A 72,089-nucleotide genomic window follows, 5' to 3' on the forward strand; every position below is an offset into this window, starting at 1 on the left:
CTTGTCCATTGTGGCTGTGAATGGTGAGGAGAAGCCCATACCATGGGATGATTTCGCGGAGGGGAACTTTGGTGACTTCTCTGGCTTTTTAGTTCGGGTGGGAAAGGCTTCTACCCAGCCCGAGAAGGTACAGACTAAGACAAGAAAGTAATTTGTCCCTTGATGAGGGGTTATTTCTGTGAAGTCTACCTCGGTATCCTTAAAAGGGGCAGGTCCCATTCATTTGACCCCAGGTGGTGGGCTCTGTCCAGTCTTGGGATTGTGCTCAGCACAGGTAGCACAGCGCTCCATGATAGAGTGGCATAAGGCTCTGAGTCTGGCTGTATAAAAGTTTTATTTTGGCTAGCAGGTTTTTAAGTCCAGTCTTCCCTAGGTGGGAAGTAGAGTGATGTTCTGAAATGATGCGGGGAGTGAGGGTGGCCGAGATAAACAAGTGGCCATCACGCAGTATCCACCAACCCTGAGGATGCTGGGTGGCCCCCTCATTCTGTGCCAAGCTGTCTTCTGCTGCGGTGTTGGTAGGGTTTGGTGAGGCTGGGGTGGTGGAAGCATTGATGGCTGCATCTGTGTCCTGCACGGCTGCCCTCGCAGCTTGATCCGCGAGGTGGTTGCCAGCAGCCAGCTCATCATTCCTTTTCTGGTGCCCTTGGCAGTGGACGATAGCTAGGCCCTTCTAACAGCTTCTGAAAACAAAGGATTTCACCTTTGTTTTTGATGGTCTTCCCTTCAGACGTGAGGAGACCACGTTCTTTGTAGATGGTCCCATGTATGTGCACGGTGGCAAAAGCATACTTGAAGTCTGTGTAAATATTGGCCTTTTTGTCTCTTAAAAGCTGCAGTGCCCGTATGAGAACCCAGAGTTTGGCCCATTGGGCTGACTACCCGGCAGGATGTGCCTTTTCCTCCAGAACTTCCAAGGTTGTAGTCACAGCATAGCCAGCTCTACGCAGCCTACTCTGTTGGAAACTGCTGCCGTCAGTATAGAGTGTAACCTCTGCGTCCTGCAGGGGGGAGTCCTGTAGGTCCGGCCGTGTGGCATGAACCTCAGGGATGAATTTTAGGCAGTTGTGTTCTGGCTCGTCTTCGGCTGTGGGGAGGAAAGTCGCTGGGTTTAAGGCTTGAACAGTCTTGTGGCTTATGCAAGGATTTTCCAGAAGGAGTCCCTGGTATTGGGTGAGCCTGGCGTTGGAGAGCCATTGCGGACCCTGACAGTTTATGAGCATAATTACAGAATGGGGAACCTTGACTGTGAGTTGCTGCCCGAGGGTGAGCTTGTTGGCTTCCCGGATGAGGAGTACTGTTGCGGCTAAAGCCCGCAGGCATGGGGGCCATCCGGAAGCGACCAGGTCCAGTCTTTTGGACGGGTAAGCAATAGGTCTCATCCAGGGCCCAACTGTTTGAGTTAGGAGCCCCAGTGCAGTTTTGTCTTTTTTTATGGATAAACAAGCAGAAAGGTTTTTCTGTATCGGGTAAGCCTAAAGCCGGGACTCTTCCGAGCAAGTCTCTGAGTTTTATGAAGCCTTTTTCCTGTGTCTCTCCCTATTTCCTTTTCTCTCTTGCATTACCCAAACAAAATTGGTTTCACTGTAGTTTGGGGACTGGGCAAGGCCCAGGCTGTGCTTGCGGAACGTGGGTGCAGCTGGGGTGGCCGCCGGGGGTGCTCCCGGGTCCCCAAGCAGAGTTGGGGACGAGCCTGCCGTGGCAGCAGTCGGGCCCTGTTTTTGCCTAGGTCTGTAGCACGGGAATGTGTGGGGGCACGGCAGCAGCGGGGAGTCCGGGGGCTTCCTCAGAGGCAGCCGAGCAGGGAGCAGGGACCCCAGAGTGCCCGGGAAGCAGAGCCCCGGTCACTGCTTTAAGGCTCTCAGGTTTCTCCTTCCACCCTGAGGCCTGCTGAGCTTCCACTGCAGAAAAGCTCTCAGTGTTGAAAAGGCAAAAGAAAGGGACAGTATTGCCCAGGGCGCACTCCCTGGGAGCCCTGTGCTCCCAGCTTGCGCTGCCTGTGCCTGTGTCCCGGGGAGGGCCCCCCTGTTCCGTGCTTCCCAAACACAGTGGATCGCGGCTCCCCGGAGTGTTTCTCTGGCACTCAGACGTTTGTCCTCAAACATTCAGTGGCGTTTTCTTTTGTCCTCTTGGTGACTGGGCTTTGTTGGAGGGGCATTAGGAGTTTCTTTCGGAGTCTAGGTTATGAGAATCCTGCACTGTCCCTTTTTACTAGAGCAGAACCGTACCCAAGGTGGAAGGGTCCTGGCAATCTCCAACCAGGAGTCAATGTATGGATACTGGCCCAGGTGACCAGGATTGTTGGTCACCACAATATAAATGCGTTGGACAACGGCCAGGTCTAGTGTTCCCTCTGCTGTCAACTGACGTTAAAAGTGGGCTATTCTAATTCACAGAGGGTTCTTAATTTTCCCCGATCATGTGGACTCCATAATCTGCGCCAAAACCCTTACTAAAATTCTTTAACATGCAGTCTAGGACTTTGCTTCCCTCCCATAGTGTACGATGTCGCAGACGGTGGGGAGGGGGATTTACTCAGGTGCTGCCCTGCTCGCATCCCTCGCGGGAACTTAGCAGCGTTTTTGGCTACAGTGTACAGAACAATTAACAGAACAGGCCACTCCGTGGAGTGAATCACCGTTATGCCAAATGACGCTCTGCGAGAATCTGGGTGAAGCTTACTCAGGTTTCCATAGCCAAGGCTACAGAAGCAAACAATCAGACACACAATCAGTCACTCACACACCAGGTTGACACCCTCCCATGGGTGTCCCTGCCTGGGTAGGTTATAAGTACCTACCGGGAGGTGATCAGACTCCCCTTCTTTCACATTGGACAGGATTGACTCGGAAAATGGCCTCAAGGCTTACCTGGTCTGACGGGAGGATCCGACTGGTTGTCCCTGGTCCCTCTCAGCAGGTCCAGCTGGGGAGGTGCGGGCCAGGGCTGCCTGGGGAAAGCCCGGTCCGGGTCCACCAAAATCGGCGGGGTGCGCCTACACCCTTCTCGGGCCTCCTGTTGCTTTGCAGCCTGCCTCTCACCCCACACCGGTGGCGCAAGGGGCCAGCACGGTTGGGTTTCCCGGCCAACGCACCAAATGTTGCGTAAAAACGGCAAGGACCGAGGGACTCAAGTGGCACGCAGAAATCATGGAGAACACAGCTTTATTACACCAGTGGGCTCAGAGGGATTGTTCCCAAAGACTGAGCACTTACTGGGGTCGGGCGCTTTGTTTTATAGGGTTAGGCCTCCGGGTTGGGGGAGAAATCTGGCCAGGGTACCAGGGAGGTCCGTCCCTAGCAGCTGTGATCGCTCAACCTTGTTTTGACGGGAAGGCCTCTAACTATGGTGCCCACTGGAGACTGCTCCGATTAGCATTGGAGGAGGAGGGAGATGGAGCTCCTAGCCATGCCCGCAGGAAAAAACCATCCGGACAGTACCTGCTCTCTCACTGTGGGGAGCATCAGGAGAAGGACCTATTCTTGTTGGACTTCATAGGTGACATTGCTTAACTGTGGTTTAGTACAAATGAAAATGACCAGAAAATGCCTGGAGCAGTTCTGTGCCTTTATACAGGAATTTGCTTCTGAAGTGATGTAGTAGACACACAGTTAAACGAAACTTAGCATCAGATAAACTGAGTTCTCCTGGCCATGGCATCAATTCTGTGACTCTCTCCTCAAACTCTCTGAGCCTCAGTTTCCATTTATATTAAATTTACATAATGTAACGTTCAAGGCTGGCCTATAAAATAAATAAAAATTCCTATTTACAGGTGAAAATATTTTATATAATGCAAGGTAAAATGTCAATTTATACACATATATGTTATTTCAAAACTATTGGTAAATGTGTGAGAACTATCAATCTCTCATTTAAGCAATCTGCATATTCAGCTAAAATCTATGAATTTGAATTATAAATATCTTTTTAACTACAAACTTATAGACACTGGTAGTACTCCCAGTGGGGCTAATTCAGTAGTTAGATTCTGTATTTCCCCCAAAATATCCGTTGACCTGAAAGAAATGGTCTTTAGTATAAATTCTCAAAGAAATATGTGCCACATTTAATTAAGCCTGAAGAAGTCTAATGTCTTTGAGAAGCATAGATATGTTTGGCCTGCAAATTATGAGAACATAAGAAGAAAAAGTTATTTGGTAAAGTTGGCATGACTTTATTGGATGAAATTGTCTTTAAAGCTTACTTACATTACTTTTTACTACACTATACCACACAGTAAGAGAAAGCAGTGCCGTTATTCTCTCCTAAATTTGCAAATATTATCTCTTACTTTGTAAGGGGCACACATTTGGTTGAGTAGGGATGTGTGAAATTACTTCTTCCCACCTAAGTTGAAGCTAGGATATGATATCTGAGCAGGATTGGAATGATCACCACTCCCATCATTTAAATAAGTGACAGTGGGATCTCTAAGTTGTAAGCTGCAGCCTACATCCTGCCACATGAGTGAGCATGTCCATGCTCATCCAGGGCAACAGCCCCTTTGCAGGAGGCTCTGTGCCCATGTGGGTTGAAAGCCGCCTCATGAAACCTCTTTCTTTGTTCTTCCCATCCTCTCAGACACAGGTTCTGCCCTTTTTCACATTTAGCTCTTCTTAATGTGAATAGTCTTTCTTTGTCCTTTTCTGTGCCTGGTTATGCTTCCACATTCTTACATGTGTTCATCTATGAATTCCTTGTGAAAATGTGCAAGTTCCAGGTATTAATGAGATAATCTTTGGCAGTGTCCATTTTAAAATGCAATATCTCAATCTCAACAATTACTTTAGGTGGAGTGTTTCCAGTGCAGAATACAGTGGGGATATAATTTTTCTCTTTTCATATCAGATATGTCACACTGTTGACACATTATATATCCATTGAAACTCTCCCTGTTGTATTTTCACATGAGAGTTTCTCAAGCCAGGTCAATTCATAGTTGTGTAGGTTTGAAACTAAATGCAAAACCTTACAAATATTTCTAAATTGTTTCTGTATTCCTAAATTCAACATAGTATCTCAAAAAGTTGGAATTATTAAGAATAAAATCAAACTGAAATAAAAATCATAAAGTTATTAGATAATAAAATGTCAATGTCCTCAGACAATTTCAGCAGATATCAATTACTGTTAAGGCATCACTCCAGGGAGTGACTTAAAACCCCATTCCTGTCAGTCACATAGCCCTCCTCCCAGGACTGTTAAAGAGACTGCGTACCTAGATAAGCCCCACTGTTTCTGACCGGAGTTTATTCTATGCTTCAGTTTAATGGGCACTAAAAAATTATTTGTGGGCCTGAGGAATGCAGGTATCTGCACATCCTTTAAAATCATTAGGGAAATGTACTATGTAAAATGCTTGCACAACTAACAGCTAGATGAGCTAGGGCTTGAAGTTAGACAGCCTACAGGAATCTGCCTTAAGGCACTCACCTCCAATTCTCCAGTCCTTGGTATTCTTATCTATGAGAAGCTGGCAGAATCACAAAAACTATTGCCAGTGGTGAGCGGAGGAAGCTGCACCAGCACGGGTCAGGAGCCCTTCTTAGGCTGTGCAAGGTTTTTGTTTAGCCCTTGTGTCTTTCAAAGAGTATTGTCCCTACCCCATCTAATTCACAAGGCCAAGGTTTGTTTAAATTATTTAAAACAATAGAAGAGGGGAAAATTTTTCACTAAAATGACACACACAAACAGGTACTTTATAAAAAAGAAGATTCTTTGCTTTGCGTCACTCAATACACCCTTGCAACCAGCAGTTTGCGATGCACACTTCAGGTAAGTCCTCGAAGTAACCCACAGGCGAGGGGCATGTGATGGATTTGCCACGAGTGCGGGCGCAGGTGTTATGCCCTCAGTGAATGTGCAACTGAACTTTGCAGCTCATGCACTGCTGACAACCCTGCCTGCGTTACCTTAGATTTAACTTGTTTATATTATAAAAGAGAGTGGGCTCATTCCAACCACTAAAATGCTGTGGAAACTGTCATTTCCTTATTCACCAACTATGTAAAGTATGTGGACTGAAAAGGGGCCACATATTAAACCTGACAAGCTTAGGAGACTGAAAATAACCACATTAGATGGCGTGAGCATAAAAGAAATTTCATAACTAAGTGGGCCATGGCGGGAAGTCACCTTTCTGTCCAAAGGCTTCCTTCATAAAGTTAATCTGTGCCTTTGAGTGGGCCTGTCTGTTGTCATTTTACACCTAAAATGACATCCTTGGAATGTCAGTAATACTTTTTTCTGGACCAGAGTAGGAAACTACAGAATCCCTCATTATTATTATTCTTGTCCCTTGATCAACATCTCTATTTGAACTATTAACTATCATGTATCCACCTGTGTGAAAGAAGTACACAGTACACTGTCTCTCCAATTTACTTTTAGCCAATCCCAGAGATTTCCCTGCTTTGCTTTCTCCTCCCCCCCTTAATCTACCACCAATGGAATTCATATAGTCCTCCTCCTTTAATTTTATGTATAAAATAAGCTGCAAACCGCCATTTCACTGGAGCATTTTCTCAATCCCTTGAGACTTTGCTTCCTGACAATTGTTGTCAGTTTGGCTCAGAGAAACTCTTATAAGATTTCTCTTAGGCTGGATATTTTTCCTCAACAAGTGTTATCAAGAAGCCAGGCTAGATGTGTGTCAGCATTTGATATGTTACCTGGGCTCTTCCTACACAAGTTCTAAAGACCTGGGTATTAGGCACGGCTGGAGGAATGAGTCACGGGAGACCAAAATTGGTCTATTAGAATTTATTTGGCGTGTTTGAGCTGAGAGAGGTCAGGCTGGAAAAGACCATACCCTCCCGAGCAAAAAGGGGTATGGAGATTTATAGGAGGGGGTAAATGAGGTTGTTCCCCCTTCAATGCTTCAGGGGATTTTCATTGCATTGTCTCTAGCAACAAAGGGTTTCAGGGCATGACCAAGCCCTCCGGCTCCACACCCTGGCCCCCATGCCTCCATCCAGACTACCCAATTCCCCACAGGCACACTCAGGCCCACTGATCACAAACCCCTAAAGACAAACAAAGTACAAAGCAAGACAGGATAAGATGTTTTCTACATTCCAGGCAGCTTCTCTAGGCCTAAGGCAAACACAAGTCGGCAGGTACAAGGTATAAAGCAAGACAAGATGGCTTTTAAGATAAGACGGTTCCTGTTCCTGGCCTAAATATGGCCTAACACTGGGTTTTTGTTCAGGTGACAGGGACAGAGGAACGGAAGCTGATCTAAGGATCACAGAAGCTCTTCCATGATTGACTTAAATTTAATCAAAGATTTTGCATTGTTTAGATGGAATGTTAAACTATTAAATCCAATCACAATAAAGCTTGAAAACAATTTATCCATTTTTCTGTATCTTCCTTTGTTTAACCTCATCACCTCACATTCCTTATCTTTTCTTATCCATGCAAACTGAATGCTGCATATTAAAGGCAGTGTGTCAAACACATGTACTGGTATGAACAAAGGGATGGAATGTACCTCACTGATATAAAAAATTACCCAACATGATCCTAAACTTTGTTCCAACTGAAGATTGTTTCTGCCACTTACTTAGAGCCAAATCTTCTCCAGATATCCCTTGGAGTAGAGTGCATACTTCAAAGGTGGAGGTTGTAATACAAAAGTGAAACAAAAGCTTAGTAGCAAACTACAGGGACTTTATGTAACTGAAAAAGGCACAGAGGATGAACTGAGACTCTTCAGAGAGTACAAAGCCATCTGTTATTAGAATAGAAAATGATTAAGGTGAGTGGATTTAATTTCCCTGTAGTTTATTCTGAGAGATAAAGCACACAGCCACACATAGTCCGGAGTATCCATAGGCTTCTGAGATCTGGCCTACCTGTGCGTGCACCCAGGTGCCTTCCAAAGCCCCTTCTAAACAGTTACCTGAAGACTCAGCACAAGGAGCTCTTCCATTTTGGCTTATGCACTTGCCATGACTGGATTACAGACTAAGGGCACCTTAGCCATTGGCGATGGGGTTAGACACAGAAAGTTATTGAGAGCTATTTATAATATAATTCTGCAGAAGGAAGTATCATTTTTAAATGCCACCCCAAAATTCCTGAAACATTTCCATTGCCAGGATAAATCACACAATTTCTCCAGCCTTCTAGAAATGTATTAATGTTTGCCTCCTACCATGTTTCCCCAAATATAAGACCTAGCCAGACAATCAGCTCTAATGTGTCTTTTGGAACAAAAATTAATATAAGATCGGGTCTTATTTTACTATAATATAACACACGGTATAATATAATATAATAATATATAATATAATATAATATAATATAATATAATATAATATAATATAATATAATATAATACCAGGCCTTATATTAATTTTTGCTCCAAAAGATGCATTAGAGCTGATTGTCCGGCTAGGTCTTATTTTCGGGAAAACACGGTATATTTATAAGAGGATATTTAGAAATCAGAAGGTCAATTGTGAAAAACTTCAAAGGCAGCAGGCAAGCTGCAGACCATTAATGAATGCTGAATTGTCTCTGCATGGGGTTCCTGGGGCAATGGGAGTGTCCAGAATGAGAAGCCCTGGAAGTGCTCCTGAGGAAGCCGGTCTCTTCCCTCACATCCCAAGTTAAGACAGAGGGATTGTAATGGCACTAAGTTTTCTATTTTGAGATTTGGATCTCTGGAATAACTTGATTTAACAAGTGTAGTTTAGCTTGGGACTTTTTGAAAGCTTTTTTCTTTTTTCGCTTCCTATCCGCTGCTTCCTTTCCACCAACTGTTAATGATCCTGCTTCATATTCATTTACTGTGCAGACCAGTTTTAGTGTTTCTGTTATTTACTTCAGCCCAATGCTGGCCCTGTGACTTGGGAGAGGTTTTGCGTCTGTATGGGATCCACTCCTGGCTCCAACTTAAATCTATACAACATATGCAAAGGTGGCAATAACTAGCTTAACTATAGCTACCCCCAACCCAACTGATGAAGCCAAACTCAACAGAAAATTCCACTACAGGCCAAAGAAATTTACATCCTGATTAGAAAATAAAAAACTTGAGATGAAGATTCAGAGCGGTAGTTTCCAGCAGACTCTGTCCGCCCAATCCTCCTCTTACTTTAATAAATCTTCATTCTGTATTTCTACCTGACTCATGAATTCTTTCACAGCCTGCAAGCAAACAGCCACAACATCCCAGAAGACACATTTGCCACAGCTAATGAGCTGTAGGTCCACAGGAAGAAGACAGTGAGCCCTGAGTTCACATGGGCTTCCAGAAGCTCTGACTTCTTGAGCATTTCATCAGAAATTTCCTCTAGCAGCAATTCCTCCACAGAAATGTGGGAACTAATATGAAAGTCCCCAGATAATATAAAGTAGTCCAATTTTTTTATTTTAACATTATATTGGTGGTCAAATAAGAATTATTTTATCTGAGTATTTCCATATGTTTCTCATTAAAGGCAATACATACACTGCAGAAAATATGAAAAATTAAAAAAATTTAGAAGTATGTATAATACCCAGAGATAGTCACCAAAAAAATACCCTATAAATGATTATCCTTACAAATTGCACTTACACAGTGTGTATACATACATATGTATTTACATATATATGCTTTCCTACTGTCTGAGAGTTCCCTTTCCACTGTTGGACTGTTAAGTCCTGGAATCGTCCACCCCTCAGACAGACAGAGGACACACACGGTAATGCAAGTCACACAGCGAGGTTTATTTCCAGCTAGCTGGGGTCCCCGTCTCTGCCCGACGCAGCGGGTTTTAACAAGGACCCCTAGCCTACAAAGCTCAGGGTTTTTATAGCATCTCTAAGGCACTCAGTAATTTTCCAAAGTCTTAGGGAGTACAAAATGAACTACAATTCTCACATAACGAAGGTATTCAGTAATTTTTCAAAGTCTTAGGGAGTAGCTACAAAAGCCTCCATAGCAGGAGATAAAACATCTGGTCTCTATGCCCACATCCTGGAACTAACAATTAGGCCATTAGGTTAGTGTAAGCTCAAGGCTGTTAACCTTATCTTGACTTTAAAGTAGCAGTTCTCATGCTTACTTGAGCTCAGGGCTGCCAGGGCTGTTAACCCTATCTTAACCTTAAAGAGGCAGTCCTTATGCTAACAGTCTCTTACATTCCCCCCTGTTTGTTGTTCATAATGAGGAATCTTGCTCATTTATGGGCCAGCTGAGGTCTTCAGGGGCGGGTACTCTTTCATATTGTTGTCTGAGGACCATGAGCTGGACAGTATTAACACGATCTTTTACAAAATTAATAAGCTTGTTTAATATGCAAGGACCAAAGGTTAAAATAAGCACAAGTAAAAGAATTGGGCCTACTAAGGTTGATACTAAAATGGTGAACCAGGGGGATCTATTAAACCAAGTTTCAAACCAGTTTTCTTGAGCTTCTCTTTTACGTTTTCTCTTGGCTAGCCCTTCTCTAACTTTTGCCATAGATTCTTTTACTACTCCAGTATGGTCAGCATAAAAACTACATTCTTCCCCCAGCGCAACACATAGTCCACCTTGTTGGAGAAACAACAAATCAAGTCCTCTTCTATTCGGATAGGGAGGTGAGCGACTTTTCTAAATGACTAGTAGAGGTTTCTAGTCTTTCTATATCTTCATCTATGGCCGCTCTCAGGGAGGTCATTCCTGATTGTTGAGTAGCTAGGGAAGCTATGCCGGTCCCGGCTCCGGCTATTCCCAAACTGAACAGAGTGGCAATGGTTAGTGCAGTGATGGGCTCTTTTACTTCTTACACTTGTGTCACTATCCCAATGTAAACATATACTCTCTTCAGGGTCATAGAGGACACGGGGCAATACAGCTACCAGGACACAGAATTCATTGGAGACATTGAAGACTGAGGTAGATAGGCATGGGGTGAGGCCAGTTTTTGAACATATCCACCATCCATTAGTATTGGGGATGAACCACTTGGTGTCACTTTTCCAACTAGGGGTGCGGTCTATGGAGGCACATAGACTTAGCTTAGCCCGGGGCACTTTCCCTAGACAGGTTCCATTGCCGCTTACTAGTTGCAGGGTTAAGCCAATTTTACGATCTCCCCATGAACATTGAGAGGGGTTCTTACTGTTAGATGCGATGTAAGTGGCATTAAGCCCAATTGCCTTATAGAACGGGGGCTTAATATCATAGCATAGCCAACAGGAGGTTGTGAGGTTAGGACTGGTGGCATTAAGGGCCTCATATATAGTGCGCTTAAGCTTCCGTAATGAGTCTTCAGTAGCCTGTGTAACAGGTGTCGAAGGAATTACAGGGGTCTCGGGCTGGGTTCCTTCGACTTTTCTTGTGGTGTCTGTATCCCTTGATATCCCTGGGGTCTTGGTAGGGATGAGGGGCTAGTACTTTATTTGAACCTACCTGAGTGCTAATTGTTTCGACCGACAGTCGAATAGTCAGAAGACCGCCGGGGTGGGGGCCCATCCATGCCAAACGACCTACATCTAATTGGAACCCCCAAGTTAATCCTGACAACCAACCACGCTCTTTCTGTGCCACGTCTTGGTTAAATTGGACACGTACCTGGGGTACCTGGTTGTGGGGGTCCCTAAAGGAGAATTTGACAAGATCTTTATTCCCAACGTCCCACTGTCGAGGCCCGTCATAGGAGGTGACACAACTCCAGCTACCACAATAGTAGCGGTCTGGACCACCACAGGTTTTCCAATTGTTTCTGAGGTTCCCCGGACAAGCCCAAAACCCTTGTGCACTATGTCCTTGAGAGGTGACGATCAAGGCTCACTTGGACCGGACTGAGTAGTTATACAGCTGTCCACGTTTAAGGCCAAAAATGTCACGCATATCGAAAAACAAGTCTGGCCACCAAGTATTGACTGGGGCAGTATGGGTAGTGCTATTAAGGGTTGTTTGGGTCTGTCCGTCCGTTAGGGTCCAGGTTAGCTTATGGGGTTGGTGTGGGTTGATCCCCGCGTGGCTCTTCTCCCAGATGTTGAGTAGAAGCAGGACTAGCAGCCACTCCATTGTTGGCGGATACAGGGGGCTTGACGCTTCGTCGAGGTCTGAAGAGTTGCAGCTTTAGAGGGTTATCAGGGTGCTGCCGTGCAGTCCATTCCTCAGCTTGTGTCTGCTCCAGCTGGTTGGCTCGGCGCACGTGAGAGTGATGGACCCAAGGCCCGATGCCATCAACCTTTAAAGCAGTTGGGGTAACCAGAATAACCACATAAGGGCCTTTCCATCTTTCCTCCAGAGTTCGGGACATGTGTCTCTTTACCCATACCCAATCTCCCGGAACGATGCCATGTTCCGGGTTTGGTGCATCTTTAACTTCATACAGGGAACGCACTAGGGGCCATATCTCATGCTGGACCCTTTGCAGAGCTTTTAAACTGGCCAGATAACTTGGGGCCACATTGGGATCATGATCTGAGAGAGTCTGGGCAATAATGGGGGGTAGTGCCCCTTATAGAATTTCGAAAGGTGTCAGACCATGCACATATGGTGAGTTCTGGACCTGGAAAATGGCATAAGGTAAGAGGGTCACCCAGTCTCCGCCAGTCTCGATGGCCAGTTTGGATAAAGTCTCCTTCAAAGTCCGATTCATTCTCTCTACTTGCCCTGAGCTCTGGGGATTATATTCACAATGTAACTTCCAATTGGTCCCTATAGCTCGGGCTAGCCCTTATAGGACTTTACTGATGAAAGCTGTGTAGTTATCGGAGCCTAAAACTTTGGGGACCCCATATCTGGGAAAAATTTCTTTTAGTAACACCTTAGCAACAACTTGGGAAGTTTCCCGTTTCATGGGGAAGGCTTCGACCCAGCCTGAAAATGTGTCAACCATTACTAGTAAGTACTTATACCCAAACTTCCCCGGCTTTACCTCAGTGAAATCCACTTCCCAACTCCGTCCCGGCGCTCTTCCCCGTATCCTCGTGCCTGTATGTTGGGGTCCTTTTTTACTGGGTTTCATAGCCTGGCACCCAATGTACCGATCTACGATCTCTTGGATCTGAGCTGTTTGTCGGGGAAACCGGAGGCAGGCGGACTCGAGAATTGTCAGCAACTTCTGCTTTCCCAAGTGGGTGGCTTGGTGCAGGTTGGAAAGAAGGATCAGTCCTAGGTGTGCTGGCAGTATCAATCTTCGTTCTGTATCCCGATGCCACCCTTGCTGATCAGACTCTGGACAGTGGTGGCTCTGGATCCATTGCAGGTCTTCTGGAGTGTAGTCAGGTCGCGGGGGTAGGTGCGGGAGCTCGGGTGTAGGTAGGTTAAGGGCTAAAGCTGATGCTGGTGAAGCCATTGCCGCTATCTTGGCGGCTTCATCTGCTCGCCGGTTTCCTTCAGCTTCTGGAGTCCGGGCAGTCTGGTGCCCGGGGACGTGGACGACTGCAACTGCCCGGGGCATTTGCACGGCCATCAGCAGTCTCTGTGTCTCAGGAAGATTGCGCAGAACTTTTCCTTCCGCTGTAACAAAGCCTCTCTCCCGATAGATAGCGCCATGCACATGGACAGTGCCAAAAGCATAGCGGCTATCGGTGTAGACAGTTACTTGTCTCTCTTTTGCCCATTCCAGCGCTTCCGCCAGTGCGATCAGTTCGGCCTTCTGGGCTGAGGTCCCCGGGGAAAGCGAGGCACTCCAAATAATGCTCCCACCTTGGTCTACCACTGCCGTGCCCGCCCTCCGCACACCGTCTATAATGAAGCTGCTTCCATCAGTATACCACACCAACTCACTGTTAGGTAGTGCGGCGTCCTGGAGGTCGGGGCGCACCTGGGTGACTTCTGCCATGATCTCTTGGCAATCATGCAGAGGAGCCTCCAGATCCGGGGTCGGCAGCAGGGTGGCTGGATTCAAAGCAGTGGGTTCAGCAAAGACGATTCGGGGTGCATCTAGCAAGAGTCCTTGGTAATGGGTTAGGCGGGCATTGGTCATCCACCTACCAGGGGGATATTTCAGGACCCCCTCTATAGCATGGGGGGTTACCACCTTCAGATGTTGCCTGAAAGTGAGTTTGTCTGCATCTTTCACCATTAGGGCTACTGCCGCGATAATCCTTAAGCATGGGGGCCATCCTGCTGCAACTGGATCTAGCTTCTTAGATAAATAGGCAACCAGATGTTTCAAAGGCCCTAGGCGCTGCATTAGTACCCCTTTCGCTATTCCCTTTCTCTCATCAACAAAGAGAGTGAATGGCTTCAGGGGTGTGGCAATGCCAGGGCCGGGGCTCTTAAGAGGGCGACCTTGAGTTCATCATATGCCTTCTGTTGGTCTGACCCCCAGGCCCAAGGGACCTTCTCCTTGGTTGCCTCATACAGAGGCTTCGCTATTTCAGCATACCCCAGAATCCACAGCCGGCAGTAGCCTGTCGTCCCTAAAAACTCGCGGACCTCCCGGGCTGATGTCGGGACTGGAAGTCTTAGAATAGTTTCTTTTATAGCCTCTGTCAGCCACCTAGTTCCTGCTTTTAGCTTATATCCCAGGTAGGTGACTGTTTGCCTGCATATTTGAGCCTTCTTTGCACTGGCCCGATAGCCCAGCTGCCCCAGCTCTTGGAGGAAGTCTCCAGTGGCCTGCCGGCATTCGGCTTCGGAGGGGGCCGCCAGGAGCAAGTCATCTACATACGGCAGGAGCGTAACTGAAGTATGGCTCTGGCGAAACGAGTCCAAATCCTGATTTAGGGCTTTATTAAACAAAGTTGGAGAGTTCTTGAAGCCTTGCGGTAGTCTAGTCCAGGTCAGCTGCCTGGGGGTTCCCGTACTGGTATCATGCCATTCGAAGGCAAAAATATGTTGGCTGCTAGGTGCCAGGGCTATGCTAAAAAATGCATCTTTTAGGTCTAAGGTAGAATACCATATATGTGAAGGGGGTAAATGACTTAGTAAGGTATATGGGTTAGGGACCGTGGGGTGGATGTCTTCAACCCTCTTATTTACTTCCCTCAGGTCCTGGACTGGCCTATAATCGTTTCCCCCCGGTTTCTTAATGGGGAGGAGTGGGGTGTTCCAAGCAGAATGGCAAGGTTTTAGTATTCCAGCTTCCAGGAGACGGGTAATGTGTGGGGCAATCCCTTTTCGCGCTTCAGAGGACATGGGGTACTGGCGGATCCGGATAGGTTGGGCCGAGGCTTTAAGTTCGACCACTACTGGTGCTTGGCGGACCGCTCGACCTACACCCGCCTTTTCTGCCCACGCCTGAGGGTACGTTTTAACCCAATAGTCCATCTCATGGGGCCATCCTGGAGGGGGAAGGTTGTAGGGTTTGTCTTGCAGGGCAAACAGGCGATGTTCATCCGCAAGAGACAGGGTCAAAATATGGAGGGGCTGTCCCTGGCCATCCAATACCTTGATGCCATCCGGCTCAAAATGGATTTGGGCCTTGATCTTATTCAGGAGATCACGCCCCAATAAGGGGGCAAGGCACTCAGGGATAACCAGGAAGGAGTGGGTAACTTGGTGGCGGCCTAAGTCCACTTGGCGCTTACTGGTCCACCGATAAGCCTTAGACCCAGTTGCCCCCTGCACCAAACTGGTCTTCTGAGATAAGGGCTCCATATGCTTGTTTAAAACTAAGTACTGAGCTCCTGTATCTACCATGAATCTTACTGGCTTCCCCTCCACATATGCAGTTACCCAAGACTTGGGGAGGGGATCCGAGTCCTGTCCCCTCTAATCACTGTCCATTCCTGCCAGCAGAACTCGTGCGTTTTGCCCGGTCTGGCCCTGGAGCTTGGGGCACTCCCTCTTCCAATGTCCATATTCTTTACAGTAGGCACATTGTCTCCTATCCAGTTGAGGGCACGGTCTCCACAGTCGGGCTGGCCCGGCCGGATTCGGTCTGTCCCTGACTGTGCTTTGTACACCTGCCAACAAGATCTTGACCATCTCCCTCTGCTGCTTCCTATTCTCCCTACTCTGATGTTCTCTGTCTTCCTTCCTGATTCGTTCCTGTAATTCCTGATTTTCTTTCCTAATTCTATCTTCCCTTTCTTCGGGAGTCTCTCGAGTGTTGAAAACTCTTTCCGCTATTTTCATCAAATCCCTAATAGACATCTCTCCCAGTCCCTCCTGTTTATATAATTTCTTTATTATATCTGGGGCAGCCTGGTTTATAAAGGACATAATTACAGCCGAATGGTTCTCCTCTGCCAGGGGATCTAATGGGGTGTACTGCCTATAAGCATCATAGAGGCGCTCCAAAAACACGGCGGGGCTTTCATTTTCCCCTTGCACTATAGCCTTTACTTTGGCCAGATTGGTGGGTCGGCGTGCTGCCGCTCGGAGACCTGCCATAAGAGTCTGGCGGTAAACTCGGAGACGCTTCCTACCTTCCACGTTCCCATAATCCCAATCTGGTCTGTTCAGGGGGAAAGCGCTCGTCGATCAGGTTCGGTAGAGTCGTTGGCCGTCCGTTGTCGCCGGGGACATTCTTTCTGGCCTAGGTGAGGATCCACTCGCGCTCTTTGGTGGTGAATAAAGTCTTAAGAAGCTGCTGGCAATCATCCCAAGTGGGACTGTGCATGTGCATGACAGACTCGAACAGGTCAGTTAAACCTTTCGGGTCCTCAGAAAAAGGGTTTTGGGCCTTCCAGTTGTACAAATCACTGCTTGAAAGGGGCCAATACTGGTATGCATGCTCCCCATCTGGACCAGTCCCTCCTAGGGCTCGCACGGGGAGAATTGGCGCCCCCGCGGAGGTGGAGGAGGACGGCTCCTCCTCTGGGGTTTCTTCCCGGTGTCTACGAGACCTTAATCCTCTCGCAGGTCCTTGGGCTGGGGCAGGGGGAGCCGGGGTAGAGGGAGCTGTAGAATGGGGAAGCTCGGAAGCGTCGGCGGCCTCAGGCTGGAGGGGCGCCACAGGCGCGTAACGGGGGGGTTCTCTTCAAAATCTAGGTATATCAAAGAAGGATATATGCTTGACCCTTCCTGTAGGATGGGTTTTTGGGCCGGCTTTTCCGGGGGTTCTGGGCTAGCCGTGGGCCCTGCCGGCTGGCAAGAGGGTCCCGAAACAGTCAGGACCTTAAGGGGATCGTCCGGCTTATCGGGGACAAAGGGTTTAAGCCAGGAGGGAGGACTTTCTACTAAGGCTTGCCATATCAGAATGTAGGGATATTGGTCCAGATGGCGCCGATTAACAATCTCTCGGACCTTCTTAATGATGTCTAGGGAAAAAGTCCCCTGGGGGGGGGCCAGCCCACATTAAAAGTAGGCCACTCTGCAGAGCAGAAGGTATTAAACTTACCTTTTTTCACTTCCACGCCATAATCACGAGCTTTGGCGCGGATCTCAGGAAAATGGTTCAGGAACAGAGTCTTAGGTGTTACTTGAGTCTGTCCCATAATGGTTATAAAGAGAAACCAGGAAAAGACAAAAGAAAGGACCGAAAACACAATGCCAGAAAATACACAACTTCGCACAGGACTTTTCAACACCCACCAGCCGGTCAACCACACCACGTCCACAGGCGCCATTTCAATCACACCACACTCAGGATCCTTACCCAGGGCCCATCCGAACGGCATCCACTGCGGACCACCTTCTCATCGGGGACGTCTCCCACGACTTCCAGAATTGGAGCTTCTGCTCCTTCCCTTCCTGTGAGAATTCTCAATAAAAACCAAACCAAGCAAAAACCAGACCAAGCAGAGACCTGTTTCAGCCTCTGGCTGAGGGCCTGTTTCAGCCCTCCCTGATTAAGACCGGGGAGCCCTGTTTCAGAGTTCCTGCGGTCAGAGGTGGCCAGACCTCTTACCGCGGTTCCCTATGTAAACCTCGGTATCGGAAGTTGTCTGTTTCCCTGAAGGGGGAGATCCCGGAGGAGCCCCCAAATGTTAAGTCCTGGAATCGTCCACCCCTCAGACAGACAGAGGACACACACGATAATGCAAGTCACACAGCGAGGTTTATTTCCAGCTAGCTGGGGTCCCCGTCTCTGCCCGACGCAGCGGGTTTTAACAAGGACCCCTAGCCTACAAAGCTCAGGGTTTTTATAGCATCTCTAAGGCACTCAGTAATTTTCCAAAGTCTTAGGGAGTACAAAATGAACTACAATTCTCACATAACGAAGGTATTCAGTAATTTTTCAAAGTCTTAGGGAGTAGCTACAAAAGCCTCCATAGCAGGAGATAAAACATCTGGTCTCTATGCCCACATCCTGGAACTAACAATTAGGCCATTAGGTTAGTGTAAGCTCAAGGCTGTTAACCTTATCTTGACTTTAAAGTAGCAGTTCTCATGCTTACTTGAGCTCAGGGCTGCCAGGGCTGTTAACCCTATCTTAACCTTAAAGAGGCAGTCCTTACCTAACAGTCTCTTACAGGACACTCACAGCTCTCTCTCAATATAAATAAACACACACACACATTTATACTTCTGGTAATTCTGGCCTAAGATGATTAAATTTAATTGATTTATTTTTTGTGACACTGAAACTTTTTGAATGTATTGGTATCCATTATGTGGATGGAAAAGGGGCCACATATTAAACCTGACAAGCTCAGGAGACTGAAAATAACCACACAAGATGGCATGAGCATAAAAAATTTCATAACTAAGTGAGCCCTGGCGGAAGTCACTGTACAGTAAATATAATGTGAGGTAGGTGTTCCTTTGTGCCTTCCACTCGTTGCATCAGGGGAACGCTCTGTCCCCGTGCCACCCGGACATTGACTCCCCCATTAGCAGAAGTACACTCAAGAAGGCCTTGCCAGCCCCCCTGGTTGAACAATAGCTGACCCGTCGGTGGAACACATTAATAGGATCATGTAGGTTGCTCTGTGGCCATAGTAACCTCATGTACATTGTGAAACGGCAGAAATTATGTCCCCTGCCTTCTACCCTAGATAATTACCCTGAAACTTGATTCATTGTCCCCATGCTTGCTTATTGTAATCGTTATAGCCTAGCATTCTTTCCAGACTGGTAATCTGTTGGAAAAAACCCGATATAATTAGTGTCCTGGGGGAGCCTTCGTTGGAACTCTCCAACAGGGACACTCGCCGGACACACTTGAAGCCAAGATGCTGTCTCGGTTCCCCAGCGCCTTGGAAACACTCTTGGGGTGGTGAGAACTCCCTGTTGCTCTTTGTCTTACTTTGCTTTATTCTGTCTATTTTACTCATTGCTTCACTTAATAAATAGTGTTTTGCTGCCTCAACTCTGTCTCAGTGTGCATGGTGAATGCGTATTCAACACCCAAATTCTGTGGCCACTTAAAACGTAGCCCCTTGCTGCTACAGTCACATCTTTAGCTTCCTTCATAAAGTTAATCTGTGCCTGTCAGTGGGCCTGTTGTCTTTTTGCACCTAAGATGCAAAATATATAAGAGCAGGTCTTATATTAATTTTTGCTCCAAAGATGCATTAGAGCTATGAATACATATCTGCCATGTTTGTCTCTAGTTGTGTTTTGCATTTTCTTTTTTTTCATGGCTTTTTATTGTTGTACAGGAATTTTTTTTTAAGTTATAGAATAAAACACATTAACATTATTCCGTAGATTCTTCCACTGATTTTATGCTTATAAAATTCTCTAATAGTTTAAAACATGAAAAATAGTTTTATTTGATTAACTTTCATTGAACTCGTTGAAGTCTGGGATTTTGGGGTATGATTATGAAGCAATGATTTATTGTATTCTTTCTGAATAATTATGCACTTATCCTAACACCAGTTATTGACAAATTATTTCTTTGTCCAACGAATTTCCATGTCAACTGTTTTTGAGTTGGGAGAGCCCCCTCACTATAGAAGTTTTAAGCCCCCTCACTATAGGATTTTAAGTCTCCTTTTCCCTGGTTTCTTAGCTCCTTAGCTCCTGGTCTTAATCACTCTTCTAATCAGTTTCTTAGTTCTAAAGTAAAGATTGCTCCTGGCCTGAATCATAGAAAGTCTCTCACTCCTGCTTAACAACTACTTAAAAGCCTGCGAGCCATACTCATTGTAGTCCAACATTCCCCCAGGCCACTCCAGACCTAACTCTTGGATGAATAAATGCCATCCCGGAGACCAAATGGGTTTTAACACTCCTCTAGGCCAGTCCATACTTAACCTTTGGGTAAAGTTAGATAATTGGGCTTGAGTCCAACTCCTGGAGCCAGCGCTTTGTAAAAATTTATTTATTTATTTTTATTAGCATTTTTAATTTATTAACTAACATCTGTCTCCCCTCATCTAGGGGCTGTCAGTAATGTAGAATCTGCCAGCAATTTCTGGGTGTGGGCCGGGATCATGTCTCTTGAGATGGAAGAATGGAAACGCGGACCTAGGAGAGGCAAAGAGTTGTAAAGGAAGATAGTTTATTAAAAGCAGGAGAAGGGTTTGCATCTCCCTCATGGGAGGGGGCACATGAAACTGGGAAGCCCAGTAACTGAAGCAAAAGTTCTTTCTTTTTTTTAATTGGGGAAGGGGAACAGGGCTTTGTGTACTTCCAGGACTTTTTCCAAGTCAAGTTGTTGTCCTTTCAATCTTAATTGTGGAGGGCGCTGTTCAGCTCCAGGTCTCGTTGCCATTGTTAGTTGCAGGGGGCACAGCCTACCATCCCTTGCGGGATTCAGGGAGTTGAACCGGTAACCTGGTTGAGAGCCCACTGGCCCATGTGGGAATCGAACCAGCAGCCTTCGGTGTTAGGAGAACGGAACTCCAATGACCTAAGCCACTGGGCTGGCCCAAAAGCTCTTACTTTTATACCTTCCCTTGTCTGCTTGGTGAAGGGGGCTGGAGCCTTCTAATGGAATTCATCTATCAGGTGTGTCCTGTTTGCCCATCCTGAAGGGATTAACGAAATAAGCCATTCCTATCTATCAGATCTGCTCCTTTGTCCAGCCAAAAGGGATTTGAGATAATTTATTAACCTCAAGGCGTATTCTCATATCTTTGTCCTGGAGTGAAGAAGACATTCCAGAACCTAGAGTTTCAGGATATGGCTGCTTTTTGTTTATTACACCAGAGACCCCCCTGTAGACCTAGCAACATACTAAACTGTCTCATCAGGATAGGAGTTATGTCCCAGCGAGGCTTCCAGTGCACCCCGACCAAAACAGATATGATACCCCCTCTTCTTTTTTCCCCCCCTTTCTTCTGCCTTCCCCCTGCCACTCTTCCCCCACACCACTCCAGTTCAAGCCATTGTTTCTCAGTCTAGTTATGTAGGACACAACTCCCTGGCCCATGCTGGTATTATGAGCCTTGTGCTCACCCCGGCTGAGGCAGTCTGTTCCTGAAGCAGTTGATCACCAGTCGTCGGGTGGGCCACTCAAGCTGGCCACCAGCCGCTCATGGCAGCAAATGGTAGTCCATGACAGCACTTAGCAGCCCGCGGCAGCTCACGCCACCAACCTCCGGCTGCTCATGGCAGCCCAACTCCAGGGAGAGCTGTTGTTCACAATTTTAGCTCTAGAAGGTGCAGCTCACTAGCCGATGTGGGAATCAAATTGGCGACCTGGCAGCTTTAGGAGCACGGCGCTCCAACCACGTGAGCCACCAGACAGCCCCTTGACCCCCCCTTTTTATTTAAGAACAGATAGGATGAGTTTCATGAATCCCCAGTAGGTAGGGACAGCTCTGCCCCCCTTCTCAGCTTGAAGCAGATACAGAAGAGACCCCCCAGCTCTCAACTCCTCACAGAGATTTATGAAGATCACGTCTCTTAGGAGAAGTCAGGCAGGCAGTTAGAGATAGAAATGGGGTATCTACATTCCTGCATGTCCCACACAATCTACCAGGAGCATTGCCTGGAGACCTCTGGAATTCTTCCCTTATCTGCCCTAAGAATTAACCACTCTGAGAAAATGAGCTAAATTGGACCAGTCCCTCACATCTGCACAGTAGAAGGACACCACGACCCCCATCTCACCCTAGCCTCATGATACCATCATTATAATATCATACATATGCCTGGTAGTTCATTAATATCATTATAACAGACTGAACTCTGGGAAGGGACATGAGCAGTCTAAGAGAATGAGGTAGTAATCCCTTATCAATCACAGGCATCAATCAAATGGTCCCGGGCCCACAGGGGAACAATCCATCCTAGAGAAAAAAAAGATGAAAACCCAAGTTCTCGCCAGCCACAGCCTTTTGAGCAAATTATTTTGCTTGGCCCGCTCCAAACTCTTTGTAGTGTGCTTTTTCTCCTAATACTACCACCTTGAGTCTTGAGATTTGAGCCCTTTGAGCCTTGCTTTTGCTCAGGGCCCACTCCAAACCTTTTGGAGTTACTTTTTCTTCCAATAACGGCCTTGAGCCACTTTTCTTTGTGCTCAGCCAGCTCCTAATTCTTTGAAGCGTACTATCTCTAATAATAAACTTTTCTCTCACCACTTTACCTCTGTGTCTCGTTCAATTTTTTGGTCGAGATACCAAGAACCTGGACACTGTGCCAAGGAGGGCCTGTCCTCCAGTAACGTAGCGGCTAAGATTCCCAGTGTTACTCCCCAAGGCCTGGGTTTGATCCCCAGTGTGGAAACCAAGCTCAGACTTCTCCCCGAGAAGGACCCTCCTCTTCTGTAACAGTTTTCATATTGTGGGGACAGAGCCAGGAGTGCAGTTTCCCGGCTCTCACCCTCACGTGGAAAGGTGCTCACTCGGGTAGTAAATGGCCATCAGCTGTGGCTAGTTGGCAGTCAGCTGTAACCAGTGAGCCATTGGGCACTAATGTAACTGTCGTGGCTATGCCAGCAGAAAATGGGGGCTAGAAAGGAGATGGTGTCTGAGCAAGCAGAAGTGGATTGCAGTTAGCACAGCGAATTGTAGCTAGCAAATGAGGTTGGTTGGCAGACAAAAGTGGATGGCAGGTTGCGGACAGTGTGGCTCCGGCTTCCTGTGTCTCCAACCCAGCCACCAGCGAGAATATAGTGACTCCCCTATCTATGGTTCCGTGGGTGTTCCTTTTTGGCCTCACCATATCCTGCATTCTTATGTGGGGAGTGGAACTAGAGACCCCACATGACACCCTGCATGACAAATGGCGCAGCGAGCAGGGTACGGTGCCAACCAAAGTTCTCCGAAGGGCGATGCAGCAGTTTGTGTGTATGAACACTCAGTCTCAGGAAGACCAGGAGGAGCAGCTGGACCCCCGTGGATGGGTGGGAAAACATGGTTCCCCAACCAGCATAGACCAGAGAAAGCGAAGGTCGTTGTGGCCCTGTGGGCTGGGAAGTGCTTGCTGAGGCAGCCTGGATGCAGGACTTGTAGTCCCAGGAGGAAACGCTTGCTGAGTCCTTTGTGGGAGATGAGGGTGAGGTCAAGGTCATCCCTCACCCCCAGGACAGCCCTGGCAAATGACTATGGACTATGGGGAATTGCCTTCCATCCCTAATTTAATGGACCGCTTGACTGTTTGCTTGGGAACATACCACCATGTAGTGTTGGGGGACAGAGCCCCGGGGAGTGGTTTACAGGCTCTTGGCCTCACCTGAAGGGGTGCTGGCTCGGGTGGTGAATGGCCGTCGGCTGTGGCTGATTGGCCGTAGGCTGTGGCTGGTTAGCCAATTGGCCGCTGGTATAACTGCTGCGATTGCCGAGGAGAGCAGAAGAGGAGGGCCGAGGAGAGCGGAAGAGGAGAGCCGAGAGAGAGAGGAACAGAGTCGAGAGAGTGGAGGAGAGTCGTCGGTCGGTCGGTTGGTGGAAAGGCGGACAGGCGGACGGCAGGTCGGCGTCCGGTGGGCCCAGCCTCCAGTGAGACCGTGGTGGTATGGTTCCCCTACCTATGGCTCCGTGGGTGTTCCTTTTCGGCCTCACCATATCCTGCGTTCTTGTGTGGGGAGCGGGAGCAGAGACCCCGCAGGCCGCCCCGCCTGAAAGATGGCGTGGCGAGAAGGCCTCCGCGCACGACAAATGGCGCAGCGAACAGGGTCTCCCGCACGACAAGTGGAACTGGAGGATGTTTGCTTTTGTGTCTTGAGTGGCTGCTGTCGAGAATATGTGAGAGGCCCTTGCTGTGCCCAGGAAGACTGGCTGTGCCCAGAAATACTGGCCGTGCCCAGAAATACTGGCCGTACCCTGAGAGGCCCTGGCTGTGTCCAGGAAGTCTGGCTGTGCCCAGAGAGGGTGGCAGTGACCTGAGAAACATGGCTGAGCCCAGGAAGTCTGGCTGTGCCCAGAGAGAATGGCGGTGCCCTGAAAGGCCCTGGCTGTGCCTGGGGAGACTGGTTGGGCCCTAAGAAGCCCAGGAAGTCTGGCTGTGCCCAGAAGGACTGGTGGTGCCCTGAGAAACCCTGGCTGTGCCCAGAGAGCCTGGCTGTGTCCAGGATATTGCATTCACCTCCGGGCTCCTCGCACAGGGCCTCTCGTAGAAGACGCTTGTCGCGTAGATTGTGAGGTGAGACCTTGTAGGGGTAGAGTGTGGGGACAGAACCAGGAGTGCAATTTCCCGGCTCTCGCCCTCAAGTGGAAAGGTGTTCACTTGAGTAGCAAATGGCCGTCAGCTGTGGCTAGTTGGCTGTCAGCTGTAACCAGTGAGCCATTGGTCACTAATGTAACTGTTGTGGCTACGCTAGCAAAAAATGGGGGCTAGCAAGAAGATGGTGGCTGAGCTAGCAAGAGTGGATTGCAGTTAGCGAGTGAGGTTGGTTGGCAGAGAGAAGTGGACGGCAGGTTGAGGATAGTGTGACTCCTGCTTCCTGTGTCTCCAACCAGCTGCCCGTGAGACTATAGTGGTATAACTCCTGTGGGGACACAGCCCCAGAAAGCAGTTTTCAGGCTCTTGGCCTCACATAGAGAGGTGCTGGCTCAGGTAGTAAATGGCCATCAACTGTGACTGGATGGCCATCAGCTGTGGCTAGTTGGCCGTCAGCTGTAACCAGTGAGCCATTGGCCACTAATATAACTGTCATGGCTTCGCTAACAGAAAAATGGGGGCTAGCAAGAGGATGGTGGCTGAGCCTGCAAGCGGTGCAATGAGGGTTGCGAACAGTGTGGCTCCTGCTTCCTGTTTCTCCAACCCAGCCGCCAGCGAGAGTATAGTGGTATGACTCCACTATCTATGGCTCCGTGGGTGTTCCTTTTTGGCCTCACCATATCCTGCGTTTTTATGTGGGGAGCGGGACCAGAGACCCCGCATGACACCGTGCATGACACATATATTAAATCTGTGCATTTAACAGGGACTCTATTTAGTGTTCTCTACTGATTCTTCAAATTTTGAATACTATGATTCACCGTCTGAATTATTTTAACATATTATTTGTTTTTTATGTGCATTATAGAAAATGGTCTTTCTTCTTTTTCTAAGTGGTTTTATAAATATTTTCCCATTTATTTAGGAAATAAAAACAACTCTAGGACTTGGTTGTCGTGTTTCCAAGACAATAGCAAGACTGTTTTATAGTTTTTACTGGAATATCATTAGCTTTCTCATTGATTTGAAGAGTATTGACACCATCACAGAGTTGTTTTCCTCACCTGGGAGCACTGTAGGCTCTCTGACTTATATATGTAGGGAACTTCCTTTGTCTAGTGTTAGGGTTTGTGTTCAGTGTGTGTATATGTGTGCATTCTGCATATGTACTTATTTCATTTTTCTCATTAGATTTATACCTATTTTATTTATTTCTGGATGACTGCAAGCTGCTGGTTTTTAAACATTAATTCATTTTTAATCTTGCAGAGCATCACATTGTTTTTACAGTCATCAAATGCACAAATATAAGCATTTAATTTTCTTTATTCTAAAGCAGAGAGATTTATTTTTTATTTCCATTATGTTGTCTATAATTTCGAAACCTATGTCAACCAATATGGTGAAGATAGGCGTTCTCACCTTGTTTTGACTGTAGTAGTAGTGCGTATACCATCAACACATCTTGTGTTTTACTTAGTTTGAGGCAGATGCAGTTTGTCACACTGATGAGTCCTCTTTCTATAGCTGGTCATCATCTATGATTTTCCATCAGCTATAAGTGCTGGATTTAATTTATTGGCAATAATTCTTTACAACTTCTGTGTGTGTGTGCATGTGTGTGTGTACATGCACATGTTTGGGTGTGCATGCATGTTTGCGTATGCTTACGTACATGTGCATGTTTGTGCATGTGTGTTTGTGTGTACATGTGTGCATGTGCACACTTATGTCTCAGCGACCACATTACTAATTATTTTTTTTAGTAGTTGGCTGCTTATCAGCAAGAAACGGGTCAGTAGATAAGCAGGATGGAAGCAGGAAACCTGAATTCTCTGCTGTTGACAGCAGACTGCTAACCAGGACACAGCTCTGGGACTTAGTTTCCTCACCTCTCCAATGATCATTTTAAACAAGATCAGTGATAACAAACACATGGCCTTTGTGCCTCTCACTGTAAGTCCTGGGACTCATCCCCAGGAAACACCTCAGAAAGTTCTGGATGCAGCAATCCAGGAAGCCACTGACAACCACTGAAACTGGTATGTGTCATAAATTGACAAGATCCCTAGGCTCATTCACTTCCCGGAATTTTTCTGTATGAAGGACTCCCCACGGTCCATTGGTCATCCTTTATGGAGTGCCTGCTACTTTTAAGGCCCTTGGTGGGACCTTGAAGACCACCAGCTCCCTGTCCCTCCATAGTCCCCAATGAACCTGTACTATTTGCTACACATACTGTACGTTTTTTGTCATTGTTTTTTTAGCATAGCATGTGTTTGTGACATTCTACATAGAATAGAAACCAACACTTAAAAATGTTGGTCATATTATTTCTCAAGTTGCTGAAAGGACAGTGCACTCCTCATTTGTTGGCCAGCTTTTTTTTCCCTGAGGGAATCACAACTGCATCTGTAGGAATATTCCCCTTTTTCCCTACAGAGAAACTGAGGCAAGGCAGAAGAGTTGTCTAAATCACAGACTGCGTGAATGAGTGGATCTCTAAAAGCCAGACTGATTGCTCTTCCAGGCATTACTAATTCTTCCATGAGCGAAAGTTACACCATTCTCTTGCTGGTTTCCATCCCCAAAATCACAAGGTTCTAAGATGTTTTCTGTAGGCTTAGCACTGACACTTGACTTGAATGGCTCACAGGTAGAGCGCTTGGCTCCACATTCCATCAAAGGACCTCAAAAGGTTCCAGTGTCTCTGCAGAGCTGATTGTCTGAACTCCACAATGCTTTTGGTATATGGGACTTTTAGTGATAAACCATCCTCTGAGAAGAAAACCATTGCCCTACAGTGAGAGCTTTTCCCTGTAGGAGCAGCCTTCTACTGAAAGGCTGTTTTCTCCTGGTGTGGGGAGACTATAGATGACAGGGAAATACAGACCACTTATTTCCCTGTCATACAGAGATTGTGCATTATCACCAGCACCTTCTCACACACGCAGGGGAAGCAATGCTGACATGGAATGTGGGCACCAGGAAATGCTGCCATATGTCCAAGCTGTGAAACTAACTTTCCTTTCCAAAAAAGGCTAGCCTCACTGCTTCCTCAACCTTACCACGCACATACCAAATCCCCAAAACAAGGCCAATGACATTAACAAGATTTTATCATTTAATGAATGGCCCACCCTACTTCTACAAGCTCCACAATTCTTTGGTGACGGCTTCTAGTGACTTCTTGAGTGAAATACAGTATCAAGGGGTTACATGGTTTTTAGGAAGATATGTTTTAGTTAATAAAGTTTATATTTTAGAACATTTTTGGTTTACAGCAAAGACAGCAGATAGTACAGAGTCACCACATACTTATTTTCTTTCCCCTATTGTTAACATGTTACATTAGTATGGTATAGTTGTTACAATTGATGAACTGATTTTCACACCTTATTATTAACTAAAGTCCATAGTTTACATTAGGATTCACTCTTTCTGTTCTATAGTTCTATGAGTTTTAACAAATGCATAATGTCATGTAACACCCATTATAGTATCATACAGAATAGTTTCAGTACACTAAAAGTCCTCTATGCCCCACTTGTTCATCCATCTCTGCCCCCAACCCATGGGCACTTCTGATCTTTTTTTATTGCCTTCATATTTTGGCTTTTCCAGAATGTCATGTAGTTGGAGTTGAATGTCATGTAGCCTTTTCTGAATGTCTTCTTTCACTTAGATTCCTCCATGTCTTTTCATGGCTTGATAGCTCATTTCCTTTAATTGATGAGTAATATTTCATTGTCTGGATGTACCATAGTTTATCCATTCACCTACTGAAGGACATGTAGATTAATTCTAAGTTTATTGGTGATTATGAAGAAAAGCTGCTCTAAACATTCACATACTTGTTTTCAAATGAGTAGAATAAATCACGAGAAAAAATTCCCAGATCACACGGTAAGAGTGTGGTGGTTTTGTGAGAAACTTCCAAACTGTCTTCCAAAGTGACTACATTAGCTTGCATTCCCACCAGCAGTGAGCGCTCCTATATTTCAACAGCATTTGGCGTTATCAGGATTTTGAATTGTAGCCATTTTAACAGGTGCGTAGTGCTGTCTCATTGTTGTAGTTACTACATTTTAAAAGTGTGCATTATTTATTTTTTCTAGTTTTCCTAATAACATTAATTTTCAACTCCTGTGGTGGGATATTAATGTTACCCATTAACAATCTTCCATACTTAGTACAAGTAATGAGAGACATGCATGTGTGTGAGGGATACAGGGGAAATGGGAAGAGGGAAATTAAAAAATACAGCATGAATGTTATGAGTATGAAAGGTAATTGCCTTTGTTAAGTGTCAACAAAAAACATCCAGCCTAAGAGAAATCTTATAAGAGTTTATCTGAGTCAAACTGATAACAGTTGCCTGGAAGCAAAATCTCAACGGATTGAGAAAGTGCTCTGCAAAATGGTGGGTTGCAGCTTATTTTGTACATAGAATCAAAGGAGGAGGGTTACTTGAAATCCATTGGTGGTAGATTAAGGGGGTGGGAGAAAGCAAAGCAGGGAAATCTCTAGGATTGGATAAAAGTAAATTGGAGAGTCAGGTACTTATTTTACATAGGTGGGTACAGGATAGTTAATAGTTCACATAGAGATGTTCATCGAAGGACAAGAATAATAATAATGAGGGATTCTGTAATTTCCTGCTCCAATCTGGGAAAAGGGATTACATTCCAAGGATATCATTTTAGGTGCAAAAAGACAATAGACAGGCTCACTTAAGGTGAAGATTGACTTTATGAAGGAAGCTTCATGCTAAAGCTGTGACTTCCCACCATGGCCCACCTTAGTTGTGAATTTTTTATGTTCATGCCATCATATGTGGTTATTTCCAGTCTCCTGACCTTGTCAGGTTTACCTTGTGGCCAAGAACAGCTAAAATAGTGACCAGTGCTTATTGTATTTCTCATATTTGATTTGCAAACCTTACAAGGGAAAAAGTATGTCAACTCCAATTTCACAGAAGAGAAAATTGGGCCCCAGTCACTTTCACAACAAATAGAAGATCACATGGTCTTTGGAAGGACAGCTTCACTTAACACTCAGGTCTCGGGCTGCCCCTTCCTCCTCTGACTTGTGCTTCTTCCACCTCTGTCTCTGACCACCTGAACATGGAGCTTTCCAAGCCAGTCTGACAAGATTGAAGTTGATGAGAACCTCCAGATGGCGAGCAACAGAAAGGCTGCCTCTGGTGTGAATTAGATGGAGCATGTCTGCTTTTCTGGAACTGGTCAGTCCAACCCAGCATTCCAACATGACTGTTCCACGAAATTAAAGATTTTGTCTACAGCCCAGAAACTTGACTGCAATAGGAAGTGTGGCTATGTTTACCTCAGCAGTAAAACCCCAGTGAACCCAGCTAGGATCCTGTCAAAGTGCTAAGACAACAAGAAGCCTGGCTCAGCACTGCACAGCGGTAGTTCAAGAGACCTGTGATACGGCCTGGGATTTCACAACTGGGCCTAAATGGTAATTTAGGTCAAACACATAGACTCTCTGAGTCTCATCTTCTTAGAAAGAGATTACACTAAGTATTTTCCTGAGAATTTTCCAGCTCCAAATTTTAAATGAAAAGCTAGTTATTTATTTCCCATTTTATAATGTTATCCAATGCAAAACCCAGTGCTGTAGAAAAGGAAAAATGTGCTCTCTGCTATTTCCTAGGAAGAAAAATGTAGATAGAAATATCCACACCACACTAACATCTAGAGAGGGGTTCAAGATCCAGTGATCCTAATGAATTGGAGAAGAAGCTGAAAAGTGATTATTGAATTTTGACTGAGCAGAACAATTCCTCATCTGCTTCTCACTATGTCTTGTGTCCTAATGATCAACTTATCAGATAACAAACATAATCTCATAGAATCTTCGCTCCATAGAGGATTAGTCTTAGCATTTTTGCAAACACACATGATTCATTTTTTCCAGCTCCGAATTTAGATAAAGGAGAAATGTTTTTAGTTGCTATTCAAGGAAAGACTATCTGGATTTTCTAAATACTGGTATGAGTCTGTGTAGCTATCCCCTTTGAAGTTTTATGATACTTCAGTCTTTTTCAAATATCTGTGCACCAAATCATTTCATAAAGTCCATCAGTGGATCATTTAACCAATGTAATAAAAATCACCAGTTCTTATGAGACCACTAAAGATGGGAAGAGTATGTAATATTAACCACACATTTGGGGCTTTCACACATGAATTACAGTCCGAGAAGAGTGGGAGTGGGTGGACTCCAGGAGAGACCCATACCAGTGGTGCTGACTGTGCTCTGGCATTGTTCACATGTGAGTGTCACAGTGGCTGCTCATTTTTGACAGAAGTACTGCTGATGTACCTTTAGATATAACTGAGTTGGTGTTTGCTGCAAGCATTATTCATATTTCCATGGTACAACCCTGAGTAACAGCACCATATACCCCTGAGCAGGTGTGGAGCATTGAGACTGTCAGAATTCTTCCCTTGTCATACCACAGGCCCCTCGACAGCTTGCCAAAACCCTCTTAAAGGCCTCAGTCACATCTCTGTTCCTCAGGCTGTAGATGAGTGGGTTTAATAAGGGGGTGAGGATGGTATAGAAGGCAGAGAAGATCTTGTCTTTGATTGGGGTGTGGTAGGATTGGGGAAGCATATATGTGTACAGGGCAGCCCCGTAGAACAATGTCACCACCATCATGTGTGATGAACAGGTGGCAAAGGCCTTCTTTTTCCCTTCTATTGACTTCATTTGATGCACTGTGATGAGAATCTGGGTGTAGGAAGCAGTTACCACAGAGAAGGGGATCAGAAGCATCATGACACAGCAAATGTACATCACCATTTCATAGATGACTTTGTCACCACAGGCCAGCCTCAGCATGGTGGGTGCCTCACAGAAGAAGTGATTGATCTTGTGGGAAGCGCAGAATGGGAGACTCATAGTGATAGGGGTAAGGATTAAGCTGTCCAAAGCGCCTCCAAACCAAGAGCTGGCGAAGATCACCCAGCAGACCCGGGGGCTCATGAGGATAGTGTATGTCAGAGGGCTGCAGATGGCCACGTAGCGGTCGTACGCCATGAGCCCCAGCAGGAAGAACTCAGCTCCCACAAAGCCCATGTAGAGAAAGTGCTGGGCTGTGCAGGCCATAAAGGAGATGGTTCCCTTGCCCAGCAGGTAATCAACCAGCATCTTGGGCACAATGGTGGAGATGTACAGCATGTCGATGAAAGAGAGCTGGCTGAGCAGGAAGTACATCGGGGTGTGCAGGTGTGAGTCCCGGCAGATCAGAAAGATCATGAAACCATTGGCCATCAGTGCCATGAAGAAGATGAGACAAAGGATGCTAAAAAGGAAGCCTGAAGCTTTGCTGTGGGTGAAGAGTCCTGTGAAGGTGAAGTCACTGGAAAAGGTCTTATTGTCTCCATCCATGGTGTTGATCTGGACCTAGAGAATTATGAAGAGAAGTGTGAAGTTAATGAAAACTGCGATAGATAAAATGAATCAATTAAAAATGCCTGTATATGTTAAAAAATTACTGTTAAAATTATTTATATGACTGATATCAAGCACTTTGTGTGTGTGTTTAGAGTCAATAGGCAGCTTCTTCTTTTATGGTTATTTCTCCTTGTTGAATAGCTTTTCCAAAGTTAGGTCCCTGTGGCATGAGGATGAATGGACTTCTGTCAATTACTGCTTGGCTTATGGAAGTTTAATTATTATTGCAGAACATATGAGCCTCAGAGAGGATTTTTCACTTGCAGTTGGCTTCATTTGTTTGAAATATGGATATAACTGAAAAATACTGGATTTAATCAGTTCAAATAACCAAACGATTCAGTAAGATGTTTCATTGAATTGGGAATTTTTATGACAACTTTAAAACTGACCAGCCTCATCTAGAAATAACCAGTAAGTTGTAGTAGAACTGAAATCGAAAATGAACTGTAGTTAATTGGATCACATTGTCCAGCTGATCATTGATCCTTATTTGTTCCTTCATTTTATTTCTCATTCATTCACACAGCAGCCTTTATGTGTGGAGCTGCTGTGCCATGTTCTACACTCTCTGAAACTGCAGTAAACAGAAGAAGCTATGTCTTGTGTTGTGGAAGAGAGGGAGAGAGAGAGGGGAAACAAATGAGATGATGGTGGTGATGGACAATGCTAGTAAGTGTTATAAGGAAAACTTTAACATGAAAATGAAAGACGACAAAAGAGTAAGCACCCTCGTGCAGATTTGAGGAAGGGTGTTCCTTAAGAATGAAGAGCAAATTTAAGACCTCTAAGCTGGGGAGGATCCTGTTATGTTTAGGAGAGTTCAGGTGGAGCATTATGAATGAGGTGTCAGAGGTCAGATTTTAGGGCATGTGGCCAAAGTAATAAGGTCAAAATTATTTTCTAAATATTATCAGTAGAATTGAAGTGCAGTTGACAACTTGTAACAGTTTCTTTAACATTTGAACATGTTTTCATTCTGATTTATTTTGTTTACTTTTTGTACATTTGAACAACGATTTTTTTTCCCTCTTGAGTCTTTGTTTTCATGGCTTTAAAAGCTTTACAAGGGGGGATCCCCCATCCAGGTTAGTCTGAGACAGTCCAGATTGTGCCTCCTGTCCCAGGGCTGCATCTGGTGTTGTGTATGTCCCACCTTCTTTCACTCTCAAAAGCATCCTGATTTAGTCAGTCCTGAGCTCTGGAGATGGTACCTGAATGAAGTGTCTGAAAGATCATGGAGGTAGGAGGGCAACAGGAAATGCTGCAAGGTTTCAGAGAGCAAGAGGAAACCACACTATGGGTGCTGCATTTGCAGATTGAATGTACAATGAAAAAAAGAGAATTCCTTCCAAAAAGGGACCAATGATACACTTTTTTAAAAGCCAAATATAATTTTTCAATTACAAGGACATAATAACAATTGCACACACTGAGCTGTTGTATCATAGAAAGTGGCAGGTGATGTGACTGTAAGTGTACAGAACTAGGAGTCAGTTTCCTGGATTATGAACACCATTTTGAAGTACGGGTCCTATGGTGCCAGTTCTCTTAACTAAAATTGAAGATGTCAGCACAGTGTATCAGAAACCTAATTTAAGAAAGTGGGAAATATGTGGACTCAAGGACAAATGCAAGCTAACTAGAAATCTAACCCTTTCCCTTCTAAGTTTATTCTAATCTTTTAACAAAATCAAAACATAAATGATACAGTCTTGCTTGCCAGTTTGGGAAAGGCTGAACGGGCTGGGTGGTGTGGAAGAAGGAGGGGTGATGTGTTGTCCTGTCTCCGTCATTTACAGTGCGGCTCATTTAAGAAAGTGTTGCCACTCACTGAACGAACGCCTAGTGACGATCTGAAGAATCAGCAGGCCTGCAGCAAAGCCCAGGGAGCAAGGAAAGCCCACGATGCTGGGCTCTTTAGGAGAGGAGAAGCCGTTAGTTCATCACTGCTCCCTGGGATGGAAAGAGGAGGTTGCCTATACCAATTAGAAGTATGGTACCAGGATGGAAAGTTATAGGAGGGGCAGGAAAGGACAGTGCTGAGGAGACGACCTTGTGTCACAAGTGTAAGGGGGGTGGGGGGATCAAATATATGGTGATGGAAGGAGAACTGACTCTGGGTGGTGAACACACAATGGGATTTATAGATGATGTAATACAGAATTGTACACCTGAAATCTATGTAATTTTACTAACAATTGTCACCCCAATAAATTAAAAAAACACACACAAAAACTTGAGTGGTTCTCTGAAACTGTAGAATGACAGGGATTAAATGGTAAAGTGGGTAATGGCAATCCAAAAACGTAAGAGAATTATTCAATAATAAATTAAGAGAATAAACTTTTGTGAAAGGTACAAAACTGTACATGGATAAGTTTCATGTAATAAACCATATGTCTTGGCAAATTATTTGAACTAAAAGCAATATGACAGAAAGGGAGGAGAGAGGAAGGAAGACAAAGAAGGAAGGAGGAGGAGAGAGTGAAGAAGAGAAAAACATCTAGAAGCATGCAGCTAGAATTAAACAAAAAGGAAAAAACACAATCACCTATAACAGAATAAAATTCAGACTGGCCATAAACATCTTTTTCGTGTTGATAAAATCTAAATAAAAAGGGAGAAATGTGTAAAATAGAAGACATATATTGTTGGAATTCAAGGTAAGGCTTCAGAGTCAGAATTTTCCTGTGTATAAATCTCTTTTCAGCACCAAAATGTATGACCAGAGGCAATTCACTTAACTTCTTCCTGCCTTAGTTTTCCTATTTCTGTGATGACAGAAATGAAACAGGTTGCAAGGACTACATCAGTTAGTGCACATCAATTTCTTAGACCAGTAACTAAAACGTACAAAATGTTTAATGAAAGTGAATCAAACATGAATACATTCTGAGACACATTATGGGGAGTAAACAGTAAGATACATCCCAATGTTTGTGCAGATGAAACAAAATTGTGAATTAAGACTAGTGAGGAGACCATGTAATGTTACTAATAGTAAACAATGAATTCAGTTTAAATAGATATGTTTTAAAAGAATGTAAATATGAGGGTAAAAGGGATAAAATATATGGTGATGGAAGGAGAACTGACTCTGGGTGGTGACACAATATATAGATGATGTAGTACAGAATTGTACCTGAAACCTATGTAACTTTACTAACAATTGTCACACCAATAAACTTTAATTTAAAAATAAATAATATAGAAATAATAAAAACAAAAAAGAATGTAAATATGATTGCAAAATTACATAAAATTCAAAATAATTATTAAGAACAAAGAAAGTCTGAAAATGTAATACAGCCAATCTACATCAAAACAGATTCCACTTACCTAGAATGGAAAATCAGAAAGCAGCTTGCCTAAGTTCATTCATTCAAAAATTTATTATGACCCATTGGTCTAGGAGCTGAAGATACATCAACAGTGTCCTCTTTCTCTCGGAGCATATATTCTCGTAGAAGGGACCAATGGTAAGTACAAATATACAATTATTAAGAGTCTGCAAACCAGGGATTATATCATAAACACGGTGGCATGAGGAGTGCTTCTTAAAATCTCCCCTGGAAGTTACAACAAATTAAACAGCTATAATTCAACAAAGGATAACCTAAGCAATACACAAGGACATCTGAGAAATCCGTGCATCGAATCATCTGAAGGTGGACAAATTGGCCAAGCAAGGGAGGAGGGAAGGGAGAAGTGCAGAGACATGGGCCATGGGCCATAGGACGCGTTTAGAGTTCACTGCAGTCTCAGGAGAAAGAAGAATTCAGGTTTCAGGTGCATTCCCTGTGGCCCACAGTCCAGCCTGAGGGATCAGTGTATAATACAGCTGAACTGAGTGTTCAGAGCAGAGACCTCAGAGCAAAGACTGAATACAGAAGGGTGAGAATTGTGATTTAAGCCCTCACTGCCAGATAGAAAACAAAGACATTGAGACTAGCTGACTTCCTCCTACCCCACCCAGAGCTTGCCTCTTCTCCCCCAGTGTTAGAAGTGGATTCCAAAAGAAACTGTAGCAGTGTCAGATTAAAGAACAGAACATCTACAGCCATGAGAACTGGAGAGACAGTTCTGCAGCCTCAGATACATGGAGTGACTAACTCCAGTGATGGTGAAGGGACTGTAGGGGCAAGACAGCTGTGGGCTAGAAGTCATCATTGCTCAGAGCAACAAAAACACCAGCTGCTTTTCACAGCTCACCCCACCCCCACCTTTCTGGGCAGATCATTGAGCGGGCAACCAGAGCTGCTGAGAAACGCAATCTGTATAGGGCTGCAGGGCAGCATTGGTGTATCAGAAACTCAGAACTCTATTCACCCACCACATCCTCTTATGGGATTGGTGCCCTGAGATCCAGGTGACATTCTCAGAGAGGAGAAGCCCACCTTCCAGGAAACCTCCCATTGCATGAGAAGCCAGAACAGTGTAAGAGAAAATAAAATGCTATAGCATGAGAGAAAATAAAAGGCTGAAGTGAGAGAGAAAATAAAACATTCCAGCAACACCCACTGGAAAGCAAAAGAAAGATTTCTTTATATCAACCTGCTAGATGCCCAGGAAGAGAAATAATAATTCATTAATTTCCATGAATAATAATTTATTAATTGCCATGAAAGACTTCTTCATATCAACTGGATGCAGAATCCACTATTATAGATGCTCAGGTAGAGAAATAATAATTCATTAATCAACATGAATAACCAAGGTAACAAGGCAGATCAGAAAGAAAATGAAAAATCTCCAGAAAATGAACTTGAAGACATGGAAATATGTGACTTAAATGACAGAGAATTCACAATTGCAGTTCTGAAAGAACTCAACAAGATGCAAGAAAATTCAGATAGGCAGTTTAATGAACTCAGAAACAAAATCAACCAACAAAATAAATATTTTACCAAAGTGATTTAAATTTTGAAGATGAACCAAATAGAAATTCTGGAGCTGAAGAACTCAGCAAAAGAAATAAAACAATGAAACAGCCAGCTTAGGAAATAGAGCTGACCAGCTGGAGGAAAGAATTAGTGACATCAAAGAGAAATCTGGAAATAACACAGATGGAAGCAGAGAGAGTCTTGAGAGTTAGAAGAAATAAAAGAACTCTACAAGAACTTTCTGACTCCATCAGAAAGAGCAACATAAGAAAATAGATACATCAGAAGAAGAGAGGGAGAAGGGAACAGAGAGTCTATTCAAACAAATAGTTGATGAGAACTTCCAAAACTTGTGGAAAGAACTGGATCCTTGAATCCAAGAAGCAAACAGAATACCTAATTACCTCAATCCCAACAGGCCTTCCCCAAGGCATATTATGTTAAAGCTGTCAAAAAATAATTACAAAGAAAGAATTCTTAAGGCAGCTCTGGAATAAAAGCAGTGACCTATAAGGGAAAGCACATTAGTATATCATCAGATTTTTCAGCAGACTTTACAAGCCAAGAAGGAGTGGAATCAAATATTCAAACTATTGAAAGGGAGAAATTATCAGACAAGAATAATATATCCAGCAAAGTTATCCTTTAGACATAAAGGAAAAATAATGATAATTCAAGATATATAGAAGCTGAGAGAATTTTCTAACACATCTCCAGCATTACAGGAAATAATGAAAGAGGTTATTTGACCTAAACAAAAAAATCAAAAGAATACAAAACCATGAGAAAGATTACTAACAGAGACAAAGAAGCAGGAAGTGGCAACCCCTACAAAAAATTGGGCACTATACACTTAAACATAACATAAAGGGTAAAGAAGATAGAAACATTAAAAAAAACAAAAAAAAAAAACAGGAAAAAGAGAAGAAAAAGTCAACTTGCAACTGCAACTCAGAAATCAACTCACAGCATAAACAGGGATAACTTGTGACAAGAAAAACATAAAAGGGGAGAGAGTAAAGGTCTGAATCTGCAAAGGGGAGTGGAGATAAGATGCATGCTGAAGAAAAATGACTACTGTATATACATGAAACTTTTTTATACATAAACTTAACATTTATGTAACACACACACACAAATCCAGAAATGAGACATATAATATAAAAAGAGAAGAAACAGAGGGAAAGGTCATAGAATATCATCATACTAAAATAATAGACAGGAACCAAAAGGCAAAGAAACAATGGAGACACTGAGCTACCAGAAAACAAAAGACAGAGTGGCTATAGGAAATCCTCATATATCAATAATCACCCTAAGTGTAAGTGGACTGAACTCACCAATAAAAAGGCACAGACTAGCAGATTGGATCAAAAAACTAAACCCAACAATATGCTGTCTCCAAGAGACATATTTCAGCTACAAGGACAAATATCAATTCAAAATTAAAGGTTGGAAAATGAAACTCCAAGTAAATGGTATTCAGAGAAAAGCAGGTGTAGTAATACTTATGGATATCAGATGAAACAGACTTCAGGATAAAAAAGGTAACAAGAGACAAAGATGGGCATTTCATAAGAATAAAGGGGACTATACAACAAGAAGACATAACAGTCATCAATATTTATGCCCTCAATCAGGAAGTACCAAAATACACAAAGCAACTACTAACAGAAATAAAGGGGAAAATGGACCAAAACACAATTAAAGTAGGGGACTTAGATACGCCCTTGACAGCTATGGACAGATCATCCAAACAGAAAAATAAATAAGGAAATAGTACCCTTAAATGATACATTAGACCAAATGGACATAACTGACATGTATAAAGCACTTCATTCTAGAACCTCAGACTATACATTCTTTTATATTGTACATGGAACATTCTCAAGGATGGAACGTATATTGGGACATAAAACTAGCCTCAGTAAATTTAAAAAGATTGAAACCATACCAAGCATAGTCTCTGATCATAAGACTTTGAAATTGGAAATCAAAGGCAAGTGAAAGCAGGAGAAACCATAAATATGTAGAGATTAAACAACATACTATTAAAGAATGACTAGGTCAAACAAGAAATAAAAGCAGAGATAAAAAAAATACATAGACAAAATGAGAATGAAAATACATCCTATCAAAATTATTGGGATGCAGCGAAAGTGGCAATAAGAGGGAAATTTGTATCATTACAGGCCTATCTCAAGAAATAAGAAAAATCTCAAATAAACAACCAAATACTACATCTTAAAGAACTAGAAAAAGAAGAAAAAATGAAACCCAAAGTCTGCAGAAGGAAGAAAAATAATAAAAAATTAGAGCAGAATTAAATGAAATAAAGAATAAAAAGACAATAGAAAAAAATTAATGCAACAAAGATCTAGTTCTTTGAAAAGATTAATAAAATTAACAAATCTTTGGCTAGACTCATTACGGTAAAAGAGAAATGACACAAATAAACAAAATCAGAAATGAAAGAGAAGTTACTACAGACACCACAGAAATACAAAGGGTCACATAAGAATATTATGAAGGACTATATCCATCCAAATTCAATAGCCTAAAAGAAATGGACAAGTTCTTAGAAACATATAGCCCTCCTAGATTGAATCACGAAGAACTGAAAAATCAAAATAGACCGGTCAACAGTAGGGAAATTGAATCAGTAATTGAAAACCTTCCCAAATACAAAAGTCCAGGACCAAATGGCTTCACTAGTGAATTCTACCAAACATTCAAAGAGGACCTAATACCTGTCCTACTCAAACTCTTCCAAAAAATTGAAGAAGAGACAGTACTTCCTAACTCATTTTATGAGGACAACCTTACCCTGATTCCAAAACCTGGCACAGAAAACACAAAAAAAGAAAACTACAGACCAGTATCACTGATGAATACAGATGCAGAAATCGCAAACAAAATTCTAGCAAATCAATACAACAATGTATTAAAAGATTACACATCACAGCCAAGTGGGCACAAGGGGCCAAGTTCACAGCCAAGTTCATCCCAGGGGCACAAGGATGGGTCAACATCTGCAAATCCATCAATGTGATACATCACATAAACAAAATAAAGGACAAAAATCATGTGATTATATCAATTGATGCAGAAAAAGCATTTGACAAGATACAACATCCATTTGTGATTAAAACGGTTAATAAAATGGGTATAGAAGGAAAATAACTTAGCATAATAAATGCCATATATGAGAAACCCTCAGCTGATATCATAATTAACAGTGAAAATCTGAAGCCTTTTGCTCTATGTTCGGGAACAAGACAGTGTTTTCCCTCTCACCTCTGCTTTTCAACATAGTATTTGAAGTCCTTGCCAGAGTAATCAGGCAAGAGAAAGGAATAAAAGGAATTCAAATTGGGAATGAAGAAGTTAACTTGTCACTTTTTGTAGATGACATGTTTCTTTATACAGAAAACTAAAGACTCTACCAAAAAGCTATTAGAAACAATAAACGAATACAGTAAAGTTGCTGGCTACAAAATCAATGTACATTTGTTGCTTTTGGTTTATATACCACGTACCAGTGAAATCACATGGTTCTCTGCTTTTTCTGTCTGACTTATTTCACTCAGCATTACACTCTCAAGATCCATCCATGTTGTCACAAAAGAACAAGACAAACAAATGAGAAACAGAAACTCATAGACACAGACAATGGTTTGGTGGTTGCCAGAGGGTAAGGGGGGTGGGAGATGAGGGTAAGGGGGATCAAATATATGGTGATGGAAGGAGAACTGACTCTGGGTGATGAACACACAATGGGATTTATAGATGATGTAATACAGAATTGTACACCTGAAATCTATGTAATTTTACTAACAATTGTCACCCCAATAAATTTAATAAAATAAAATTAAAAAAAAATCAATGTACAAAAGTCCATTGCATTCCTATAAAATGACAATGAAATCTCAGAAAAAGAAATGAAAAGAAAAGTTCCTTTTGCAATTGCAGCAAAAAGAATAAAATACCTAGGAATAAACTTAACCAAGGATGTGAAGGACCTTGGTTCTTATGCTGAAAACTATAAGACATTTTTGAAAGAAATTGAAGAAGACACAAAGAAATGGAAAGACATTCCGTGCTCATGGATTGGAATAATCAACATGGTTAAAATGGCCATATGACCCAAAGCAATATACAGATTTAATGCAATCTCCATCAAAATCCTGATGGCATTTTTGAAAGAAATAGAACAAAAAGCTATCAGAATTGTATGGAACCACAAAAGACCCCGAATAGCTAAAGCAATACTAAGAGAAAAAAACAATGCTGGAGGTATCACACTCCCTGACTTCAGCTTGTACTACAGGGCAACAATAATCTAAACTGCATGGTATTAGCAGAAAAACAGACACACAGACCAGTGGAATAGAATTGAAAACACAGAAATAAACCCACATATATTTGGGCAGATAATTTTCGACACAGGAGCCAAAAACATATAATGGAGAAATGAAACTCTGTCCAGTAAGTGGTGCTGGGTAAACTGGAGAGCCATGTGCAAAAGAATTAAACTAGACCACTACCTGTCACCATGTACCAAAATTAACTCAAAATGATCAAAGACCTAAACATAAGACCTGAAACAATGAACTACATAGAAGAAAGCATAAGTACTAAATGTATGGACCTTGGGTTCAAAGAGGATTTTATGAATTTGATTTTCAAGGCAAGAGAAATAAAGCTAAAATAAATGAGTGGTAGTATATCACTAAATGTGGTAGTATATACTAAATAAATGACTGGTAGTAAAAAGCTTCTTCACAGCAAAGGAAACAATCAACAAACAAAGAGGCAACCAACCAAATGGAAGAAGATATTAGCAAACAACGCCTCTGATAGGGGGCTAATATCCAAAATATAGAAAGAACTCACACAACTCAACAACAGAAAAGTAAATAATCCAATTAAAAAAATGGGCAGAGGACCTGACACTTCTCCCAACAAAATGTACAAATGGCAACAGTTATATGAAAAAAAATGCTCAACTTCACTAGCTATTAGGGAAATGCAAATCAAAGCTACAATGAGACATCACCTCACACCTGTTAGAATATCTATAATCAACAAGACAAATAATAAGAAATGTTGGAAAGGGTGTGGAGAAAAAGGAACCATCATATACTGTTGGTGGGAATGTAAATTGGAACAGCTGCTATGGAAAACTGTATGGAGGTTCCTCAAAAAATTAAGAAAAAGTTACCATATTACCCAGCAGTCCCTCTCCTGGGTATTTATCCAAGAAATTTGAAAACATTTATCTGTAGAGATATATGTATGCTGATGTTCGTTGCAGCATTATTTACCGTGGTCAAGACATGGAAACAACCAAAGTATCCTTTGATAGATGATTGGATAATGAAAATGTGGTATATATACAGAATGGAATACTACTCTGTCATACAAAAAGATGAAATACTTCCATTTGCAACAACATAGATGGATCTTGAGATTATTATGCTAAGCGAAATAAGTTAGACAGAAAAAGTCTGACTTCACTCATATGTGGGATCTGAAACTGAAAGCAATAAAGGAACAAGAAAAACAAACATAGAAGCAAAAACTCATAGCCACAGACAATAGTTCAGTGGTTACCAGAGGGTAAGGGTGGAGGGGTGATGATAGAAGAGGGTAAAGGGATCAAATATATGGTGATGGAAGGAGAACTCACTCTGGGTGGTGAGCACACAATGTGATATATAGATGATGTATTATAAAAACATTCACTTGAAACCTATGTAATTTTACCAACCATCATCACCCCAATAAATTAAAAAAAGAAGTCTTCAGGCTGGTGGAGCCCCTAGGGAACACAGTATGGAAATTCCTCAAAAACTGAAAATGGATACACCATACAACCAAGCAATTCCACTTCTGGGTATTTATCCAAAGAAAATGAAAACAGTAATTTGAAAAGTTATATGTACCTCTACCTTCACTGCAGCATTATTTGCAACACCCAAGAAGCCAAGATATGAAAGCAAACCAGTGCCCATCAATATACAATTGCATAAAAAAGAAGATATATATCTATATATCTATACAGATATACATTATATAGATATAGATAATGGAATATTAATCTGCCATAAAAAAGAATGAAATCTTACCATTTGTGACAACACGATGGAACTAGAGGCTTCCATTACACTAAGTGAAATGTCAGACTGAGCAAAACAATACAATATGATCTCACTTATATGTGGAATCCAAAGAACACAACAAACAAAACAAAACAAAACCAGACTCATTGAAACAGAGACCAAAGGGATGGTTACCAGAAGAAAGGGGGTAAGGGATGGGTCAAAAGGTGGAGGGGAATATAATCAATAATATTGTGATAAGTTCGCACCGTGACAGATGGTTACTAGAATTAGTGGGGTGGTCACATTGGAAGGTATAAAAATGTTGAATCACTATATTGTACACCTGAATCTCATATAACCAATATATGATTATATACCAATTATACTTAAAAAAAGAGCACAACATTTTTCTCTCAATAAATGAGCCAGAAAAGACAGATTTTTCACTTGTGAATGAAACAAACAGAGAACTCTAAGGATAAGAGCATGTCTAGAAAGCACTAACAAAAGCATTAAAATGAGACACAAGATGTATGTGTGTTCTAAAACCCTGAAAAATATGAAAGAGAAATGCATAATACAACAATGCAGAAGGTAAAAAAAAAAAAAGTGTATGATGACATGATATAGAAAACAACTGTGTTAACTTTTTAAAAACATTATGGGGGATGAACCTCCTTTAAAAGTATAGGCTCACTCTTTAAGAATGCAGATCAGAAAAAATACAAAACAGAAAAGATATATTTAACTGATAAAAAAGGAGTTAGTGACTTAAGTATATATAGAATGTAATTTAAGGTAATATTACAAATGGAGCAAATAGAATAATTCTATCATTAAAATTTTAATTCAAAATCCTTTATATGCTTAATATATTCAGTTTCCAAAGGACAATCATTTTTGGTAAAATGAATTAGGACTCTAAAATAATAATAACCTGTTTACGTCTAATTCAGAGAATTTGAAATATGCCTAAACCACTACTCAGGCTAAAAGAAAGCTCCAAGTTGTACTTAGTGAAACAATATAGTATATATGCATAGCTTAGGAAATAAAGTCAATAGTATTACAATAAATATGTACGGTGTTAGGTGGGTTCTAGACTTACTGGGGTGATCACTTCATAAGGTATATAAATGTTCAATCACTACGCTGTACCTTTGAAACTAATATAATATTGTATGCCAGTTGTAACTGAAAAATAAAATAAAAATAGAAATAGACTATGTATGGAAGCCTAAGGGCTAAAGCCAAAGAGGTACTCAGACAAAATTTTATAATACTCAATAATGTATTTTTATATAAAAATACGTCTCATATAAATACAGATTTAACCCAATAAGCTAAGAAAATTCAAAAAATAAATTTAAATAAGAGGAAGAGAATATTCATGAACTCTAAAATAAGCAAACTGGATATATAAAGAGCTAATTCTTTGAAACTGAAACAAAACAGACCAACTTCTGGCTATGCTAATGATAGTTGGGGAAAAATCATTAAGAATAAGAAAAGTGATCTAGTCAAGAGATGAGAAGAGTAGCAAAATATTTATAGTATAAGATTTTATTTCTACGTTATATTAATATAGGTGGATATTTTAATGAAAAAGATCATTTAAAAATATGTATTAGATTAGTGTGTATCTATATATATATAACATGCAAGTGTAACTATAAGTGAATACAATACGTACATATATGTATATATTATATATGTACATATAATATATAATCAAATTGCTAAAAATTACTTAACTTAAAAAAATACTTAAAATTCCACGTATTAGTGAGATCATATGGTATTTGTCTTTCTCCATCTGACTTATTTCACTTAGCATAATGTTCTCTAGGTCCATTCATATCGTTGCAAATGGTAAAATTTCATTCTTCTTTATAGTTGAGTAATACTACATTGTATAAATGTACCACAGTTTCTTAATCCAGTCGTCTACCGATGGGTATTTTGGTTGCTTCCAAGTTTTGGCTATTGTGTATAGTGCTACAATAAACATAGGGGTGCATATATTTTTTTTCAAATTAGCGTCTTGGATTTCTCTAGATAGATACCTAAGAGTGGAATTGCTAGCTCATAAGGTAGTTCCATTGCAATTTTTTGAGGTACCTCCATACTGATTTCCATAGTGGCTGCACCAATCTGCAATCCCACCAACAGTGTACCAGGGTTTCCTTTTCTTTACAACCTCACCAGCACTTGTTTGTTGATTTATTGATGATAGCCATTCTGACTGGGGTGAGGTGGTATCTCATTGTGGTTTTCATTTGCATTTCTCTAATGATTAGTGAGGATGAGCATTTTTCCATATGTCTGTTGGCCATCTGAATGTCCTCTTTAGAGAAATGTCTCTTCATGTCTAAAGAACTGAATAAATGAACAAAGTAAACAGAAATAGAGGAAAAACTGATGATTGCTAGATGGGAGAAGGATGGGGAGGAAGAAAAAGGGGAAGGGATTAGAAAGCATAAATTGGTAACTACAATATTGCCATCGGGATATGAAAAACAGTTTGGGGAATATAATCAATAATGTCATAAAGATTTTGTAGGGTGTCAGACGGGAACATGTCTTATTAGAGAGACCACTTCATGGTTGGAGTAGAGGCTTGACCACTGTACTGTACACCTGAAGCTGAAGTTGAATAATATTGTATGTCAACTGTAATTTTATATATATAGTCACAGGATATGAGTATAGCATAGGGAACAGAGTCAATGGAATTATAATAGATATATAGGATGTCAGAGGGGTAATAGATTGGGCGAGGGGTTATCAGTTTGTGAGGGGTAAAATGTCTAACTATTGCATTGTTTTGTACACCTGAAACAAACAAAAAATACTTTAAAAACACCCACAATTTGGAAAAATTAAAAGATTTTAATAGAAGTATGTGCACCCCAAATTCTTAGTTCAGAAAGCATTCCACAAAAATCTAAGAACAGATAATTTGAAAATTGTTGCAGTGTGTAGAATGATATGGGATTAATCCCCATTTATTTTATAAACCTGTGTAACTTCCAACCCCTCACAATTATAAGCCAATCTCACTTATAAGTGTAGATTAACATTTGCCACATTCATATTGGTTATTACACTCAGAAGTACATTAAGGGTAACACACATGCAAATCTGTTATGTAAACTGACCCCGCTCCTTCTGAACACCCTTCATGGTTCTGAATTGTTTGTGAGCTAAAGCTAAAAGTCCTGAATGTGGTTTGCTAGACCTCAAATGCTTGGAGACTCCGTCCTCTGCTCCCCAGGGCTCTGGCAATTCCTGGCACTTCCAGCATAATCCAGCCTTGCCTGGAGCACATTTCTCCCTCTTCATCTGGGCTCTGTAGCCCCAGTTTCAGCTCACATGTGCCTCCCCCAGAAAGGGACACTTTCTAATATCAGTAACAGCATAAAACGCCCTCATTATATGTTAATATATTTGTACATAATATCAACAAAAATGATAAAATAGCTGGTGATGTAATACACTTGGAGATAAGTGTAAAATTAATAAAATGCTATTCTAATTAAAATCCCAATAGGGATTTCTCTGGAGAAACTTGGTAAAATGATTCTAAATTTGATCTGAAAGAATAAATATGTATCAATTGTCCAGAGGGGGGAAATATTAAAAATTGATAGTACTTCAACCTCTGTGGCACCAATGTAAAATACAGAGGCTAGATAATTGGACGTAAAAATTATAATCACCCAGATAAATAAACATCTCGCCCCCCCTCCCACACACACATCATAGCATATGAGTAAGTGTTGCACATAAGAATTCAAAGAAATGGAAAGATGGATTTCACAATGTGTATATGGAAATGAAGGAAAACAATATGTTACCCCAAAATATGCCTCTTTGACATAAAAGTTATTTTGAGCTGAAGAGACAATTAAGAGCAGAAAACTCAGAAAATGTTTTCTGCCAAAAGGCAGATTCAAATTCTGCTTTTGCTGGAGACAGACTCTTAGCAGGGGAACAGCCCCGGAGGAATCTGCGAACAAACTTCAGCCCAGTTGTTCCCTTCCAGGTACCCACCTCCCAGTATGGCAGGCTAGATTGCTTCCTTCTGTTCCAACACCTCTCTACACACCACCTGTTCTTTCTTGAAGACACTGTATAAACTGCAGTCCTTTGCCACTGTTCTGAGTTACTTTTGTGGAGCTTTCTCTGCATGTTATGGACTACATTGCTTAATAAACTGGTTTTCTTTGGTTAATCTGTCATTTTGTTAGAGTCCCTGATGAAAACATAGCATTGAGAGAGGTAAAGTTTTGCCTCCCTCACAGAGACAAAAATTACAATTTAGAGGAAAAGAGTAAGTCTTCTCTTAATGCACAATCTCTAGGTGGTTAAAAAACTTAAGTAAAATAAATAATACTATATTTGTAATATAAATATTTTATGTAGTGTTTGAGTCTCTTTAACAAGAAATTTATTATTTTGTAATTAGAAAAGACATGTTCGAAGGATGATGACAGGGACATTTAGGGTTTTCAGTGTGAGGAAGCAGGCTCACACGCCCTCACACACAAGTAGTGTGAGGGCAAATTCAAACGAGCTTCTGAACGTGGTTGGCAATATTTACTAAATGCCTTTGAAAAACATCTATACTTTAGGTATGTTTATGAATTTGTTATAAAGAATGCATAGTATGAAGATGTATCTGCAAAGACATTAAGTGAATCATTGCTTTTGATAGTGAAAATAAACTAACAATCTAAAGTGATCGACGTTACCAGATTGATGAAATTAAACACTATACAGCCTACCTTGAACCATGAATAATAATGATGTAGGTTAGTTATCTTGTTATGTAAATATGTGCATAGTATAGTTTTGAATAAAAACATATTACTATCCTTTTATGGAAATATAAAGCATGTGAAAATTATAATCACTCACAATTGACTTCAGTTTGCATGGAGATGGGGAAGAATGAAGCCAAGGGCAGAGATGAGGCTCAAGGTTGCCAACTGAACAGACACGGATGAGTCAGGACGCTTCACCAGAGCATCCTAGAATCTGGCTTATTCTCCTTACCACATACTACGAACTGTGTAATTTATGCCTTTCCACATGAGACTCTGATATGTTCCATGAAGACACCTGCAGTCTCTCTGCGATGCTTTGTAACTTTTGGTGAGGGAGGACTCAACTCCCCCTGTCCCGTCTCATGACATTTTCAATTTGTTCCCACCACTCATGGTGCTCTGCTTGGTGTATTCATTTGCTGTGCATTTCTGTCTTCCCAGCTACAATGTGAGCTATTTGAGGGTACAGTCCTTCTCTGAATGGTTGCTATATTCACAGCCATTAGCAGTCTTGCATACATTTAAGTGGTCTATATATCCGTAATTACTCCTAAAATTTAGTGACTCCTATAGTTAATATTCTCCCATTTCAAACTTGTACATGAGGGCACAAAATATATAAATATTTGCTTTGATGTCCTCTATGACATCACATTGCACCAAATGGCTAATTTTGAAAACCTTCTGAGTCAGAACAACACTGGTCTGTGAAAAAGAAAGATAATGACGTCAATCAGAAAGGTGATGGTGCGAGCACGTGTTCCCTTCCAGCGTCAAGGATGCATTGTGCCTGCACTTTCAACACAGCCTGACCAACCACACTGACAGTGACGATCGCCCTGTCTGCCCATACCACTTCTTGAAGTGTCCAGAATGAGTCATTAAATGCAATAAGTAAAATTGGTTCATGACATTTGTGACCAGCTATGCCACCACGCTGGCATAACGATTTACCATATGATTATTTCTAGTCCAAACACTTGTGCAAGACAGTGATATTTTTTAAATTAAAGTTTTTTTTGGGGTAACAATTGTTAGTAAAGTTACATAAGTTTCAGGTGTACAATTCTGTAATACATCATCTATATATCACATTGTGTGCTCACCACCCAGAGTCAGTTCTCTTTCCATCACCATATATTTGACCCCGTTTACTCTCATCTACCACTCAGTGATGTTTGTTTTAAACAAGTGAGTGTATATTTTGTAGTTGGAGCAACAGAAAATTTGAAGTTTTCCCCAGGAGTTTCTATGATTATTTATGCCTAATTGCTGACCCGTTTAACTGTAATATTCCATTTTTAACTGAAAATAAGTCTTTAAGTGGGTACTTTGGCAGTACTCAGGCATGTCTCAAATAGTTACCTAGGTTTTTAGGTTTGAGAAGTAGGATTTTGTCCAGTTTTGGCTTTATTCAATTTAGTCAAAATTATTTGCTTCTGGACTGCTGGGTTGTGCTGCATTCATTTCCATTGCAGTCTTATTACAGTATAACATCCTAATTCCTCACATTCCCACCAAAATTTCTACTTTCCAACTCTGTTCATTTTCTCATCACCTAAATCTCTGTTCTTTAAACTTACAAGATAGCAAGCTTGTGAGAAATGAGTATGCACACAGTATCTGAATTACCTTAAATCAGTAACCTTTCTTATTCATTCTTCCCATCCCCATACACATTATCTATGAGAGGCAAGTGGCTTTCTTACCCTGAGAAGGGAGGTCAAAGCTGATGACAGCATATCACTTATAGGAATAATATATCTGGAGAGAGGAATATTAGTTAAAGGCAAAATTTGTCATGGACACCTTCACAAGAGATAAGACCACCGAAACTAAAGAGATAAAATGGAACCTCTGTGGTTTTCCCATTTTCTGTCTCCATATTGTTTTCTTTCCTTCCCTGAAGAGACAGGAGGTCCAGGTTGAAGGCACAAAACATCAAAAAGGAGACTGTGAGTTGTAAGTACTTAAAGATTGCCATGGATTTCATACTTCAATGCCACAAACAGTTTGGGGCACACAGAACCAGGGGATCAAAGACGGAAATGTTAAATAATCTCATAACCATCCTGAGAGTTCTCATGAAAGGATCTCCTTCTAAGAGTCCAGTTGGTAAAGAAAACTTTACACAAAATGTCTAAATGGCAAGCAAAGAATGTGCTAAAACTGAAGTGATTTGACTGACTGCTCCAGGCTTTTTTTTTTTTTTTTAACAACTTGAGAAAAACTGTTTTCTGAATGTTTTGTCACTTATGCAATTTTTTTGTTCCTCTAAAGAGCAAATTAATAATTGGGGGGAAATTGCCAAAGAAAGAAAAGAAATTTTTCATGTGGCCATTTAGTTTCTTACTTCAACAATAATCATGAACTATAATCCTTTTATTTTTCTCTTCCACAAAGTAACTTCTGGAAAAGCGTCATTCATTGACTAAACAACACCAAAGCAACTTCATGCAACAACACCAATGAAAATCATTCATTGACTAAACATCACCAATAAAAGGACTGGCCAAATTCTTAAGAAAATATAACAGGAAGTTTTTTGCTGAACCCATTAGCAGTGTAATTGATGTAAAAATCTAATTTATAATGATTGTTATCAAACCTTCTTGGAGAGATGGCCAGAAATCAAGTTGATGAAAAGTGCTTTATCCTAGATTGGAAGTCATGAATTCATAAAGAACAGGTCACTTTGGTTTGGAAAAATAAGGCCTTTCCTTTATTTTTTAAAAGGAATAATTCATTTGAAAAAATTGACAAATATGAAAAATACTTTATCACTTCAATACAAAACACAAAAGTGTGCCAGTCTGTTGGAAAGCTTTGATATGCTCAGTTTTATTTTCCCCTGGGAACATCAGACTTTGAGGTCTGAGATGAATACCTGAAATGGGAAAAGTAATAACTAGTGAAAGTTTATAAAAATATTACACCACATGTCATTCCACCAATCAAAGAACAAGTGTTACATTTTGGTGTACATGCTTATGAATGGATGGACGTTAGCTAGGTTATATTATTAATTATATTCATTCTTTCACTTCATCATATGTTATAACCAGTTTGCAATTCTGCAATCTTATTTTAATGATCTCATGGTAAATACTATAAGAGAAAGAACTGTAACTAGTTTCCTAGGTTGATTTCATATTTTGGTCATTATGTACAGCAGTGCAATGCATACCGTGTTTCCCCGAAAATAAGACTTAGACAACCATCTCTAATGCATATTTTGGAGCAAAAATTAATATAAGACCTGGAAATTAGAAGCTTGGGTGCAGTGGTCCCGTGACCTTTTGGCTTTCACATATACAGATTGACAATAATGAACTGTTACACAACAACTTTACAAAAAGCATCTATAACTTATTAGAGATTGCTTAAAATATAATGGGATCCATGCAATTCCAGTTAAAACCTGTATAAAATATTTTGCAAGTATAGAAAACCTTACCTTAAAAAAAACACTAGAATATTCAATACAACATTGATGTAGAAAATGTAAATAGAAAAAGAAAGTTGGAGAAATACATTGCCTGATTTTAAGACTTATTATAAAGTTACAGTAATCAAGCCAGTGAGGTATTGGTAGAGGGATAGAAAGTTAACTTGATGGATAGAATAGAAAACTTGGAAATAAATTCACAAAAAGATATTCAAGTGATTTTTCACAAAGGTACAAATTTCAACAAACAATTCTGGAACAATGGATATCTATAGACAAATGAATTAATCTTTACCTAAACCTCACATCTCATAAAAAATTAACTCAAAATAGATCATAGATCTAAATGCAAAGCATGAAAGTAAAACTGTTAAAAGAAACCATAGAAAAAAATCATTACCTTGGGTTAGGTGAAGACATCTTAGACATGACATTAAAACCACAATCCATAAAAAGAAAAAAATGATAAACTGACCTTAAATCACATTAAAAACTTTTTGCTTTGTGAAAGACTCTGTAAGAGGATGAAAAAAACAAGCACCAACTGAAAAGTATTTATAAATTGGTGTGATTTGACAAAGAAAACCCAAACAAAAAAACAAAAAACCCAGCTCTACATAGAATTTATAAACTCAAAAGAAAAAAGTAAAAGAAAATTAAGAAATGGACAAAAGGCTTCAATAGCTACTTCATCAGAGAAGATATAAAAACGGGCTGGGGTCCCCGCCTGCACACCTTGTCCTACCTCTCTAGCCACTGGGAGGCCAGCTGTGCGCTCTGCTGCACGGCCCCAGAAATGGCCAATTCAGTGACCAGCAGTGATGCCTAGTGAAACAAGATGATGGGCATGTGAACAACTCCTTGGGCTCTCCAGTTCAAGCCAATGTGTATTTCCTACAACTGATAGTTCCATTTTATGGGCACATTAAAAATGGCATGAGGCCAGGCAAGAAGGTGTTAGTGATGGGCATCGGTGACCTCAACCCTGAGAGCTTCTCCATCAGCTTGACCTGTGGTGACTCAGAAGCTTGTCTAGCTGATGTGGCAACCGAACTCAGAGCTGTGTTCTCAGAAATTCTTGTATATCTGGTGAAGGGAGTGAAGAACAGTTAGCAATCCCTTACTTTCCATTCAGCCCAGACCAGCCATTCAGGTTGGAAATTCTCTGTGAGCACACACATTTAAGAGTGTTTGTGGATGGTTATCAGTGTTTTGATTTTGCCACTGCATTCAAACATTATCTGCAATTGACATGGTAAAGATAAACAGGGACCTCCAGATCAGTAACTTAATTACTTTCTTAATTACTGTATGGCATAATATAAAACGTGCTAAATGTGTTCTTACATTGTCATGTCATTGCTGAAAATTATTTGCTCTATAGTAGAGAGATTTTCTACAAAAAGGAAGACATAAAATGGCAAAGAAATACATAAACTTATGCTCCATTTTAGCTACTGGGGAAGTGCATATTAAAACCACAATGATATACCACTGCACATGTATTAGAACAGCTAAAGTGGAAATACTGGCAGGACTGAATGCTCCTGCATGTGCAGAAAACTTGGAACTCTCCTATGTCACTGGTAGGATATAAATCGGCATGTCTACATAGTTTGGTAGGTTTTTAAAAACCTAACCCTGCACTTTCCATATGACTCAGCAATTTCAATCATGGCATTTGTCCCAGAGAAATTTAAAATTATGTGTGCACAAAAACCTGTACACCAATGATGAAAGTGGCTTTGTTTTTAACAGCTGAAAACTGGACACAACCAAATGACTCTCTGTGGGTGATGGGTGAACAAACTGTGGTATGTCCATGCTACAGAATATGGCTCAGGAATGAAATATTGATGAGTATAACAACTAATAACGTTGATGGACCTTAGACATTCTGCTGAGGCAATCTCATACAGTTACATACTGTAAGATTCCATTTATATATCATTCTCAAAATGACAACAGATATGGAAAACAAAGTAGTGTTTACCAGAAGTTAGGGATGGGAGGGTGTGACTGTACAGGGATCGTCTGAACAAGTTTCTTTGTGTTGACAGAATAGTTCTGCATCTTGATCACAGTGATGGTTACACGAATCTATACATGTGATAGAATGTCATAGAACTATCCAAAAAGACAACGAAAAGACATGCAAGCAAAAACCAGTGAAATCTGAGTAAGTTCTGGTTACTTAAGTCTAATTAATTATATTATGCCTATAATTAATTTCCTCATTTAGATCATAGAGTAAAGTTATGGCAGGTGTGGGAAGCTAGATGATGCATATATGGGATCTCTGCCATTTTTGCAACTTCTTGTAAGTCAATAATTATTCCAAACTAAAATTCATATATATATATATATATATATATATATATACACACACACACACATATATACATATATATACACATATATACATATATATATATACATATATACATATATATACATATATACATGTATATATATGGATTATACATATATATATATATAGTGCCAACTAATAAATGTAGAAAAATGATGGAATTAGCAAGTCACCATCTTAAGTCACCCAATAAGTATAATAGAATTTAAAAAAGGAAAATTTGTTCTCTAATATTTTTCTTGATATTGTGATACTTTTATACCTCAGATATGGTGAAAACATAAAAAAGAAAATAATAGAGTGATATGAAAATAAAATAATGATGTAGCAAAATTAAGTTAAAATATTTTAACTTAATTCAATGCATTCAATGCACAAACCATTTAAATTGACAAACAATAGAGAAGGAAAAAATCCAAAAAGTATGTGACGTGTGTGTGTGTGTGTGTGAGAGAGAGAGACAGAGAGAGAGAGAGAGAGAGAGGTGGAAAGTATGATAAATCCTTCTTAAGAACACTGAAACAAAGTAGAACTTCAAGTAAAAAAACTACAGATGTTATTGAAGTGCTTAAATATAAGAATACAGAGAAAGTGTACAATGTGATACAACTCTGATGGGTTAAATTAATTTTCAGGGGTTTGGGTTTGCTCCTTCAAACCCAAAACTTTCAGAAATGGGTCATCTGGCTCCAGTGAAGTCATAGGGAAAGGTGAAAGGGGCCAGAATCACTGAATCTAATATTCAGTCAACACATTCTGTATGGTGTGGAAAAATACAGACTCTGTGTCAGTTTGGAGATGAGGGAAGACTCAGAGAAATCACATCACATTTCCTAAGGCTACAATCCTCAAATCTGTAGGGTTGGACAGAATGCAGACCTCTTTGATCTAGTTGTGTGATCCTTCTATTCTGTGCAACATTTTTCAATAATTAAAATGAACCAAAAATATTGAAGAAAAAAGAAGAGTCACATATGTTTTAGCTTTCTTCATCCTAATGCTGAAATTAAAGCACTTTTATTGAGAGAACTTGAGCTCTGTTGGCGATTTCTGTCAAGCTGATTGGAAGAGGGATTCACAGAGGCTGTTTATGACCTCAGCATGATTTCATATTTCTTGGCTTCTATTTCCCTGCTCAGTGGTGATGGGCAGTTGATTTGATGGGAGGTGATGAGGAGGGAGGAGGAGGGGGCTCTGAAGGAGAAGGACAGGACGCAAACCAGCAGGTGTTGGTGGTCCCTATGTGAACCATAAAGCAAAATCCCACTGCCCACAGGCTGCTCTGATTCTGGGCCTTGCTGAGCACAGACTGGGCAGCCTGGGGCAAATAACTTCAACTTTCGGAACCTGAGTTTCATTATCTTTGAAGAGCGAGATGGAAGAGTAGTAGTAGTAGTAGTAGTAGTAGTAGTAGTAACAGTCTTGCTCCATCTCACCCAGGATATGAATCATCCCTTTGTTCAATGTCTTCATGTTGTATATGCTCCCCACTGATTAGTTACTCAGTAGTCATATTGGTTATCAGATCCACTGTTAAGGTATCACAGTGCTTGTGTTCAATAATTCTTATTTTACTTAAAAATGCTACATTCAAAAAAGTTTTACTATAGATAAATCAGGCTTATCTTGAAAAGAGGACCCAAGATGGCAGAGTAGATAATAGCTAAGATTGCCTCCTCTCGTGACCACATTAAAATTACAACTAAATTATAGAAAACTAAACCTGGAAAACTATCTGAAGTCTAGATGAACAGAAGTTTTATAACTAAGGGTATAAAGAAAAGCCACATTGAGACTGGTAGGAGGGGTGGAGTCATGAAAAGGGGGCCCAACACTTATGTGGGCTGATGAGAATCAGAAGGGATATCTCAGTCAATGAGGAGATATCCCTTGCACCCAGAGGAGCAAGGGACCTCAGTTCTACACAAGGCTCCCCAGCCCTGAGTTCCAGTGCCAGGAAGATGAGCACCCACAATATCTGGCTGTCCAGGTGGGACAGAGGCTGTGGGAAACCCAGATGCACTCTTAAAGGGCCTGCACACAGACTTGCTTGCAGGTACTTATCCTGGGCTCTGGTGAAGGAACAGTGACTCGGGAGGCATCAGAGACATACAGGGAGAAACTGAGTTGTGTGGCTTGAGGGCAAGGACTGGAGAGGCAGTAACAATTTTCTCTATATAAAACCCTCCTCCTTTGCCACATGGGGCACTACCAGCAGATGAGCCTTATGGGAGCCAGCAGGGGGCCAAAAGCCTGGTGATGTCCTGGGCTTTTGCAGAACTACCCCAGGCCCAATAAAGGTGGCAGCAGTAATCCTCAGTTCTCAGCGTAGCCCCTTCCACATGCCTCCAGGTCCAGCACAGGCAGTGACCAAATACAGATCACTTTGTGGCCCCTACCAGGTAACCCTGGCTGGTCACAGGCAGTGGCTGACCTGGGCCTGTACTGAAGTCCCAGGAGACCCCATAACCATCATACCTGAAGGTCAGCATCAAACCACAGCATAGCACCCCCCAATTAGCCCCACAAGCTGTGCACCCAAAGGGTGGTTTCAGCAGGCACCAGAACCTGCTGGGGTTAAATTTTGCTCCAAGGTATAAGCCCCCTGAACAGGAGCCTTAATGTGTGAATAAGGCTAAACCCTACAGCCAGTCAGCCTAAGTGTCAATCCAAACCACTGATGTGCCAACAGCAATCAAAACTCAACTATAAGAAGAGGGTACACACAGCTAACAAAATGGATACTTTTGGTTCACCTGAAACAGGTGACCAGGAAGCCAATGCCACTCAGTCTCACAGGGCACCTATTACATAAAGCCATCCAGCCAAAACTAGGAGATGTAGCAAATCAACCTAATACATAGAAACAAACAGAGAGAGGCAGCTAAAATGATGAAACAAAGAAATATATCCCAAATGAAACACTAGGAGAAAACTCCAGAATAATAACTAAACAAAATGGAGGTGAGCAACCTACCAGATATAGAGTTCAAAACAATGCTTATGAGGATGCTCAAGGAACTTAGTGGGAACTTCAACAAAGAGATATGACATAAAAAAATAGACATAGGAATCATAAAAAAGAATGAGTTAGAAGTGAAGAATACAATAACTGAAATGAAGACTGCACTAGAAGGAAACAACAGCAGATTAAATGAAGCAGAGGATTGAATCAGTGATTTAGAAGATAAGGTAGCAGAAAACACCCAATCAGAAAAGAAAAAAGAATCTTAAAAATTGAGGATAGTTTAGGAGACTTCTGGGGAACATCAAGCATCACAACATTCACATGATAGGGTTACCAGAAGGAGAAGAGAGAAAACAAGGAATTGAGAACCTATTTGAAGAAATAATGACTGAAAACTTTCCTAAACTGGCAAAGCAAATAGACATACAAATCCAAAAAGTGAACAGAGTCCCAAACAAGATGAACCAAAGGGGCCCACACCAAGACACATCATAATTAAAATGGCAAAGTTTAAAGACAAAGAGAGAATCCAAAAAGCAGCAAGAGAAAGACAACTATATAGTTACTACAAAGGAGCTCCCATAAGATTGTCAGCTGATTTTTCAACAGAAAATTTGCAGGCCAGAAGAGATTGGCACAAGATATTCAAAGTGATGAAAAGCAAGGGCCTACAACCAAGACTACTCAGCAAAGCTATCATTTAGAATCGAAAGACACATAGAGAGATTCCTGGTGATGTCAGTAGCATGGCAGAATAAGGGGTGCTCCTTGAAATCTCCCCTGAAAGTTGCAACAAACTGAACAGCTATAATTTAACAAAGGATTCCCTATGCAACACACAACCACATCTGAGAGATCCACGCATTGAAACATCTGAAGGTGGGTGAATTGGTGCAAACAGTGGAAAAGGGGAGGGCAAAGTACAGATAGGGGGGCCACAGGACATAGCCCAGAGCCCACTGCACTCCCGGAAGAGGGGAGGTTTGAGACTGCAGGTGCACTCCCTGTGGCCCACAGTCTTGCTGGAGGGATCAGCATATCATTAGGCTGAACCCAGTGAAGGGGCCAGAGGCCTTGGGGCAAAGACCAAGTACAGAAAGGTGACAACTGCCAGACAGAAAATAAACCATGGAGCCTGACTACCTCCCCTCACCCTTCCAGAGCTTGCCTCTCCCACACCCTCCCAGTGTTAGTAGCAGGCCTCAGACACAGTAGCCGTGTCGGATTAAAGAGCAGAATATCTACAGCCCTGAGAACTAGAGACAGTCCCTGAGTGGTGGACGCATGGTGTAGCTAATCCCAGTGACAGGGGAGGCATTATAAGGGTGAGACAGCTGTGGTCTGGCAGTCGCCATTGCTCACAGGAGAGCAGAGACACCAATTCTCCTACCATTTCTACCAGCCCACCCCACCTCCACCTTTTCCAGCTAATCACAATGGCAGCACCCAGGGCTGCTAAGGCACACAGCTCTGCATCTGTCTAAGGGGCATCACTGAAATTTCAAAGCTCAGAATCTCTCTGCCCACGTCCTCTCAACCTGACACAGGAGAAACTCACCTCCTCAGAAATCTCCCACCATGCGAAAAGCTGGAACAGCACAAGAGAGAAAATAAAACACTCCAGTGCCACCTACTGGAAAGCGGAAGAAAAACCTCTTCACATCAACCTGCTGCAGAATCCACTCTTGTAAAATACTCAGGAAGAAAAATAATCCATTAATTATCTTGAATAACCAAGGTAACAAGGAAGTTCAGAAAGAAAATGAAGACTCTCCAGAAAATGAACTTAAAGACATGGGAAAATGTGACTTAAATGACAGAGAATTCAAGATTTCAATTCTGAAAAAAATCAACGAGATGCAAGGAAACTCAGATAGGCAGTTTTATGAACTCAGAAATAAAATCAATGAACAAAACTAATATTATACCAAAGAGATTGAAAATTTGAAAAAGAACCAAATAGAAATTCTGGAGCTGAAGAACTCAATAAGAGATGAATAATGAAATAGCCAGCTTAGGAAATACAGCTGACCAGATGGAGGAAAGAATTAGTGCTATTGAAGACGGAAATTTAGAAATGACACAAATGGAAGAAGAGAGAGACTTGAGAGTTAAGAGAAGTGAAAGAACTCTAAAAGAGCTATCTGATTCCTCAGAAAGAGCAACATAAGAATACTGGATATACCAGAAAGAGAAGGGAACAGAGTCTTGTTAGGTCAGCTATGGGCATTGTCAAAGCGGCCAGGAGCCAAGTCAGACACCTCCTCACATGATGGAAACTGGGGCCCCTGGCGTTTCCCAGAAAAGGCAGCAGACCTTTGGTGTGATAAACAACTCCGGATGCAGCCGCTTGCGCCTGATCTGCGCTGGGGGGACCTGCCCAACTGCCACCTCACTCAGCCTACCCCCACCCCAGAAATTGCGTATATGCCTCCCTCGCTCTGCCCTGGGCACGACTTCACTAGCCCTGTCTGCGACTGATGAACCTCGCCCGGGGGCGCAGAATAAAGCACGTACCTTTCTCAACCCACCTGACTCTCTTAGGCTCATTATCTCGCCGCAAGCCTTGCAAGTTTATTCAAACAAATAGTTAATGAAAACTTCCCAAACTTATGAAAAGAATTGGATCCTCGAGTCCAAGAAGAAAACAGGACACCTAATTACCTCAAATCTAACAGGCCTTCTCCAAGGCACATTATATAGAAGCTGTCAAAATTAATGAAAAAGAAAAGTTCTCAAGGTAGCCAGGGAAAAGAAGATAGTATCCTATAAAGGAAAGCCCATCAGATTATAATCAGACTTTTCAGCAGAAACTCTACAAGCCAGGAGGGAGTAGAATCAAATATTCAAATTAATGGCAGAAAGATATTACCAGCCATGAATAATATATCCCACAAAATTAACCTTTAGATATGAAGGAGGAATAAAGACCTTTCCAGATATACAGCAACAGAGGGACTTTTACACCACAAGGCCTGTATTACAGGAAATACTGAAGGAGTTTATTTGACCTGAAACAAAAAGACAAAAGAATACCAAACCATGAACCAGATTACTACCAGACAGACAGAAGCAGAAAATGGCAACCCCTATACAGAATAGGGCACTGTACACTTAAATATTACACAGAGTAAATAAGATACAAACATAAAGATAGAAAAAGAGAAGAGACAATTTGCTATTGCAACTCAGAAATCAACTCACAGCATAAATAGTGATAACTTGTGTCAACAGAAACATAAAAGGGGAGGGAGTAAAAATCTGAATTTGCAAAGGGGCATGGAGATAAGAAGCATGTTGAAGAAAAAGGACTACTGTACACATAAAACTTTTTTTTTAAATTAAATTTATTGGGTGACAATTGTTAGTAAAATTACATAGATTTCAGGCGTACAATTCTGTATTACATCATATATAAATCCCATTGTGTGTTCATCACCTAGAGTCAGTTCTCCTTCCATCACCATATATTTGATCCCCCTTACCTTCATCTCCCACCCCCCATCCGCCTTACCCTCTGGTAACCACTAAACTATTGTCTGTGCCTATGAGTTTCTGTTTCTCATTTGTTTCTCTTGTTCTTCTGTTGTTTTTCGTTTATATACCACATATCAGTGAAATCACATGGTTCTCTGCTTTTTCTGTCTGACTTATTTCGCTCAGCATTACACTCTCAAGATCCATCCATGTTGTCACAAATGTTCCTATATCACCTTTTCTTACCGCCGAATAGTATTCCATTGAGTATATATACCACAACTTCTTTATCCATTCATCTATCCAAGGACATTTTGGTTGTTTCCATGTCTTGGCCACCGTAACAAAGCTGCAATGAACATTGGAGCACACGTGTCTTTATGTATAAATGTTTTCAGATGTTTTGGGTAGATACCCAGGAGAGGGATTGCTGGGTCATATGGCAATTCTATTCGTAATTTTTTGAGGAACCTCCACACTGCCTTCCATAACGGCTGCGCCAGTCTGCATTCCCACCAACAGTGTATGAGCGTTCCTTTTTCTCCACAGCCTCTCCAACATTTGTTACTATTTGTCTTGTTGATGATAGCCATTCTGACTGGGGTGAGGTGATATCTCATTGTGGTTTTGATTTGCATTTCTCTGATGATTAGTGATGTTGAGCATTCTTTCATATGTCTATTTGCCATTTGTACTCCTCTTTGGAGAAATGTCTCTTCAAGTCCTCTGCCCATTTTTCAATTGGGTTGTTTGTTTTTGTTGTTGAGTTGCATGAGTTCCTTGTATATTCTGGATACTAGCCCCTTATCAGAGGCACTGTTTGCAAAAATCTTCTCCCATTCAGTTGGTGGCCTCTTTATTTTGTCAATGGTTTCTTTTGCTGTGCAGAAGCTTTTAAGTTTCATATAGTCCCATTCGTTTATTTTAGCTTTTACTTCCATTGCCTTTGGAGTCAAGTTCATAAAATGCTCTTTGAACCCAAGGTCCATAAGTTTAGTACCTATGTTTTCTTCTATGCAGTTTATTGTGTCAGGTCTTATGCTTAAGTCTTTGATCCATTTTGAATTAACTTTGGTACATGGTGACAAATAGCAGTCCAGTTTCATTCTTTTGCACGTGGCTATCCAATTCTCCCAGCACCATTTATTGAAGAGGCTGTCTTTGCTCCATTGTATGTTTTAGCTTCTTTGTCAAAAATTATCTGTCCATATTTATGTGGTTTTATTTCTGGGTTCTCAATTCTATTCCATTGGTCTATGTGTCTGTTTTTCTGCCAATACCATGCTGTTTTGATTATTGTAGCCCTGTAGTACAAGCCAAAGTCAGGAAGTGTGATACGTCCATTATTGTTCTTTTTTCTTAAGATTGCTTTGGCTATTCAGGGTCTTTTGTGGTTCCAAACAAATCTGATGATTTTTTGTTCTATTTCTTTAAAATGTGCCATTGGGATTTTGATGGGGATTGCATTGAATCTGTATATTGCTTTGGGTAATATGGCCATTTTAACTATGTTGATTCTTCCAATCCATGAGCACGGAATGTCTTTCCATTTCTTTGTGTCTTCTTCAATTTCTTTCAAAAATGTCTTATAGTTTTCAGCATATAGGTCCTTCACATCCTTGGTTAAGTTTATTCCTAGGTATTTTATTCTTTTTGCTGCAATTGCAAAAGGAATTGTTTTTTGTATTTCTTTTTCTGAGATTTCATTGTTAGTATATAGGAAAGCAATGGACTTTTGTACGTTGATTTTGTAGCCAGCAACTTTACTGTATTCGTTGATTGTTTCTAATAGCTTTTTGGTGGAGTCTTTAGGGTTTTCTATGTATAGCATCATGTCATCTGCAAAGAGTGATAATTTAACTTCTTCATTCCCAATTTGGATGCCTTTTATTTCTTTCTCTTGCCTGATTGCTCTGGCAAGGACTTCCAACACTATGTTGAAAAGCAGAGGTGATAGGGGACAGCCTTGTCGTGTTCCTGAACGTATAGCAAATGGCTTCTGTTTTTCACCATTAATTATGAGATTAACAGAGGGCTTGTCATATATGGCCTTTATTATGTTAAGGTATTTTCCTTCTATACCCATTTTATTAAGTGTTTTAATCATAAATGGATGTTGTATCTTGTCAAATGCTTTTTCTGCATCAATTGATATAATCATATGATTTTTGTCCTTTATTTTGTTTATGTGATGTATCACATTGATGGATTTGCGTATGTTGAACCATCCTTGTGCCCCGGGGATGAACCCCACTTGGTCGTGATGAATAATCTTTTTAATGCATTGTTTTATTCGATTTGCTAGAATTTTACTTAGGATTTTTGCATCGGTATTCATCAGAGATATTGGTCTGTAGTTTTCTTTTTTTGTGCTGTCCTTACCAGGTTTTGGTATCAGGGTAATGTTGGCCTCATAAAATGAGTTAGGGGGTACTGTCTCTTCTTCAATTTTTTGGAAGAGTTTGTGCAGAATTGGTATTAGATCCTCTTTGAAGGTTTGGTAGAATTCACTAGTGAAGCCATCTGGTCCCGGACTTTTGCTTTTGGGAAGGTTTTGGATGACTGATTCAATTTCGTTACTGGTGATCGGTCTGTTTAGATTTTCCAGTTCTTCATGGTTCAGCCTTGGAAGGCTATATGTTTCTAAGAACTTGTCCATTTCTTCTAGGTTGTTGAATTTGGTGGCATATAGTCCTTCATAGTATTCTTGGATGATCCTTTGTATTTCTGTGGTGTCGTGATAACTTCCCTTTTACGTTTCTGATTTTGTTAATCAGTGTCTTCTCTCTTTTATCTTAGTAAGTCTAGCCAAGGGTTTGTCAATTTTGTTAATCTTTTCAAAGAACCAGCTCTTTGTCACATTAATTTTTCTATTGTCTTTTTGTTCTCTATTTCATTTAGTTCTGCTCTAATTTTTGTTATTTCCTTTCTTCTGCTGACCTTGGGTTTTACTTGTTCTTCTTTTCTAGTTCTTTAAGGTGTAACATGAGGTTATTTATTTGGGAGTTTTCTTGTTTCTTGAGATAGGCCTGTAATGAGATAAATTTCCCTCTTAAAACTGCTTTCGCTGCATCCCAAAATTTTGGTAGGATGTATTTTCATTGTCATTTGTTTCTATGTATCTTTTGATCTCTCCTCTAATTTCTTCTTTGACCCAGTCCTTTAAAAGTATGTTGTTTAATCTCCATGTATTTGTGTTTTTTCCCGCTTTCTTTTTACAGTTGATATCCAATTTCAAAGCCTTGTGATCAGAGAATATGCATGGTATGATTTCAATCTTCTTAAATTTGTTGAGACTGATTTTATGTCCCAATATATGGTCTATCCTTGAGAATGTTCCGTGTACACTAGAAAAAAATGTATAGTCTGATGTTTTAGGATGAAGTGCTCTATAAATGTCAATTATGTCCATTTCATCTAATGTGTCATTTAGGGCTACTATTTCGTTATTTATTTTCTGTTTGGATGATCTATCCATAGCTGTCAATGATGTATTTAAGTCCCCTAGTATAATTGTGTTTTGGTCAATTTCTCCCTTTAGTTCTGTTAGTAGTTGCTTGGTGTATTTCGGTGCTCCCTGATTGGGGCATAAATATTGATGACTGTTATGTCTTCTTGTTGTACAGTCCCCTTCACCATCATGAAATGTCCATCTTTGTCTCTTGTTATCTTTTTCACCTTGAAGTCTGTTTCATCTGATATCATTATGGCTACACCTGATTTTCTCTGGGTACCATTTGCTTGGAGTGTCAATTTCCACCCTTTCACTTTGAGTCTATGCTTGTCCTTGTAGCTGAGATGTGTCTCTTGGAGACAGCATATGGTTGGGTTTAGTTTTTTGATCCAATCTGCTACTCAGTGCCTTTTTATTGGTGAGTTCAGTCCATTTACATTTAGGGTGATTATTGATATGTGAGGATTTCCTGTCATTCTGTCTTTAGTTTTCAGGTAAGGCTGTGTCTCCATTGTTTCTTTGCCTTTTGTTGTTGTCTATTATTTCTGTGTGGTGGTATTCTATGATGTTTCCCTCTGTTTCTTCTTTTATTTCAGTATATATTTCAGTTCTGGATTTATTTTGAGTGGTTACCCTTAAGTTTATGTAAAAGAAAGTTTGATATTTAGAGTATTCCATTTTCTTCAGCACGCTTACTTTCTCCATTCCCATATTCGGTTCAGGCCTTTACTCTCCCCTTTTTGAGTTTTGGTTGCCACAAATTGTCCCTGTTGATGGTGGTCGAATAGCCTCCTTTAGTATTTCTTGTAGTGCAGGTCGTGTATTAGAAAATTCCCTCAGCTTCTGTATGTCTGGAAAGGTCTTTATTCCTCCTTCATATCTAAAGGATATCTTTGCTGGATATATTATTCTTGGCTCATGATTTCTCTCTTTCAATAGTTTGAATATTTGGTTCCACTCTCTCCTGGCTTGTAGAGTTTCTGCTGGAAAATCTGATGATAATCTAATGGGCTTTCCTTTGTAAGTTACCGTCTTCTTTTCCCTGGCTGCCTTGAGGATTCTTTCTTTGTCGTTGATTTTAGACAGCTTCAATACAATGTGCCTTGGAGAAGGCCTGTTGGGATTGAGGTAACTAGGTGTTCTATTTGCTTCTTGGATTCGAGGGTCCAGTTCTGTCCACAAGTTTGGGAAGTTCTCATTGACAATTTGTTTGAATATATTCTCTGTTCCCTTCTATCTTTCTTCTCCTTCTGGTATGCCCATTATTCTATATTGCTCTTTCTGATGGAGTCAGAAAGTTCTTGTGGAGTTCTTTCATTTCTTATAAGTCTTAAGTCTCTTTCTTCTTCCATCTGTGTAATTTCCAGGTTTCTATCTTCGATGTCATTGATTCTTTCCTCCATCTGGTCAACTCTACTACCTAAGCTGGTTATTTCGTTCTTAATTTCTTCTATTGCATTCTTAATCTCCAGAAATTCTATTTGGTTCTTTTTTTAAAATTTCAATCTCTTTCGTAAAATGCTCATGCTATTCTTGATTGTGTTTTTGAGTTCATTTAACTGCCTATGTGTGTTTTCTTGCATCTCGTTGAGCTTTTTCAGAACTGCAATCTTGAATTCTCTGTCATTTAAGTCACATATTTCTGTATCTTTAAGTGCCTTTTCTGGAGACTTTTCACTTTCTTTCTGAGCTATCTTGTTGCCTTGGTTATTCATGGTGATTACTGGTTTACTATTTCTCTTCCTAGACATCTACAGGAGTGGCTTCTGCAACAGGTAATAGGAAGAGGTCTTTCTGTTGTGTTCCAGTACTTCTGGTAGACAGTTTTATTTTTTCTCCAACTGCAGCTTATTTTTCTTCTCCCAGACGGTAGTGCTATGTTTTCTCTGCACTATTCCAGCTTCTCACACAATGCAGGGATTCCCTGGGAGACGGGCTTCTCCTCTGTTAATAGTTTGTCTAGGTCACAGGGCGCAGTGTCCCGGTGCATATGCGGAGAGCTTTTCAAGTTCCAAAGCTCTTCCTGCACCAGATTCAGAGCCCGTATGTTTCAGCAGTCTGTTTTCTACTGCAGGAATCTGCCCAGATAGGTGGGGTCAGGGGCGGGGTGAGCTGTGAGAGGTGGCCCAGAGCAATGGCGGTGACCACCACCACAGCCGGTCCTGCTTCCACAGCTCCCTCCCCTTTGCCGGAACTAGTTGGGCTGCAAATTTGTGTCTGCGGTCCACAGATCTCAGAAGAGCAAATATTCTATTCTTTTGATCTGACACTGCTATTGTTCCACTTCTAGCACTGGCAGGTGGGGGCGGGGCGAGCTCTGGCAGGGGAGGGAGGGGGCGGTTAGTATCAGTGCCCAAGGCTTTGGTTCTCTGCTTGGCAGTGAGGGCTTAAAACAATGTTTTCAGCTTTCTTCCCTCAGTCTTTTCTCTGAGGTCTCTGCCGTGAGTGATGAGTTCAGCCGTGTTATATGCTGCCCCCTCAGCCCTTTGGGCCATAAGCGGAGCCCTAGCAGTCCGAGTTCTTCCCTCTCCCGCAGCTGCGGTAGTTCCGGGAAGCAGCGAGCTCGGAGCACTGAGCTAGGTCTGCGTCCTGTGCCCGCTCGGCTCCGTCTCCGCACTTCTCCTTTCCCTCCTCCCCCACTCGCGGGATTCGCCTACCTGTAGGTGACTTCCGTAGTGGGCCTCTTCGTCTTGCCTGTCTGCTGTGCAGGGAGTCCTTTGTGGAGTTATGGTTGTTCAATTCGTTGTAAATTCAAGGGGAGCTTTACAGAGTCTCACCTCACGCCGCCATTTTGATGACGTCTCCAGTTAATATTATTCTTAATGGTGAAAAACTGAAAGCTTTTCCTCCACAATCAGGAGGGAGGCAAGGATGACCCCGCTCACCACTGTTATTCACCATGTTATTGAAAGTCTTAGCCAGAGCAATCAAGCAAGAGAAGGAAATAAATGACATAGGCCTGTAATGATATAAATCAATAGGGAATAAAACAGTCATATTGTCTCTTGTTGCAAATGACATGCTATTTTTGTATAAAGAAACCCCTAAAGACTCCACAAAAAATACTATTAGTGTTGGGACGGTGTTTCCTGCAGGCCCCTCCTAAGAGCTCAAACTCCCCCTTATTGGAGCTGTCTCCGGCAAGCTCCCCCTAAGAGCTCAATCCCCCTCCTCCTCCCTCGTTATCAGAACTGTCTCCCACAGACACCATAGTTAGAGGCCTCCCTGTCAAAACAAAGTTGAGCGATCACAGCTGCTAGGGATGGATCTCCCTGGCACCCTGGCCAGATCCTCCACCAACTCGGAGGCCTAAACATATAAAACAAAACGCCTGACCCCAGTCAGTGCTCAGTTCTTTGGGAACAATTCCACTGGGCCCGCTGGCGTCAAAAGGTATGTTCTCCCTGACCTCTGGGAGCCGCTTGAGTTTCTCGGTCCTTGCCGCTTGTCCGCAACATTTGAAACAATAAATGAATACAGCAAAGTTGCAAAATGCTACATCAATGTGCAAAAATCCATTGCATTCCTGTATGCTAACAATGAAATTTCAGGAAAAGAAATGGAAAAGACAATTCCTTTTGCAATTTCAACAAAAAGAATAAAGTACCTAGAAATAAACTTAACAAAGAATGTGAAGAACATATAACTGACAACTGTAAGACATTATTAAAAGAAATTGAAGTAGACACAAAAAATGGAAAGATATACCGTGTTCATGGATTGAAAAAAATGAACGTAGTTAAAATCGTCATATTACCCAAAGAAATAACATAGATTGAATGCAATCATCATCAAAATACCAATGGAATTTTTTCAAGAAATAGAATTAAAAAATCATCAGATTTGTATGGAATCACAAAAGTCCCTGAATAAACAAAGTGATACTACAAAAAAGGGACAAGTCTGGAGGTAATTGTACTCCCAGCCTAGTATTGGTAGAAAAAGAGACACACAGCCCAATGGAATAGAATTGAAAATTCAGAAATAAACTCACATATATATGAACAGATAATTTTCAACAAAGGAGGCAAAAATGTACACTATGGAAAAGAAAGCCTCTTCAACAAAAGTGATGGGAAAATTGGAAATCCACATGCAAAAGAATGAAACTAGACTGCTATCTGTCACTACATACCAAAATTAACTCAAAATGTATCAAAAACCTAAACATAAGCCCTGAAACAATAAACTGTATAGAAGAAAGCATAGGTACTAAATGTATGGCCCTTGGGTTCAGAGAGGATTTTACGAATTTGACCTGAAAGACAACAGAAGTAAAAGCAAAAATAAATAAATGGTACTACATCAAACTAAAATGCTTTTGCACAGCAAACAAAACCATCAATAAAACAAAGAGGCAATCAACAGAATGGGAGAACATATTTGCAAACAATACCACCGGTAGGGGACTAATATCCAAAATATATGAAGAACTCATACAACTGAACAACAACAAAACAAACAATCAAATTTAAAAAATGGGCAGAGGATCTGAACAGGCATTTCTCCCAAGAAGACAGACAGATGGCCATCAGATATATGAAGAAATGCTCAACTTCACTAGCTATTAGGGAAATGCAAATCAAAACCACAATGAGATATCACTTCACACCTGTTAGAATGGCTATTATCAATAAGAAAAGTAATAACAAGTGTTGGAGAGACTGTGGAGATAAAGGAATCCTTATACATTGTTGATGGGAATGTAAATTGGTACAGCCACTATGGAAAACACTAAGAATAGAATTAGAATAGGACCCAGCAATCCCTTTTCTGGATATTTACCCCCAAAATCTGAAAACATTTGTCCATATGGATATATGTACCCCCCCCCATGTTCATTGAAGCCTTATTCACAGTTGCTAAGACATGGATACAACTAAAGTGTCCTTTGATAGATAATTGGATAAAGAAGATGTGGGATATATATATATATATATATATATATATATATATATATATATATATATATATATATATAAAATGGAATATTACTTGGCTATAAGAAAACATGAAATACTGCCATGTGTGACAATATAGATGGATCTTGAGAGTATTATGCTAAGCTAAATAAGTTAGATAGAAAAAGTCAAGAACCATATAACTTCACTCATATGTGGGATATAAAACTGAAGGCAACAAAGGAACAAGACAAAGAAATAAAGAAACAAAAACTCATAGACATAGACAACCAGTTATAGATGATATATTATAGAAAGGTAGAGTTGAAACCTATATAATTTTACTAACAAATGTCACCCCAATAAATTTAATTGAAAAAATAAAAATAAAAAAGAGGTTACCAAATAAGAAAAAGCTAAAAGAATTCATCATCACCAAATAAGTATTACAAGAAATGTTAAAGGACTTCTTTAAGACTAAGAAGAGAGGGTAAAAAGAACATAAAGCTGAATAATAAAGTGGTAATAATTACATATCTATCAACAGTCAATTACTTTAATGTAAATTGATTAAATGCTTTAATCAAAACACACAGGATAGATGAATGGATAAGAAAACAAGACCCATATATATGCAAGAGACCCACTTCTGATTTAAAGACATTCACAGACTGGAAGTAAAGGAGTTGAAAAGATATTTCATGTGAATAAATTTTTTTTAAAAAGCTGGAGTAACAACACTTACGGTTCCAAGCAATGGCAACTACCAGCCCACAACTCTCTTACCCCTACAGTTCCTCCCCTATCACTGTAATTAGTTGTGCTGTTCTTCTGCAGCTGCGGGACTGACTCTCCAGTTCTCAGGGCTGTAGATATTCTGTTCTTTAATCTGACACTGCTACAGTTTCTTCTGGAGCCCATTTCTAACACTGGGAGGGTGGTGGGGAGTGAGCCAATTTCCACATCTTTGTTTTCTATTTATGCTTGGCAGTGAGGGCTTAAACCACAGTTCTCACCCTTCTGTCTTTGCTCTGACATCTCTGCTCTGAATGCTGGGTTCAGCCATATTATATGATGCTGATCCCTCAGGCAGGGCTGTGGGCCACAGGGAGTGCACCTGCAGCCTGAATTCTTCCCTCTCCCTATACTACAGTGAGGTCCAGACTGAGTCCTGTGGCCTGTGTCTCAGCTCTTCCCCCCTTCCTCCTCCCACATTCGCCCGATTTGCCCACCTTCAGATGATTCGATGCACAGATCTCTCAGATGTGCTTGTGTGTTGTTTAGGTTATCCTTTGTTGAATTATAGCTGTTTAACTTGTTGTAACATCTAGGGGAGATTTCAAGAAGCACCTGTCACTCTGTGATTTCTGTGATGCCAACCTGAAGTAACAACACTTATATCAGACGAAATAGACTTTAAAACAAAGTCTATAATAAAAGACAAAGAGGGACATTACATAATAAAACGATCAATCCAATGGAAGCAGAGCTGACTCTGGGTGTTGAAAACAATGCAATATATAGCTGATGTATTACAGAAACACACACTTGAAGCATATGTAATTTTGCTGACTAATGTCACCCCAATAAATTTAATAAAGATTTAAAAAGAGGATATAATCCTTATAAACATTTACACAGCCAACGTAGGAGCACCTAAATTTATAAAGCAAATATTGACCAACATAAAGAGAGAAATCAACAGTTAACAATCATAGTAGAGAACATTAACATCACATTGACACCAATGGACAGAATTTCCAGACATAAAATCAACAAGGAAATAGCAGCCTTAAATGACACACTAGACTAGATAGGTTTAATTGACATGTTTAGAGCATTTCACCCCAAAGCAGCAGAATATGCATTCTTTCCAAGTGCATGTGGAACATTTTCCAAGATAGACCAAATCTTAGGCCACTAAACATGTCTCAATAAATTTAAGAAGATTGAAATCATATAAGCATCTTCTCTGGACACAATAGTATGAAACTAGGTATCAATTACAAGAAAAAACACCTGAAAAACACAAAAATACATGGTGGCTAAACAGCATTCTATTAAATAATGAATTGGTCAACAATGAGATCAAGGAAGAAATAAAAAGACACCTTGAAATAAATGAAAAAAACAAACAAACAAAAATAAAACGACCCCAGATCTATGGCATACAGCAAAAGCAGTCCTAAGAGAGAAATTCGTATCAATACAGGGCTACCTCAAGAAACAAGAAAAATGTAATATAAAAAAATCTAACTTTACACCTAAGGGAACTGGAAAAAGAAGAGCACACACAACCCAAAGTGAGTACAAGGAAAGAAATAATAAAGAGGATACCAGAAATAAATGAAATCGAGTTTTAAAAAACAATACAAAAGATCAATGTAACCAAGAGCTGGTTCTTTGAAAAGATAAAGAAAATTGATAAACCTTAAACCACACTCATCGAGAGAGAGAGAGAGAGAGAGAGCCCAAATAAATAAAATCAGAAATAAAAGAGAAGTGGAGATGGACAACACAGAAATACATATACAAATACAAATACAAATACAAATACAAATAATAATAATAATAATAATAATAATAATACTATGAGCAATTATATGCCAACAAATTGGACAATCTGGAAGAAATGGATACATTCTTAGAAACACAATCTTCCAAGGCTGACATGAAGAAGAAACAGAAAATCTGAACTGACAAATTACTACTAATGAAATCAAATCAGTAATTAACAAGCTCCCCAAAAAACAAAAGTCCTGAACCAGATGGTTTCACAGATGAATTTTACCAAATATTTTTTTAAAAATTATTTTTTAAATTTATTGGGGTGACAATCGTTAGTAAAATTGCATAGATTTCAGGTGTACAATTTTGTATTACATCATCTATAAATCCCATTGTGTGTTCATCACCCAGAGTCAGTTCTCCTTCCATCACCATATATTTGATCCCCCTTACCCTCATCTCCCACCCTCCCACACCCTTTACCCTCTGGTAACCACTAAACTATTGTCTGTGTCTATGAGTTTTTGTTTCTCATTTGTTTGTCTTGTTTTTTGTTGTTTTTGATTTATATACCACATATCAGTGAAATCACATGGTTCTCTGCTTTTTCTGTCTGACTTATTTTGCTCAGCATTACACTCTCAAGATCCATCCATGTTGTCACAAATGTTCCTATATCATCTTTTCTTACCGCCGAATAGTATTCCGTTGAGTATATATACCACAACTTCTTTATCCATTCATCTATCGAAGGACATTTAGGTTGTTTCCATGTCTTGGTCACCGTAAACAACGCTACAGTGAACATTGGAGCACACAATGCATTAAAAAGATTATTCATCACGACCAAGTGGGGTTCATCCCTGGGGCACAAGGATGGTTCAACATACGCAAATCCATCAATGTGATATATCACATAAACAAAATAAAGGACAAAAATCATATGATTATATCAATTGATGCAGAAAAAGCATTTGACAAGATACAACATCCATTTATGATTAAAACACTAAATAAAATAGGTATAGAAGGAAAATACCTTAACATAATAAAGGCCATTTATGACAAGCCCTCTGCTAATCTCATAATTAATGGAGAAAAACTGAAGCCCTTTGCTCTACGTTCAGGAACACGACAGGGATGTCCCCTATCACCTCTGCTTTTCAACATAGTGTTGGAAGTCCTTGCCAGAGCAATCAGGCAAGAGAAAGAAATAAAAGGCATCCAAATTGGGAATGAAGAAGTTAAATTATCACTCTTTGCAGATGACATGATGCTATACATAGAAAACCCTAAAGACTCCACCAAAAAGCTATTA

The 72,089-nt window shown here is 41.1% G+C and overlaps 2 protein-coding genes and 1 pseudogene across 2 annotated transcripts; 1 reads left to right on the top strand and 2 right to left on the bottom strand.

Moving 5' to 3' along the window:
- Nucleotides 1–12,674: 12,674 nt before the first annotated feature.
- On the bottom strand, nucleotides 12,675–17,331 carry LOC141567348 (uncharacterized). The gene is given in 5 exon segments (XM_074314093.1): nucleotides 12,675–14,197; nucleotides 14,200–16,369; nucleotides 16,371–16,872; nucleotides 16,914–17,154; nucleotides 17,235–17,331. Coding segments are annotated over 5 exon segments (4,533 nt in total).
- Nucleotides 17,332–29,307: 11,976 nt separating this feature from the next.
- LOC141567113 (olfactory receptor 2T6-like) lies at nucleotides 29,308–31,760 on the bottom strand. Its single transcript, XM_074312185.1, has one exon. The coding sequence runs from the start codon at nucleotides 31,751–31,753 to the stop codon at nucleotides 30,794–30,796; it is 960 nt and encodes a 319-aa protein (XP_074168286.1). The 5' UTR covers nucleotides 31,754–31,760; the 3' UTR covers nucleotides 29,308–30,793.
- Nucleotides 31,761–51,888: 20,128 nt separating this feature from the next.
- On the top strand, nucleotides 51,889–58,912 carry LOC109439434 (galectin-related protein; annotated as a pseudogene).
- Nucleotides 58,913–72,089: the final 13,177 nt, after the last annotated feature.

This window comes from Rhinolophus sinicus, linkage group LG10 (genome assembly GCF_036562045.2).
Source record: "Rhinolophus sinicus isolate RSC01 linkage group LG10, ASM3656204v1, whole genome shotgun sequence".
In the NCBI taxonomy this organism is placed as follows: Eukaryota; Metazoa; Chordata; class Mammalia; order Chiroptera; family Rhinolophidae; genus Rhinolophus; species Rhinolophus sinicus.

Excerpts from the sequence above, each read along its gene's own strand:
- LOC141567113 (XM_074312185.1), bottom strand. The coding sequence starts at position 31,753 with ATGGATGGAGACAATAAGACCTTTTCCAGTGACTTCACCTTCACAGGA.